The 72,089-nt window shown below is 43.2% G+C and overlaps 2 protein-coding genes across 2 annotated transcripts; one reads left to right on the forward strand and one right to left on the reverse strand.

Moving 5' to 3' along the window:
- Positions 1-10,098: 10,098 nt before the first annotated feature.
- MED10 (mediator complex subunit 10) lies at positions 10,099-14,018 on the reverse strand. Its single transcript, XM_072853049.1, has 4 exons — positions 13,862-14,018; positions 13,503-13,586; positions 12,213-12,315; positions 10,099-11,028 (listed from the first exon to the last, which is right to left on the reverse strand). Exons 1-4 carry the CDS (start codon positions 13,987-13,989, stop codon positions 10,933-10,935), a joined length of 411 nt encoding a protein of 136 aa, XP_072709150.1. The 5' UTR covers positions 13,990-14,018; the 3' UTR covers positions 10,099-10,932.
- Positions 14,019-33,333: 19,315 nt separating this feature from the next.
- UBE2QL1 (ubiquitin conjugating enzyme E2 QL1) lies at positions 33,334-57,303 on the forward strand. The gene is made up of 2 exons (XM_072853051.1): positions 33,334-34,981; positions 50,695-57,303. Exons 1-2 carry the CDS (start codon positions 34,127-34,129, stop codon positions 50,824-50,826), a joined length of 987 nt encoding a protein of 328 aa, XP_072709152.1. The 5' UTR covers positions 33,334-34,126; the 3' UTR covers positions 50,827-57,303.
- Positions 57,304-72,089: the final 14,786 nt, after the last annotated feature.

Genomic DNA, 72,089 nt, shown 5'->3' on the forward strand with positions numbered 1-72,089 from the left:
AGCAGCAAATTAGATTTTTCTTGCAAGTTTAATGCTCTGCAACCATGACTATCAAACTCTAGAGATGACAGAGCTTATGCGTATGCTGAGCAACCTCAGGAAGTTCATTTACATAAAAGCAGAATTTCTGTCCAAGGAAAAATGCATCTATGAAGCTATGCGTCTTCTGCAATGTGTGGCATTAAGAAAAGAAATTCCCAGGCCAAGTAAAAAGCAATTAAAAAAGCTGTCACATAATTTATGCTTATTGTACTCTGAAAACATTTCTGGATTTGAAAGTTTTTCAAGTTTCTTAATTTGAAAGAAGAGCTCTGAAAGAAGAAATTTTGTTGATTTTTTTTTTTAAGGTACTTCTCTTAAATAAGATTTGTTGTATCACTGAATCCATCTTTTGTTTTATGGACTACCAGATGCCTATTCAATTATTCATTTAAGTATTGTAACCTAATATGTGATGACCAGAAATTATATTAAATAGTCTTAAACCAAGTAACAGCTCATGTTTGATAAGAGATCTATTCAAAGCCATTTTTGTCTGCTGAAATTTCTTGGGTCTTGGACTTCGACCATATAAGAGAATCTCTCAAAAAAAGTATTAGTCAAATGTAATAAAATAATATATAATAGTCTATTATTTAAAAGGTAATGATACTTTGAAACAAATAATAAGCCTGAAGATTGAATTTATATTTAAATGATAATCTCTTACTTCAGCAGTGTGTTTCTAAGGTGCCTATGGATAAAACATTTTCCGTACAAAAATGGCACCTACCAGTGATTTCAGTGACAGACAATTGTAAGCTTCTTTTTGTTTACTGACGAGGACTGAAAATTCCCATGATAGTACAGAAGTGGCTTGATATATATCATTACATCTATATATAATCACAGGAATTTTGAATCCTTAGCAACATTCCAAATGAAAGGTTATGAATGTCAACAATTAACATGAAGAGTAAATGGTATTTTTGCAGCAGAACTGATATAAATATGGCCCAGATTCCCACAAAGTAACTTGTTAAATAATGCAATATGACAAAAATTTCAAACTGCCTTTTCCCAGATTATATAAAAAAGTAGCTTTGTCTTCCTTTGAGGAACATTTGGAGAAGTTTGTTTAATATAATGATCAAACTACAAATCCCAAGTAAATCAGATTCAAGTCAGATATTTAGGAATGGGAATATTATGTGCTATTTCATAGCACATAAAGGGACTTTTCTTTCAGGAGAAGAGAAGGAATTGTTTTGAAACTTTTCATACTGTGCAGAAAAGATGTTTCTTTTTTACTGTCTGCATTACATCTTATTGAGACTAAATACAATCTAGTTCTCAGTATGAAAATATCACAATACAGAAAATACAGATTCCTGGTTTGAATTAAGAGTATTAAAAGAGCTGTTGCAGAAGTATCTTGCAATGTGTGCTCCTCCATTATTTTAATTAAGAAAATATACAGAAGGATCTTAAGCATATGGAAGTAATTGAAGTACATGCAGTAAACACAGTGTTCTCAGAGCAGGGCAGATACTCATGTCACCTTGACTCTGCTCTGCGGAGCTGGAGGGACATCTGGCAACTGCCCAGAAACGCTACAGCTATTAATCATAGTAAAGTAAGAAATGACTTTGTGTTGAAACCTGAGAATCCAGAAATATTCTTGGCAGCGATATTTCTCTTTTATTAACTTGCTGTTAAGGTCAGTATTTGGAACACTTCTTACACATTTTTTAAGTCTTTGTTTATATAATTTACCTTTTAAATACATTGATTTAGAGAGGTTTCAGTAAAACTGCAAGTTCAGTTAGTAGTTTCTAACTGATCTAGTTAAAATTCCAAAGATCACGCAGGACAAAAAGAAATAGATTGGATGGTTTAGCTTCTCTATTTCTATGATCACAGGAGAGTCAAAGATGAGATTACAGAGTACCTGGGATAACTTTATTGGAATAATACAATAAGCACTTTCAATCACTTGGGAACTGCATTCATCAAATAAAGTAATTTATAAAAACATCACAATATAAAATATTTGGGAAATCATCAAACCATTACCCCCACTTAGCAGCACTTTATCAACCAATTGAATTAGAAAGGTGAATCAATGGAAACCAAACTGCTCTGCCTAGAATGAATTTTTGCATCAAGAAATTCTCTTCTGAATGGTATGAGAGTAAGAGATTGCTTCAGGCGCACTGGTGCTTCATCTTATTCTGAGAACTGGCTAACAACCAAAGTGTCTTGATCTGCATAAAAAACCTAGCAAGAGCTATGGTTAGATACACAAACAGCTGATCAGCTGCAGCATGTATCTCCTGTAACAGGTATGTCTTTACTTGTTAGACTTCACAGCTTTACGTTAGGCATTCTACATAGGGAGGCTTAAGCAAAAAGAGGTTTCAAGGACGGGGAAAGGCTGGGGACCCAACTGCTTCTACTTCCAGTAGCAACAGGGACAGAGAGGATGCTGAACCTTAACAGGTCGCAGTAAAATCCTTTGCACCTTCTTGGTCGGTTTCTTTTCAAGTCCAAACAAAAGAATTTTATACTGTCTTTGTTTATCCTAAAAGGAGTATAGGAGCACGCTCTCCATCTTAAAGAAGTGTGTGCCCAGCAGCATTATCTAATAGCTCTTCATTTCATAGTGTATATAATAAGGATAATGGTTTAAAAAGTAAGCGATTACCTGTAATTACTTATTCCCTATTATTTCCAAAACCTTACTAAAATTCAAGGATACACTTGAAATTCTGAATGCTCATAAGCTTTCACACCTTTCTTTTAGATAAATTTGTATTGCCTTTTAATTATTTTAGATGCTTTGTCGCCTGGCTGATGTTATTTTGATGTTATTTTTAAATAAAATTCCAGATCACCTCCAACCATGCAATCCAGGTAACAGAATGGGAAGGAGCAAAGATGTAACATTCTCCTTTAACAAACGTCTTGAAGGTTATCACCTAACCAGAGCATACATCAGTGTAATTCATACATATGCTCCTTTTCAGAGAACCAATTAACAAACTAGAGAAAAATTAGGTTAGATGTTTTTGTGTTCTATATGCAGCTGGAAATGGAAAAACCATTGTTTCTAGCCATTCTTGTTCTACACTATAAACTCAAATGCACTTATTCTGGCTACCTTTTCTTCCCTAAAACACACATAAATTACAACAGTTACCTCTCTTGCATATTATGCTAAATATGGACTGTTTGGGGCAGTTGCAACAATCGCAATAGTTTGCATGGCTAGCTTAGAAACACTAAGTGAAGCAAGCATAAAATAATAGAATAAGAAAGTGCCACAAATTTAGAACTGGAGCTGAGCAGAACATGAAACTTGATGGTTTAGCATTGCTTTTCTGTTTGTTTGGTGTTTTAATTATTATTCCTGATGTATATATCCCCCAAGCCAAAAAAAAAAGTTTCCTCATAAAAATACATGCTGCTGGGATCCCATGATGATGTCACCTATAAGGAACATTATTCCCTAATCCTCCATCTCCACTGACTATCCCAGTCACCATGTTTACTGTGACCACCTAGATATCCAGGGGAAGTATATGGTCCATGCATTGTCTGTAAATCACCTCTCTTTGAGCCGGGGAAGCCTGGGACCTTCTTGTGATCAGCAAGCATGGACATTGGTGTTATGGGGGTAACTGTCTTCATTGTGGCCAGCGTGGCCAGTATTTTATTAACTAACAAAAATAACAAATTATACACTTACATCACACACATCTCACACATTTTCAGGGCCCTGTGGCTGTAGACGTGCTTGCCCCCCACGGCTCCCCCACTGCTCCAGGGTGATCTCTAAATCCTGCGGAAAGCTATGGCCAGCATGCAGAGGCAGACTGCAGACCTTCAGCCTTCTTAACATCTCCTGCACCCAGAGTGATGCCGGCTCCCCAGCTCCCCAAACCCTTCAGTGGGGATTGGGTGGGGATATAGTGATTTATCAACCAGATGCAGCTAATTGTCACTGCCTACTCAGGGACTTATCCAGCAGGCATTAGCTCTTCAGCAGTCATGACACCCTGGCTCTCACCAACAGCCTCTGACTGTGTCACCCCCTGTATGGACCACCATGACCAGAACCCTGCTCCAGCACCCCGATGATTTATTCATCCCTTTAGAGCTGTTTCGGGGGGGCACAGTTGCTCAGCTGTGGCCAAGGCTGCTGCTGGAGCCCCGGCGGGGGCTCAGCTGGCTGCCAGCAGGCACAACTCAGTTTATGAGCCTGCCTGCAGAAACTGCGTGGGGAAAACAAGCCCTTATTGTCCACCAAAGGTTAGGGCTGACCAAGGCCATCAAAGAGGAGCTGGCCAGGGCTGACCTGCCCCAGAGCCAGCCTGTCAGACCTGGGTGTCATTCTGGAGAGGCCCCGACTGCGTGCCGCAGAGCGAGTACCCATGTGCTGGCAGGAGCCCGGCTACATTTTGCTCCGTCTCCCTTGCTCACCCTCCCTCGCAGAAGAGGAGCTTGTGGAGGTAGGTCTCATAACCCATGGAGAAGCCAGAAGCAGATACACTTCTACAGCTAAAAGCAGTTAAAGATGCACTGGCCAAACGGAACAAACCAATTTTTTTAAAAGATCCACTCATTCATCACAAAATGTGGAAAGAAAAGAATACTTCATATTGTTTTGGCAAAATATTCTTCATTAATGCCCACTAAATATAATCAGGTAAAAATTAATTCTTATGGGATGGTGGAGAAAAGCAAGACACAGAAGGAAATGCACAACCTGTGGAAAATATTACCCTTTATACCATAAAATAATTGTTAAATAGTGGAATTCAGAATAGGAGAATCTTTGTTAATTGGGATAAAAATAGAGTAAAATTGAAAAATAAAAATTCCTATTGCGTTTTTATAAAATAGATCCCAGAGGCTACTGTGATTTTGGTTTTGGAAGTGTGAGAGTTGTTATTTATTAGAATCCTCTGCCACTCCTGTTTATTCTGCAAAAATCAACTTAACTACTTTAATAATGTTGCAGTAACAGCATTAAAAAGAGTGAGAAGAGAGAACGCACGAGGCCTTGCTGGGGAGTTATGTAGCTGGCACAATCAAATCTGTAATGTGGTGCCAATATCAGCAAAACATGGCCAAAACTGAACGATGTTTCACAAACAAATCAAATGCATAGATTTAGTCCGAGTCCTTGGAACAGCATTTATAGAAGGATGATGGGGTTGTAACATAGCAAAATGAACAGGCTCTTCCACGAGGTGCGGGAGACTGCCTAACACAACAGCACACTGGTATTCCTGTAGAGTGACGTGAAGGCTGTAGCTGAGACAGAAAGGATGCTTACTGGACAACTCAACTAATTTCAAGGGCTTCCCACACTAAGCCCACCAAAGCATAGAAAATTCACAGAGTCTACGAACAGAGTTTCTCTTGCACCATCCTCTGCCAAAAAAATCTCATCTCGCCCTACTCTGCTGGTGCTCTTAAGAGGGGGGAAGTAGCCGGGCTGTGGAGAAACGATTCAGCTGCATAGCAGGCAGAGGGCAGCTGTGACGCATTGAAACGACACACAGAACTTGGGGTTTTCTCTGTTAAGGAAAGGAAATTTTCAGCACACGCAAAAATATTTCATATACAGAAAGTTAAATTTTGAATTCTGTTCAGTGTTCTTATATTCAAGGAACAAATCCTCTTTCCAGCGAATCTGTGAGAGTATCCCTTTCCTTCTCACGCCTTCTTTTCCTATCAGCAGTAGGAGTAAATCCATACATTATAAGCGCTACTAATCCATTATTAGTTTCTATGGAATATATAGCATGGAATATAGATATGGAAAGAACACATTGCGAAAAAGCCATACCATATAAAGCTCATTAGCTCTGAGCTGATCAACACAGAGCTGGTCAGCGTATAAACTGATGGAGACATATGTGATGCTAAGCTCCACACAACATCTAGAATGTAAATCCTGTGATAGTATTTTCACAGTACCAGGCGAACATTGTGTGATACTGTTATAAATTAATACACTAGGCTCAAAATTCAAAGTAACCCTATGTGTAAAACTAATTCGAAAATTAGGACTACATTTTAGAATATGGGTGTTTAAACCAAAAATGATAAGCTAAAATTTTTTGAATGGCATCACAGCAAAGGAGTTGAGTCAAAGGAGGAAGCAGAATGTGAAACTAAGTATTTGGTTTTTTTATTAAAGAATCAAAAAGGCCTCTCCTGGTTGAAGAACCTTACTCTTATGTAACAACATTAATGTCTCTAAAGTTACCAACAGGGAAATCGTTAGGGTGAGGACCTAATACCTAATTGTTAGGGTGAGGAATTGGAAACAGGTACAGAGATGCCCACTAAATGCAGTGGGCTTAGAAAGGAATAGAGAAGATGCACTACGCAGAATTACCTCAAGAGTTCAGTTCCTCCAGAGGCCTCGCCTTTGTTTCAAAGTAAACTTGACTTTGCATATACTTTAAACTGTTTCTGATCCCAAACATCTTTAAAATCATTTATGTTCACAACCCAGTGCCTTGAAAAGCAAATGAAAAAGCTTCTTGCAGCATCTCTTCAGCACTTCACCCGCATGCATGGGTGCTAGTCACAATTTGCACTATATAAAAGCAAAGGTCCCTGCACTGGTTAAATACCTACTATCATCTGCAGCATACTGCAACAAAAAAAATTCAATGTTGAGACTGAGTAGTCAAAAACCTTTCAACTGTGATAAGGCAAGATAACAGAATCACAGAAACCAGAAAAAAAATTGGTTGGAAGGGACCTCTGCAGGTTATCAAGTTCAGCTGCCTGCCCCAAGAAGGGCTAACTTTTAAGCTATATCTGATTGCTCAGGGCTTTGTACAGGCAAGACTGGAAAAATCTCTGAGGGCAGCAATTCCGCAGCCACTCTGAGCACCTGTCCCAGTGCTAAACCAGTCTCAGAGTGAAGAACTTACTCCTCTTGTCCATCAAATTTCCTTCATTACAACTCAGGTCCACTGCCTCTTGTCCTTGCCCTCCGTCCCTGCTCTTTTCAAGAAATACTTTACACTAATCCATACGGATTTTTTTTTTTCTGAACGGCAAAATTCTGTGATCAAGAAAGGGCTGGAAGGGACCTCAAGTCATCTTGTTTCTCCCTCTGCTTTAAGACAGGATCAACTATACCAATGTCTCACGAATGTTCTGATGGAAACTCAGCAAGAAAACTATACCATTGCTTTGCTAGCCTTGCAATAAGATTGTTTTTTAATACCTAATCCAAATTTCTCTTTCATCAGTTTTAGCCCCTACCCTTTATCCTTTTTGTACTTACAAACTCTTATTATTTGAATCATAGAGTTGCAGAATCATATTGATTGGAAAAAGCCTCTAGTGTTCACCTAGCCCGGCTCCTGCTCCAAGCACAGCCAACTGCTGGGTTAGATCAGGCTGCTCAGGACCAAGTCCAGGTGAGTCTTAAAAACCTCCGAAGATGGTTGGAGATTCTACCACCTGTCTGGTCAGCCTGTTCCAGTGCTTCCCCAGGGAGTCTGTCTACATTCAAACAAAATGCCAGCTTGCTCTATGGAGGAATGCTATGTATTTTGTTTTCATTTGATTTTTAGAATGCTTTCATTTTTTTTCCTAAGTTGGTGTTACAAAAATTAAAGCTACCAAGGATGCCCTAAAGCATTAGGAGACACCCTGTAAAGTTTACAGATCCAAAAATCCAAATGGCAAGGACTATCTACTTTTTTTTTTTAATATCAATTTCTAATAGAATTTGCACAACCAGAGTAATGTATTTTGGAATGAGTAGCTATAAAAACAAGACTTCCTGAAAGCACCAGTTTTTAAGTGTGCTACTCCACCAAGTCCGACACACAGACTGGTGTCAGCGCTAGGAGCCAAAATACACCAGTATCCAGACCAGTATCTACTGGCCTCTTGTCCCATAAATGTTCTCTCTCAGCTACCACTGAAACACAGTTTCACCTGCCTGCTGCCAACGCTTTTGCTCTCAAGCTCCGCTTCCCATCACATTATATGCACCGGAAAGATTCACTTTCTTCGCTTGTGCCCTGTACACATCCCACGTGCCAGTCACAAGCCTTGCTTCAACAGCTCCTAGGGATCTAGGGCAACCCAGGCAGAGCAAAACGCAAACATGGTGCACTTTATCACTGTTTTCTGCCAAGTTAGTACAATAAAATTGTGAAGGAGAAAAGAGTGATTAGTGGTGGAGCAAATACAAGGAAAAGCAAGTGTGGAGATTAGGGCAGGATAGTATCAGGCAGCAATTAGATTTAGACTGCCAGGTAACAAGTCTTAAATAACTAATGCAGAGGAACACTGTCATGGTTTAGCCCCAGGCAGCCAACTAAGCACCACACAGCCACTCGCTAACTCCCCCCTGGTGGGATAGGGGAGACAATTAGAAAAGTAAAAGTGAGAAAACTCGAGGGTTGAGATAAAGACAGTTTAATAGGTAAAGCAAAAGCCGCGCACACAAGCAAAGCAAAGCAAGGAATTCATTCACTACTTCCCGTGGGCAGGCAGGTGTTCAGCCATCTCCAGGAAAGCAGGGCTCCATCACGCATAACGGTTACTTGGGAAGACAAACGCCATCACTGTGAACGTCCCCCCCTTCCTTCCTCTTCCCCAGCTTTATATACTGAGCATGACGTCATGTGGTATGGAATAGCCCTTTGGTCAGTTTGGATCAACTATCCTGGCTGTGTCCCCTCCCAGCTTCCTGTGCACCTGGCAGAGCATGGGAAGCTGAAAAGTCCTTGACTGGTGCAGCAACAACTAAAACATCAGTGTGTTATCAACACTGTTGTCGTGGTTTAGCCCCAGACGGCAACTAAGCACCACGCAGCCACTCGCTCACTCCCCCTCCTGCGGTGGGATAGGGAAGAGAATCGGAAGAGTAAAAGTGAGAACACTCATGGGTTGAGATAAGGACAGTTTAATAGGGAAAGCAAAAGCCACGCGCACGAGCAAAGCGAAGCAAGGGATTAATTCCCTACTTCCCACGGGCAGGCAGGTGTTCAGCCATCCCCAGGAAAGCAGGGCTCCATCACGCATAACGGTTACTTGGGAAGACAAACGCCATCACTCCAAATGTCCCCCCCTTCCTTCTGCTTCCCCAGCTTTATATAATGAGCATGATGTCATATGGTATGGAATAGCCCTTTGGTCAGTTTGGATCAACTATCCTGGCTGTGCCCCCTCCCAGCTTCTTGGGCACCTGGCAGAGCATGGGGAGCTGAAAAAAGTCCTTGACCAGTGTAAATACCGCTTAGCAACAGCCAAACATTGTTATCAATATTATTCTCATACTAAAACCCAAAACACAGCACTACACCAGCCACTAGGAAGGAAATCAACTCTATCCCAGCCGAAACCAGGACAACTGTTTTCAGCACAAATCCAAAACATAGCCCCATACTAGCCACTAAAAAGAAAATTAACTATCTCAGCTGAAACTAGGACAAACACCTAGTTTTCTGTTTTTCTTTTCCCTTTTGTTATGCCAAAGCTTGGTCAGGCATAGTGTTGCTTGGCATTATATTCAGCTAGGTAACCGAGCACAGACAGTACTTCAGGTGGGGAAACCATGGCACCAACAACTTGAACATCCCCATTAAGGTCTTTAATAGACTAGGTAGGTCTGCTATAGAGCACACGCATGTACAGCTATTTTGGAGCTCCTGCCCAAAACCACTAAGTTTAGCAACTGAGAAAGTTAGCAAAATAATAAATTCATTTGCTGGTGCAAAAAAATTCAAGTTACATCTGGAAGGACAAGTGTAAGCACAAACAGGTCAAGTTTCACAAATCCCCAAGATTAAAAGAGGTCCTCTTGCTTCCACCGTAGAACTGGTCTCCTGCACATGCACCACGCCCCTGGGTACTGAACCCAACGTGCTGGTTTATGTTGGGGCTACCATACATATGAAGTTACAGGTTTCACAGATGAGTTCACAGCTAATCAGAAATGCTTCAGGTGACAATCACTGATACCCAAAAATCTCCTGCTTCAGGTACTAAAAGGGAAGTTTTCCCCACACAGCCAAAATACCAAGTTGACATTATCTTCAGATATAAGCTTTTAATGGCCAAGTTTTGACATGTTATTTCTATCACTATGAGACTGAGGAATATGCTATTTTTCACAGCTTTCAGTTCATTCTCCAAAGAGTAGCATACAACTGAAAAACGTTAGATTTTAAATTTTTTCAAATTTTTATTCAACAACCTGCTTACAGAAAGTGAAGAGACTTAAAACAAAAGCTTACATTAAATACTATACAAAATATTAACATTGTTGAGGAGCTAGTCCCCGAATATGCTCACTCTCTATGTCCTCAGCCATCTGCACTGCAGCTCATAGAGCAAAACAAAAATATCTGAAGGTTTTCTTGGCTGCAATTCATTATGACACGAGGACTGCAGCCCTTGACAGGCTCCTGTTCAGCAGAATTTGGAAAGATGAAAGCAGTCAATTGTTTGTACTGTAATCAAAAAAAAGGTAGTTTACAAATGAAAAATTAATCACGTATAGTAGATACACTTCTCTTAAAAACAGATGAGCCCACAATCCTGGAGCACACTTTTCAGAAGACAAAAAGCATGATTTTCTCCTCTGGCAATGCACTTTGTGGGAAATGCTATGTATTGATGACCTGCAGGCAATTATAGCTCCAAAAGCTTTCAGGAAAGAAGAGGAGATCACCATAGCAAGTTTCAACTGCAACCTTGGAGTAAAAGTCTTCAGGAAGATTCAGTAGCTTCAGACCAGAACCATCAGCAATCATCAAGCTCCTCTCCAGCCCATCACTGACATTTTTAGTACAGTTGTTATGAAGGCTTGGATTCCCCCTCTCTCCAATCAATGTTTTTATTGAGTGGTATCATCAGTTTATGGAATTTACATTTTTAGAGCTACCAAAGGCCAACTTAAGGAGGAGGATCTTCTCCTCGGATAGCTTTGTACTTTGCCATGTCTTCTGGGAACACCTTTGTCAGTTCTTGAATTAACAGACTTTTAAATTTCTGGAAAGAGAAAACATGTATATACATCATCTGCACAATTTATTTAGATTTCATCAAGCAATGTTATCTGATGACTAGAAATGTTTGTATACACCACAGTTCTACATTTCAGTGACCTGAGAGAATGGTACCCAAAAAACCCTCAAAACCACACAGACAAACACAGAAAGTTACATTTACAAAATTCAGAGAAAACGCTCAAGTGAAATCCGCTAGGTAAGCACCAGGCAAACTAAAATGCTTTTAATTTCCTATAAATTAACTAGCATTTTCACCCAAGAAATACCTAGTTGGACCTCTCTGGTGAACTCTGGTGTATCAATATCTGTCTGACCTTATTAAGCAAAGCTGATAAAGGACATGCCCTCTTCATTTGATACAGAATCCCCTCCGCCTCCAAAAAGGAACTCCTACCTGGCTTAGAAATACATAAGTCTTCCTACAACTTTTACAAGTACAGAGCATATCAAAAGAAAAAGAAGCTTAGAACTTATGGAGATATGTCTACATTCTGCAGCACAAATTGGCTGAACTTAAAATTAGTGTGAAGGATTGCAAAGAACGTTCTGAAACACCAACAGCCCTTTCTCAAATCTCACTAAACTTCCTTTTCTGATTGTATTTTTCAGCTGTAATTACAAATACAGCAGTTAAACAGTATAGCAGAATGCTTAGGTTCATACTAGATGAAAGTACAAGTTCAGAAAACCCTAAACACTGGCATACATTTAAAATAATTTTATAAAGATTAACTCATGCTTATATAGCACGTTTGACATTTTAATACTCTAAGATACATTCAAGACTGGAAAAATACCCCTTCTGTTTTGCTTATTTCTAAACTTACACACATCACAGTTACAGATCTATAACAGTGTGAGGTACTCACTAGTATTTAAAATTAAAACAAACAAACAAGATCCATAATGCTACATACACCTTTAACCAAAATAAAATCATAGCGACACCTGCATCTCCAATTGTGGGATGAATTACGAGTTTCCTTTCCAGAACAGTCTGCATTAGCATCAATTAAGATGCAGGGATGCAGAGCAATTCCTAATACAAATCACCTAATAAGGGAATTAATAACTGCACAAGTGAAAAACCCCCAAGTTTTTACTTTTCTGTAAATACATATCAAATACATTATTACATTAGTACTTTCATTATTTCTGGTTTACCTTCATTGTGTCAATTTTTCCTTTTACTTGCTCATTTTTAGCCAAGGCTCGCTCCAGACACTCTTTAGTGTAAAGCTGAGGATTGCGGCCTTGATCTATGTATCTGAAAAATAGAAAAGATACTACCTAAATGATCATATTCCTACTAGGATGTTCTCTAAGGTACAGAATTATTCACCTTGCTCTCTCTTTGTTACTACCGTTATCTGAAATGTGCATTTTAAAAAACATAGTTTAACTCAGACATTTTCAACAGACAGCTCAAGGAGGACTGGGCCATGGCCAGCAAACAGCTGTCTTGGTATGCTGTTTTAAATCTTTGTTTCCAGGAAGCCTGGAGCTTTGAAAAAAGTATGAAAAGCAAACAAAAAACATAACTACCCAGGTCCTCACAGGCAATAAGTACACATGAATGAAGAAAGAGGGTCCTTTTCCAAGCAACTGAAAGGGCACTAACCATAAAGTAGCTTGGGTAGTACACGGCGAGCAATAAGCACATAGGAATACAGCACCCAGCAATTCAAGGATGAGGAGGAAGTGTATATACCATAGTAAAGAATAAAAATTAACACACTTGTGTCAGCAAACCTATAAGTGTACTTTTGCTTTGCAATATAAGTGCCTGACAAAGGGAAATTCCATCACTGAATAAAGAAAACAGAACATTTAATATTGTCATGGCAGATTTACAGACAGTGAAAGCCCAATCGAAAAAAGTCCTGTATAGCCAGTAATGTACTAGAACAGGCAAACCATTCGGACTTACAAGAAACACTAGTAAATTAACTTGTCAGCTATATCATAAAAGCTGTCTTGTATAGCTCTCCCTCTACATTCATTATTTCGCTTTTAATGTTCTAATTCTCTGCCAACAAGAAGATTGCCGCTACTGAAACTAAACACCTAAGTACTGACCTAATTTATTTTCACCTGCAACTTTAAATCCTGATTCTAACCTAGTGTAAAAGTATATTTCCAAAATGAAAGCTTACTTACTAAATCACCAGATTCGGCAGAATCTGTATTACTGCCTACATATGTAAAGTCAACATAAATTAAAAAAGAAAAAAAGAAAAAAAAAGCTCTGAAAGCAGGTGTATTTTTCACTTTATCAATTTTTCAATTTATCACTTCTCTTACCCTTCTGCCTGCTCACATTCTCGTGAGGCATTCAGAAGAGGGAGTTTAAGAAACAAGCTGTCCTCGGGGAAAACACCCACGCTGCAAGGACACGCTACCTCAAATCACACCGACTACAGCACCTTCCCTTCCAGGTTCAAAGCGACTTACTCAAAAACTTCCAAGGGCACACTGATATCGTGAAGCTGCTGCCGGCATTTGTCGATATCCTGCAAGCCGGTCACCATGAAATTCCTGTAAGAAGAAAACGGGTCGGTTTTAGCCAAAAAGGGGCGTGCTGGGCTAACCCTAACCCCGGCTGCGAGGCCAGCGACACGAAACCCAGCGAGGGAGACCCCGGCGAAACCTCCCGCCGCTCCTCCCTCGTTTTGCTACGGCGGAAGGATGACAGATCCACCGGCAGGGCCTCCGGTACGCTGAGGCACCAGGCTGGGGATGAGGGGAGGCGGCAAGGGCCCCGCGGCCTGGCCTGGTAACGAAGAGGGACGGCGGAGCAGCGGGCCCCTCACAATTTCTGGTTGAGCCCAGCCTGGCTGCTGGGCTGGAAGTCGCTGACGATAATGCCGAGCTGCCGGATGTTCTCCACGAACTTCTCCAGGTGCTCCTCCAGAGAGTCGAACTTCTCCGCCATCGCCATAGAAGCTCCCCGTCTTCCTCCGCCGCGCTTCCGGCCACTCGCGCATGCGTGGAAGGAGAGAAGCGGAAACGCTGGGCTGGCCCCGCCTCATACCACGCCTCCGTCGTCTCAGACCACGCCCCCTCGCTCGCAAGCCACGCCCCCGCCCGCGCCGCACCGACCCCGCTCCCGCCGCGGCGGCGGGAGCGGGGTCGGTGCGGCGCGGGCGGGGGCAATCGCAAGTCCGGCATCTGCGCATGGGCCACAAAAACCACGGGGCGACATGAGACTTTTGGGCTGCCCGCCTTGAGCTCAAGCACAATTCGTCGTTTCCGATGGCTTATTGTAATTACGGGTCTCACTTTACGGAAGGATGCTCAGCTCACCGGTTGCACAGCAGACGGTGAATGAAAGCGAGACAAAAATAAGAGCTATGAACCCTAAGTTGCACAAGTCAGTGTTTGCTTTGGGCGTTCCGGTTTTCTCAAATACGTGATCGCAAGTGAGAAATCTTTTTTACCCTGAAGGTAGTCAATAATACTAAATTATAACTAGCATCTTTTCTAAATGCCACATAATTGGAGTTTGACAATATGGATCATTCAGTAGCCCTGGGCACTGCTTTCCTTTCTTTTGTTGCCATATAACATCTCTAGGAATTTTTCAGTAGATCCCAGTGGAGCGGGAAGCAGGCAACGTGATTAGGAACATCTTTGAAAAGATGCCGGCACCCCTTTCGAAATGGTGAGATTTGAAAACTCACTTCTAATTGCTATGGCCCGCCAGACATGGACTGCTGCGTCTAGATCTTGAAGTGTCTCTCTGCTTGACTTCTTAAAGACAGTCTTTCCTGCCAGTCCACTCCTATAAAACTGCTATAATTGCTTCTCTTTTTTTTTTCAATTATCCTTTTCTCTGTCCTCAACAAATACTAGCACATTGCTTATGTTTTTAGACCGTCATTTGGGATCTCTCTGCTTTTGAGTGGTTCCCCTTCCTGTATTGCATAGACGTAAAATCGTTCCTCATTTTCAGACCCATTCAAAACTTGTGTCCAGCTCCAATTTGCTTACCACCCCCACCCTGTACCAGAGGTTGAATTCTAGTCCTGATCCATTTGCAGCGCAGAGCCCGCTCCCTTCCCGAAAGCTTTCCAAAAAGGTGGCTTCATGCTTTTCCCCATGCTGCCCTTTAGTGGGGTGGGGGTTGTCTGTGACTATCCTATCACTTCACTGCGTCCCGTCAAATTCCTCATTAAATTACTTGCCTTGCTATCCACAGCTGCAAGCTGCTGCCTGCTGATACCGGCTCTGGGTTAGGGATCATCTCTGTGAAGTCCTCAGCACAAAAGGACCTAACTCCTGGGTAAAGGCCATACATGCAGCTGGGGTACGGGTAACTGCACAGATCTAAAGAGCCGATATGTCTCTGCCTGTCTCACTCCCTGCATCTGATCAGTGGATATGCTCAGCCCATGCCTGATCCCACTGACAAAGGCAGCCCTCAGACTTCCCTTTTTTCTGGTAACAAAAATGCACACCCAGAGTTCAGGATACCTGGACTTCAATCTGTCTTTTTTATCCACAAGGAACAGAGCCTACAAAAAGCCTTGACCCCAGAGGCTAGGATATATTTGGCAGTGGGGGCCGTTCAGTCCCTGTGGCTGTTCTACTTTGTGCGGAAATTAAGCATTGCTTGAGCAATGGGACGACAGGGTTTGGCATACCACACAAAAAGAAATGGAGGAACCAGTGACTGATTGTCTGATAAGGGCTTGTTATCTTCCCCACCTGCCTTATATCTGCTAATTATGAGTGTTCTTGTAAACTGTGTAAGAAACAGAAGCGGTAACAGACAGAAGTTCACTTGATAGTAAAAAACACAATGGAATTATCTGGGGAATGGCAAAATATCAGTCTATATTAAATAATCCAGCTATCATTTTCCCTGTGGGAAGATTATCTGACATGTTAAAATTCCCGTGGCACATCACAATAACGTTATGCTTTATAAATAGCTTATTTCCGGTATGTCTGTTTTCAGTTGAATCCGAGATCAGCCCAGTAATGTCAATTAAAACTAAAAGTCAGCCCTTCGTGTCTGCCAAAGTACCATTGATTTAAAAGGAATTTGCTGTCAGTTTACAGCAGATAAGAATCTGATGCTTTGATTCACAATGAATGATTTGAATATTTGAAATAAGAACTAAACTAACATAGATATTATATTCAATCAACAGATTTAATGTATTTTATGCACTTGTAGCTATAACTTGCAATCATGTCTGTTCCACAATGAGAACCATCAAAATCAGCAATTCTTAATTTCTTGGCTGTATCTTTTTATTAGTTATATTTTTTTACAGTATTATATCAATGACAATAACAAAAATGTAAAAAACCTTCTAACGGCCAGTTTCTGTTCTGGGTTACCATGCTAGTTCAGTAGCAGAAAGTTGGGTCTTTGCTAAATGTAAAGCACTATTCAGGAGTTCATAAGATTCAGTACGCTAACCCAAAATTAAAAAGCAAGTGACTGTAAAGAGCACTAAATATTAAGGAAAATATAGGACTGTGCAAATGTGAAATTGTAAAAACAATCCTAGGCTGCAAAAAGCAATTAATCAGTTCTAGGCCTTGACAAGTATTGTCATCCTACGATAAAATAAATCCATTGTCTATTGATCAGCAGTTGCTGACCATCCTGTTTCCATAGTTGGCAGAACATTCTCTGGACAGCAGAAGTCCTGGGATTACAAGGTTTTAATACAAGTACTTTGCACTGATCACATGAGAGATCTTGCTCTGAGCAACAGAATAGCTTTTTCTAATATTTGGGAAGGAAGAATGTAGAATATGGTGTACTTAGCAGATTAGATCTGAATATGAGGAACAGGGGGGCTGAATTTTGAAAGAACAGTGTAAATACATGCAATTGTGTCAGACGTGGCTCTGCAGGCACAAGAGGTTGGGATTCAAACAAAAGAGTTGCTGTATATCCATCTTTGCTTATGGGCAAACACATTCTGCAGAAGTACGGAGCAGAATAACTTGCTTTAAATTCAATAACAAAAATGGGCTTTGAGGCACTGTTAAAACTTCCTCTCCTTCTTTGTGGGAAAGCCTTTGGCTGTTGGAATGCAGCAAACGACTTCTAGCTTGTTGGAACTGAGCAAACATGACTTCTAGCTTGCTTGTGATGACTGAAATCTAATAGATGTCCATTACTAACTCAGGTAAAGTATCTGACAGAAAAAAATAATGGAAGTTGAACATCAAATGTAGAGATATCCAGCTCATGTTAAATCTATATTTACTAGGGTGGTTAGGTTAGATTAATGAATTTTGTTAGATAAATGTGTACAGTGCTTTTAAGATTAAAAATTGCTATAAATATATTACCAATTGTTAAATTTTTCTCATGATCACCAACTTGGGCAGTGTTTTCCTGTTCAGGGAAAAAAAAGTAAAACAAAGAAACTTGTTCCAATGAAAAAGAGAGACAGAAAGAAAATAAGAAAGTCTGACAAATAACTCAGTCGATCAATACGTACATAGAAACAGAAAGATTTAGAAAGAAGATGTCATGCTTCATGATGTAAGTAACCATATTGCACTCCTACCCTGATTTCCATGCAGAGAGCGGGCAATTGCTGGCTTGTAAGCTGGACATCTGCACTGGGCAGTTAAGTAGGGTTTGTAATAAAGGATAGAATGAGAGGCCATGTGGATCAATATGACCCATTTGGGAAGAGTAGCACAGATTACATGAAAGAAAATCCTGTTTTGTAAACCTCTAATGAATTTTTCAAGGGGTCAGCAAGCATGTAGATAAGAGTGATCTAATTGATACAATCTACTTGAATTTCCCATCAGCTTTTGGTGAAATCCTTAACACAAGTCTTTTAAGGAACTAAAGCAATGGAATAAGGAGAGAAATCCTAGACTGAATAAAGAACTGATTGCCAGATAGAAAATGCAGGACAGGGGCAAACATTTAATTCTTGCAGGGGAGAATCATTCCCAGAGGAGTTCTACAGAGAACTGGGCTGAAAACTGTGCCATTCAATGTGTTCATAGATGACCCAGAAAAGAGATCAGATGGTGCAATGAGAAAATTGGCTTATGAGGAAGTTATTTGGAAGAGTAAAGATGAATACAGGTTGTAGAAAACTGTAGAAGGACCTGAAAAGGCTTGGTGGCTGGGCAACAAAGTGTCAGAAGAAATTCCAGCAGATAATGTAAAGCGATGCACGTAGCAAGCAAAAAAATCCTAGTTTCCACATGAAGATTCATAGCCTCTTGACCATTACCATTCAGGAGCGCGACTCGAGGATCGCAATAGAAAGTTCCAGTGCTCAGCAGTGGTCAGAAGTCATACGGAGAGTTAGGAATGTTTAGGAAAGGAATTTGAGAACAAAGTAGAAAATGTCATTGTGCTACTGCATAAATCCACAGTTCACCCCAACCTTGAATACTGTATACAGTCTGGTTCCCTGGAGAAGACCTGGAAAAGAGTCCGAGAAGGGCTGCCAAGGTGACTGTAGATGTGAAATGGCTTCTGTACTAGGAAAACATGAATAGACAGGGACTCTTCAGCTTCAGAGAGAGCCGACTGATGAGAACTATGACCGATACTTCACTGTATCTACAAAGCCATAAGTGGTCTGGAGCTTAGACTGTCTTCCAGCACAAAAACTAGGGGCCATCAAATCAAAGCCAACAGGAGACAGCTTCAAAACATGCAAAGAGAGGTGATTTTTGTCGTGCAAGGTTTAGCAGCCTCATAGAACTATTTGCAAATGGATGCTATGGACAGCAAAAGCTTAGCTGGGTTGGAGGGGAAGTGGGACGTATGCTTGGTAGAGAGAGTCAGAGAGAGGTAGATAAACCACACCTGGCTCAGGAAATCCCGTGAACCGAAGGTAGTCCAAGCCCAGGAGAGTAGGTCTCATAGATGTTTTTCTTGTCCTCACTCTTTAGCATTTGCTTCTGATTACTGCTGAGCACAGGATACTGGCCCAGATGGAGCCTTTATCTGAATCTGTGTGGTTACTGTTATGAGGTCCTGCCTGCCTGAATCGTCAAAGAATGGCCTGTGCTGTGTAGGATGTAGACAGATTGCATAGTGGTTTCTTACCAAGCAGAGCATAAAAAGGTTGATTTGAGACTGTTTATATGGCCTTCAGGTCTGGAAAAAGCTCAGCTCACTGTCTTCTTATCTGGTGGTATATACACTCCAGATAAACGACTTTTCCAGTATAATATGGCACAATGCAATGTTTAAGAGTAATTACTGAAAGTGCTGGTACAGTCACTTTTTCTTCTCAGAAATACAAAAAGCGACAAATAATTCATCTGTTTGTCCATCTCTGGAACCGTGATTCTCCTCCCAGCTCCTGTTTTCTGCTGCTGGCCAATAAAGTGGAAGAAGTTAATAAAGAAAATAAAACACATTGAGTTCCAATGATGTATGTTTTCTCTCCTTCTGTCTTTCTCACTTTCTGTCTTTGACTTTGTTACTGTTTTCTTCCGCATGATTGTATCTAATGCACCAATCACTTCTTCTTCATTCTGCAGACCCAAAAATGGAGGTTGAAATTTCGGGTCATTATCTGGGAGCATCACCTGCCTAAGAATTCCATTTTATGAGCCAGCTACCCTTCTTTGTTTTAATTAGAACAGGCGATAAGCAAAAGAGAAGCAGGGAAGATAGATGTGAGCAGCACAGAGAATACCATTTACCTGCTCTTGATATTTCAGGCTGATGGTATTTATGTTTAGGATATTTTTCAGCTCACTCGGAAGCATGCTGTATTTTCACATCTTACGGCATAAAAATAATGTGATACAATAAAATAAACAATTTTTTAAAATCCCATTATTCAGGTGAATAAGAGGTGTAATTATAGTTTCCATACAGATTTGGTATTTAGCAACTGGCTCATTAGTGACTTGAAATAACACATGTCTTACCACAAATTAGCAGGATGATGCATTTATGCATCATGGCTGGATCTCAGTCTTACTGAAATCATCTAAATTTATTTATCTAAGAAGCAGCAGGATCAGGATTTTGTTCATACATAATTTTTGCTCTTCCAAGTCCTGTAGATTTTGAGATGTTCTGGGACCTGATCCAAAGATAACTGAGCCCCGTGAGACTCTTTCTATTGATGGTAAAGGATACTGGATGACAGAGTCTGTTCTCACAACTCTGGCTCCAAGGAGGTCAGCAAGACACAGCAAAGGACTTATAAGTATATTTCAGGACAGGAATATTATTTCCATAGTATAATGACAATTCATCTAGATCTGCAATACTGAAAACTTTTATTTCATAGTATCCTTAATATCCCATAAAGAATTAATTCTTAATTTTGTTTTTTAAAAATATGCTGAGAAATCAATAGAATTATCTGGTTTTTTTCCCCTGGAGTATTAATCTTATTTGTCAGAGTCAGTTTATATTGCATCCATATTGCTGCCATATGTGATTTAAAGCAAAATTAAGATATTTTCTTCTGAAATGCAGAGTTGCTTTCAATACTTATCAAGTAGCTTCATGTGATTTTTTTTCCACAGGTGTGAGAAACACATATATATATTGTACTCTTAGAAAAATATTCTTTTCATTACACAATATCAGCAAGTAAGGCTGATTTGCCTATTGCTGCTTTTTTTTTCTGTAACTCAGAATAACTAGTGCACTGTATTTAAAACTGATACTTTTTTCATTTTTTTCATATTTTTTTCACTTTCAGGCAGTCAGATTTCCTAAGACTCCCAGACCACATGTGTGCTAGCAAATGAAATGGACCTGGGACCATCCTCCAGCACTGAGTGCCATTGGCATGGAGCAGTCCTGATTTATATTCCAACTCCTAAAACGTACCTGAAAGCAATTCTGGAAGAATATCACTGGTCTGGATGAAAAAGCTGGGCAGGTACCTTTGGAACAGTTAAACAGCATGGATGCCTGTATTCCTGTGTTTGTGCCCTTCCCTGGCACTTTTCGTTTTTCTAAAGTAGATCTATTATTCATGGTGTACACGAAAAAGGAAGTAATGCCCACATGGGTTCAAACCAGAACAAATGAGAAAGTCAGAAAGATTACTTAGCATTCACAGTCATACCTCGTGGTGAAAAGCTTTTAAACAACCAAGTTGCGCAGAGCCGTGGTTACAGCCAGCATGGAGCTACCAGTACTGTTGCCTCGGGGCTGGGAGTAGTCCTGGGGCTTGCGCGGATGTTGTGCGGGAGAGGCTGGAATCGGCGAGCACTACAGGGTTCAGCCTGATCAACATGAAGGGTCTCTCATGTTCACCAGAACAGCCCGTAAGCTACCTCCAGTTCAAACTGGGACTACCAGATCTTCCAAGCCACTTCTGAACTGCTCAGGTTCAAACCGATCACAGTATAGGAGTGTGCGGGCAGCCGTAGGCTGTGGGGGACTTCAGAACATGGTGGGGCAAAAGGCTTGAATGTCTAGCTCCTTTAGTCCATCCTGTCGTGTGGACGCTTTGGACACAATGATAGACAGCTGGCTCTCTGGTATACCTTATCATGTAGGTAGGTGTTCCTTCCTGAAAGGCGCTGTGAGACGGGCAGGCATTAAGCTAAAGACTCTCTTTCTACTATTCTTTGGCAGGAGAGGGGGCATTCAAGTAACTCTTCAATTTTAAACTCATTCTTCACACTCTTGTGTGTTCATATCCCACCCTTTTTACAGTTGCCTGCATCGCTGGGAAAGATACTTTACTGTTCATGTCCAGCATCCAGCCTTTAAATAGGTTTTCCTTACAGAAGTCACCTGAGGAAGACTCTAATTTATAGCTATTGATTCTTTCCACACCTCTGTCTACCTGATGAAGAAATGCTTTATAGTCCAGTTAGTTTTGTTCTGAGATATCTATTCTGTGCTTTAATCAAATAATTGAATCATCTCTCAGACTTCTATATGATAAATTAAACACACTGAACTCTTTACATCATTTTCTTTAATGACTTTCAGCTTTTTCAGTGTTTCTATTTTTTCAATATCATCAGAAGAGGGAAGATGACCTGCACGTCGAAATCTGGTACTGGCCCCTGCAGAGGTATTGGTCCCTGCAGAGTTATTGGTCCCTGTTCTGCCATGCCTTGCGCTGCTCATGTATCCTTTCCTGTTGATGCACTGCAGGACTGCAAAATTCCTCTTTGCCACAAGATTCCACAGGAAGCTTGTGCTAATCCGGTACATTATGACCCCTAATTTCCTTTAAAGTTTTCTGCTATAGTGAGTATAGTTTCCAGTTACATGAACTTGCACCATTTGCTCCTAGTAAGATGACTTTGCAAATTGTTTTTATTAAAATGCATTTATTTTACACACACAGCTATTCCATTTAGTCTGCCTCCACACTATTTATCACTTCACTGGCCTTTCTGTACGCTCTTTTATTTGCAATTTTATATTTACCTCCAGATCATCAATACAACTATTAAATTATGCCAGCAGCAGTGCCCCAGGGAACTCTGCTGGCAATATTGCCAAATAAAATCCTACTCAGGAGCGGCCCCAGGAGCAGATCACCTGGTCTGCCACATTGCTCCCAAAAGTGATTTCAGAGTGATTGGACCAGTGTGATGTGAGACGAATTCCAGGTGAAGTCTGGCATAAGGGATTGCTCCAGGGTCCTCTTTTTACAAACTGTGCGGATGAGATCATGTCAGATTTGCCTCGCTCAGCCTACTACTCCAACACTATCCCAACAGCCCTCGTGTCCCTGCATGTCTCCACAAGCCCTGAGTCAGGCTATACCACGTACACCCTTATCATCTTATTATAAAAACACCATTTTCATGGTCATTCAGTGTCCCTCACTTTCCAAGAGGGCAGCTGTGGTAGTAGTACAGTCTCTTAGACTGCTTTCTGTACTATGAAGGCTGAAAAGACAGAGCAGGAAAAGCCCTCTCTCGTGATGACCATCTCACAGACCATATAGCTAGGCTCTTCTCTGTGCCTACTGCTTCCCTTCTGCTCCCCAGCACAGGTCTTCAGAAAAAACCTCAGAGCACTGCCATGTCCACCCCTCTGGACAATGCCTGGTGGCCCTCCTGCCCCAGCAGTTCTTCTGGGATATGGTTTCGGTAAGTTCAGGCAAAACCTTTCTGAAACAAAATGTGGCCTAGAGATGGACGTGTCGGCAGAGAAAATCAATATGAGCAACAGTTCACCGTGGTGTGTCGACGCTGGGGACCAATGTATCTTCCTTGATTCTCTTTCCTCCATGGACACTTCTGAAAGGGAGCTACAAGCTCCGCCTGACCTCACCGTGGTGGGCACATACTGTTTTCCAGAGGATGGAGAAACAGAAGACACTGAGTGTCCTAGGGGCCATGGCAGAGAAGACTGATCATGCACAGGTAAGGAACCGCCTGCCCTGGTGCCAGAAAAAGGCTGAGGGAAGAGGAAGGGACCATCTGTTCTCAGAACAGGAGGAAATCAAATAAGATAAACTGATTCAGGAATTGTTTGGTCCCCTGCCTGCTCAAGACCCTGGTGCTACTGGGTTGACATCAACCCTTCCACTCTCTGTCTTCCCTTTGCCACCAGAACCGCAGTAGCAGACTTGCTTACAGCCTCCTTGGATGGGTACCACAGGTATAGGGATGAGGCCTTGGCCAAGCCTCATGAGACACTTTTAAAAATAAACGTATCTTACCTAGAAGCCTGGATAGGTCCTCTTCTTCTGGTTTTCACATATTTTTCTGCTTTTGCATTTCATATACAAATGCCACCACTGGCTCAGAGTCCAAGAATATGTATGATTCTTGTGGCAAGATTTGTAAGGATGGGTGCAGGTAGATGAAAACCCAGTTTAAACCACTATCCAGCTCTGTGGCTATGACTATATGCCATGAAGGTGAAGTAAACACCCTCCATTTGGCAGCCCTCCTCCCCACTAGAAAATGTCTGTCCACGTTTGGCAGTGGGTAAGAGGAGACCAAGCTGGGAAGCTGGTAGAGTGGTCCAGCCTTGGAGAAGGAAATAAGTTATCTTCAGGATGCAGCCCCCGCCTTCTCCTTCCCCTGATCTCCTGTGGTCACAGTGAGAATGACATTTGAGCATCCAGCTCACCCACGCAGTCACCACGGCGCTGGGCTGCCATGTCCCTCCCAGCCTGGACCTCCTTGTGAGCCAAGCCCCACGCTAGGCATTAGCTCCCAGATACTGCTGTGTGGATTGTGGGTGGACGCCTCTCAGAGGCTGGTATGGGAAGTTGAGGCATTATGTTGTTTGGGCCAAGGGAAAGCAGGTAAAAGACAGAAATTATAGTGAGAGTTTTCAAGAGACTATCTGTCTTGCATAGGAAAGGTATCAGTTTTACGAGGGTTCATGGAGGATTGTGCATCTTGTATGTGATTGGTGTCATAGAGGTATGGAGACAGAGGCCAGGAGTAGAGAAGAGGGAAAGGAGGCTAATCCTATGCTGGATTATTGCTGCTACGCTGCTGAGCATTGGTTCGGCATCAGATGTGCTCATGTGGCGTCTCTGGATCTGGCAACCCTAGCAATGGTAGTACCAGGCTTGGTATTACAAGCGGCAGAAGCACGCCTTGCAACAAAAAAAAATCTGAAATGGCCAATCAGCATTTTTGTGTGAGGTGCAATAGGAATGTAAAGTACACATTGGGGGCTTGCTGGGCGTCACCACCTCACGAATGGCTGGGCAAATGAATATGCTACAGAGATTGCAGATGTTCAGAGATTGGTCTACACGTGTATCTGAAAATGGCTGGAGCAGGTAAGCAACACCTGGTGCAGCATAGATACACTCAGAGGTCATGAAGGCTGATGTCAATGGGTGAGAAAGAGAGCTTGGCCTCACTGGGAAAGAAAGACTGAGCCATTATAAGTCAGGCAAACTGTGAAGGCAGTAGTGGCGCATGTGATTCTGCTGTGATAGCCATCTAAACACAACTCAGTGGTTGTGTTTAGAACAAGCACTATCCATCACCACTGTTGCATTTGTGGTTTAGGTCTACAGCAGACCTAATTTAATCTGCTACAAAGGCATGTCTTTAACCCAATAAGATTTTCTGTTTCTATTTCCCATATCTTAGTCTGGAAGCAAGGATGTCCGGGGTCATTCATTCTCTCAGACATCCAGATAGAGCAGTGTTTTTTAGAAACCAAAGAAGTTACTGATTTCTTCTAATGTAGTTAATTGCAACATATTAACTTTCACGGGAACAACCAGGTATGAAACAGACAGTTGAGATTTGCTCTATAGTACAGCCATCCCGGTCCTGATGAACATCCTCTGAAGTGCACAGCAGCCTAGTGACTGTGGTACCTCCTGGTGCTTCCAGGACTCAAGCACAGGTTTGCTCCTACTGTCCTCTTGTAGAGGATGTTGCAGGAGAAAGTGCATGTTGTTGCTAACCTAATAGAGAGAAGCCTCCATCTTTTGGCTTGCTAATGACAAACCCAGCAGCCGATCTACAACTATGTATACAGCTTCTGATAATCCACGATCTCTGTGTGCATCTTCCTGTGTACAGAGTGGGCAGGAAAGGACCACTGACCTGCACTGATCCCACAGGTGGGGCAAAATCTCTTCTCTTGCAACATCTATGACTGCAGCCACAGGGTGACAAACCTTTTGTTCTTTGCATGGTATATACCACAGTGCTCACTAGATTCCTCCTTACATTGGCTCTGCAGAAGCAGCAGTGAAGCATGCAAGGAACTGTCATTTCTACTTCCAGAGTACAAAGGAGCTGCCACCCCAAAATGTATTTCTGGAATCTAAGTGGTGAAGCACATGAATGTCATCTAATCATAAAAAGGACCAGTGTTGGATGACTGATGCTGTGAATTTAGTATTCTTGCTGTGCTGTTCTAGCCATGCCCATGGATAACTGCTGACTGAACGCTATGGCTGGTTGGTCCTGTTAACATAATACAGGTCTTGTCTTTTGTCAAATTCCAAAATGTACTTTGGGCTGGAGCAATGTTTCTGTAACCCTGTGTAGATGTGACCTCCTTCAGGGCCTACCTGTCTTCCCGGGACTTCTTTGAGTAAGCCATGTATTCATCTCGCCAGCCAAGGACCAGTGAACTACCAGCTGGTGGCGGCAGCAGCTTCTCGAAGACCAGGGTGTGAGGACTTGGTCACAGTTCCTGGCGACAGTGTATGGCAGTGTATCTAAATACACACTCCTCACTTTTAAGGAACTGAGCCATTGCCAGTAATCTTGCAACTAATCTAGCTATTTTTTAAAGAATTTAGCTTCTCTCATCCTTTGTCACCACTTTTGAACTTTTTCCATAGTAGCTTGGGATTTATAATTGGCATTGAGAAACAGGAAGCTAAAGCGTATCTCTTACTATTGTGATGACAATGCTGATGTTAAGATCTTAGGAAAAAGGAAGAAAAGTTCGTAACCCATAAATGCGTTGCAATTGACTTTTCTTATGGCTGTGTGCTGTAAAGAGGAAAATGAGAGAATATGGTGAGATTTAAGGGAACATGAAGGTAAAGGATTGACCGGAGTCAAAGCAAAAGTATTTAGCAGGCATCAAAGATGAGAGTGTGTTGTTCTGGGATCCAGATGTGATCTTATCATCATCTTATACAAAGGGTCTAATATTTCCCCATCTTTACTAAAAGTACCTCACTGAGTGCCATCTTCGGTCACATCAGCCTTTTCTTTTAAAGCTGCATCACTCTGGCAGCACATCCTTTTTATCCCTTCTACCAACACCCTTCTTTCTTTATCTCTTCTTTCTTTGTCTGCTCCTCCGGATTTATGTAAAAATTCCTTATCATTGGCCCCTCAGCACATGACTTCGTACTTTGTACTATTGAACTTTATCCTGTTCCTGTCACTTCAGGTGAGCGAGAGGTCTGCGATGCAGTTTTGAAACTTCAGGAGCCAGAAATTATTTGATGGCACCACAAAGTACTTGAGACTAAATTACTAAAATTCCCGCATTCTGCCTTTAAAGTTGGACTCAATGGGTTTGACTGTCTCCCTGTGTTAACTTTGTGTGGTTCACCCTGACATCCATCTGTTAACCTACAGCCTTAGTGCCTTTGTCTAGCTGGGGGTTAACCTGGCCCTCTGAGCTGGTAATAAGCTGTGCAGCAGAGTACTCGAGCACCTGGAGTGCTGCTTTCAGGCTCAGCCGCTGTGTGCTGACTAGTGAAAAGGTCTGGCAGCAGCCCTCAACTTCACGTGGAGCAGACTGCGGGTGATGCAGGACACCCCTCGGACTCTTCTTGGAGTAAAGAGCCATCCATCACTAGCTGGAGACTCTGAAAAAAAGGGGCTACCTAGGGCTCAGATGCATATTGCTTGCCCCCAGTTAAAAGCAGGAGAGCTGTAAGGCCTCAATGATGGCCCTAGTTCTCTGGTTATATGCAGGAGCTCAGAAAAGTTCATGATCTCAGACCACTAGAAATTCTAGCCAGAAAATCCGGAAAGTCACTGTCTGCAATGACAAACGAGAATTTTTGCATCCAGAGTAGAGTGATCATCATATAGTTGCCATTCCTCCAACCATTCCATGGGATACAGCTTCCTCACTGAGCAGCTACAGAATGACTGTAAAGGTGATACTGTAAGATGAAAATGTGGCCAGGAGATCTCAAGGCTGAAGGTGGAACAAGGTAAAGGATGCATTGTACCTTTATTTCGGGAGAAATTTATGAGTGATTTCTGTGCTTTACAGTAAGACTTTTCTCAGGATTATTGACCGTATCTTGCATTTGTGTATGAGTGCAAGAATTTAAAAATACCTGTGTGTATATGAGATGGTCACCTCTGACACAAAGTTCCATGATTCAGAATTCCTGGATGCAAATCTCTTTTAGTCAGTAAGTAGCAATACATGAAGGTGAACACCAAGAACATAAAAAGCCTCTCCTGAACATTTCCAATGTTGTGCAGACTTAAAAAGCAGACAGACAACCATATTCTCCAGGGATATTGTTTACCTCGTTCATTCTCCAAAGCTGTTGCTGTGATATAATGGCTTTTCATTTGCCCCGTTTATTCATTTACCCAGGTATCCTTTGCATTTACCTGGGCTTATCGTGTCCGTGGAGTGGAGGTTACCTCAAGTATTTTGTTTATCTAACTCAGTGAGCGAGATTAGAAATGCCAGATGGACTCCAACACTGAGAGGAAGGTAACTTCAGAGGATGTGTCAACAGTAACCTAGGGACTGCACATGCACCTCTACAGGCTTTTACATTCCAGGAGTGAGCATTTTTGTGTCTGTCTTCATTCTTGACGTTTGAGGCTGGAAATGCCTTTCCTCTGAATATCCTTTTAAAAATAAGTGATGTTGTCCCTTTGGAGGATGAAAGGAGGCGGACAAATAATGAATAATCAAAGGTGCCCAGTGAGATTCTAGTAAGTGTTGGGACAACTCAGGCAAAGGAGGAAGACATGAATAAATAGCTTTCTTGTTATAAGATGAGAAAAAAGTGTGTTTGCAGGTTTACAAAGAATTCGCTAAATAAAACTCCATTTGATTCTAGGAAGGAGGCTGTGTCCCATGCTATAAAGGAAATCAATGGTGCCTACCAAGCTGATCTAGGCAAATAACTCTTTTAGAGTTGCAGGTCTAGAGGCTGGCTAATCCTGAGTATATGAGCAGGACACATAAACCCTAAGATTTTAAGGCCACCTATAACAATCTATCTGCAGACCTGCAGAGGAAGGCAAAAAAGACCAGTAGAGGGCAAATCATGCATCAAGAGGAATAAAATAAAACCTTTCCCAACTCCAGTGGAAGCCCTGAGGCATGGAATTATTATAAGTATAATGCAAATTGACAGTGACCTAATCTATTTTCTCACACATTTGGGGATACTGACACATCAGATGCCCAGGGACTCATAATATAAACTTAATTTTCTATCTTCAGTCACTTTCTTATTCTATTGTGTTGTACAGTTATGTCCATAAGCTTCTCAGGCTCCATCCTACAAGAGTGAAAGCTACTGCTTCTAGTGCTCGGGAGAGTATCTGAGCCCTTCATTCATCAGATATTTGGAAGCCTTTAGATTTCCAGTCCAAACGTATTCAGGATTACTCACTGTACAGCCATTTGATCATGTGATGAAGTCAATATCCCTCTCTGACATTTACTCCTCAAATATATTTATAAAGTGTTACCACACCCCCGTTCAGTCTTTGCTGGGCTATACTAAACAAGACAAGATCTTCTAATTCTCCTAAGAAGATGTGCATTTTGTTGCCCTAATCATCCTAGAAATGCTTCTTTGCACTTTTCAATTTAAGTAACATTTTCTAACACGCTCAGGCCTTAAGATTCTGCTGCATTTAAGTGGAAGCAAACAATACACATCTGAGCTTTTCGCTGAGCCCCAAGTAACTCCTGTTTTGCAAACTCAGCAAAAATAAGAAAATCACTGGCTAATATTATCCTGCTAGAAAAAAACCCACCTCCCTGGTAGCTCCAAACAACACCAAATTGGTATTGCAATAGGAGTTCAGAGCTCTGAATCTCCAGCCAGTGACAGATGCCTTTCTACTGCAAGAGGAGTCTGAGATGCCCTTCATGAGCTGCAGTCTGCTCCACGTGAAGCTGAGGGCTGCTGCTAGACCTGAGCTTTGAACGCTGTCCTGTTTCACTAATCAGGGTACAATGGCTGAGCCTGAAAGCAGCTCTCCAGCTAAATACGTAGGAGAAATATCTGCCAGAGGTCAGTCTGTTTTTCATGCCCAGATGCCATTTTAGCTTCCTGATTCTGAAGTCACCGCATCACTCTAGGATGTCTTTACATACCGTAAGTGGATCAACCCATCCTGCTCCAAGGCAAGGATAGGAGGGCCATGTCTGGGAGATTGCAGGCTAGTTCAGTTTGACTCCTGCACCTGGCGAACTGGTAAGAACGTATAATAATGAACAGAGTTAACAGATACGTTTCTACTATGTAAGATACTATGGCAGAAGAATTGATAAGGAATCCGTAAAGAGAGGTCATGGACCACATTTGTTCAGAGTTTTTTGACAGTCAATGAATATGTGGATGAGGACAGTCTAGATGATACAGGAGGAGTCTCCCCTGCAAGTTTTACTCCCTGTTTTGCTTCAAGGCCCTAGACTTGCAGCCATCCAGAGTCCATCCTGGACCAATTCCCTTGCTGAGGAAGCCTGGGTATGAAAAAGAGGAGTTCACTACATCACTTCAGCTATTTTACCCTGCAGACTGTATGGACACAGATTGTACTGTCTGCAGGGTCTGTACTGCAGATTATTCCAGCACGATCAGAGCAGCCCCCTGTCACAGCAGAACACCGTTTGGTCGGGCATACCTATTACACCTTCCACATCGCTGAAACAACTTGCTCATTACTTCCATCATTAATCTCACACCATTTTACAAAACAATGGCACAAGGCCACGAAGGTGCTGCTTGTCCCTGGTCTCCCTTTGCAGAGACCTTGCTCTTTTTTATGGCTTCACCGCTGGGTAGATACCTCAGCAGTTATATGAGACAGGTAAATAACTTGCATCATGTTAAATTTATGATAGCGGCTCCTGCTTCCAACTGTCACAGAGACCTTTCAGTTTAAAACATTAATGTAGCCAACACAAAGGCTCGAGTTGCTAATTGGCATTCTGGTTCAGTTCAGCGTATGTGCCCCACCATCCTGTCTTGCGCTTGATATTCAACCAGGGACAACCACTGAACGCCTTGCTCTGCGTGACCGCCCGCCAGGACTGAAGCTGCAGGTGAAGTTTCTGTGACTTCCAGCTTTTGCACCAGAGCAGGAGCAGCCTCCCGACCTGTCCTATCACGTTTCTCTGTGCCCTGCTCCATCTGCTACCAAGAGGAAGAGAAATTTCCTTCTGTGCCTTAGCTTCTCCCCCTGCAAGTCCTGCTCGAGTCATTTGCCCATCAAAGCACAGATTACTTGTTACCTGGAAGCATCATGCACCACGAAATGTCTGCATGCAGTTTGTCTGCACTCCGAAAACTTCCCAGCATCATGGACAGGCTATCAATAGCTCGGGGGGGCAGCATGTTTGCCATTCCAGAAGGTTACTAGGGGAAGGCTTGGACACATGTTCCAATATCCTATAAACTGGAGGTTCCTCATTTGCTTAGGCAGGTTGGGCTATAGAGAGAAGGAAGGTAGGAGAGGAACATGAGATGGACAGAACATTCCCAGATGCTTCAGCCCACCCACCTCACATTCCCCAGGACTTCTGACCTCCCAGGAAACACTCTGTCACCAATATTTCACATGCAGATCTTCTCAGGGTAGGAAATTTAGCAAACACCTCTTGCAGCAGACCCCGAGTATCTGCACACAGGGAAGGATCAAAGCAACCCCAAGGGTTATCTCACTGACTGACTTTTGGACTGGGCAGGTCAATAGCATGGAGGGCAGGAGCAAACAAGGACAGCGCTGTGCCATCTGTGCTCCCCAGGCCATCATTTTACAGTTAGCTCGCAGCTCTTCATCTTCTTTCTGTTCAAAGCAGAGAGATGCACCAGGTATCACACATGGGTCAGCTCCGCTAGTATCTCCTGACCTTTCTCTACAGGGTCTTCCGGGAGCAAGAGGAGAGGGCTTCCACCTCCAACTCCCCCACCCCCTGCTCCCCCGAAGGAGCTGAAGAACAGTGCTGCTGTCCCGCCAGTCCCACGGTATCACGGTGCAGCCAACAGCAGTGTGGCCCTGCCCGGGCCATGGAGTCCTGCTGTGCCTCCTCCTCCTCCTTCATGCCACGTGGCCCATAATTCAGTTTACATTTGTTGTGATCTCCTCAAATACAGATTCCATACAGTGAATTTTCTTGCTACATTATTAGGTAAGATGTTAAAATAAATAAATACTTATTTCTGTGCTTTGTGTGCATTGCACAAACTTGAGAAAATAAATGAAATTATGAACAACCTTGTAGTAAGAAGGTTTCTCAACAATTTTACTAAGATGATTTTGAGCCTTCAGTAATGCCATGTTTGAAAAACAAATATAATATTACTTCTTGGATCTTTATTTTAAAAACAGCAAGCTTTTTAATCCATGGTAAATCAGACTGATCTATCATCTGGGTCCATTTGTAAAGCCTGGCAAAGAGACTACATTTCACACTATCTCGTTTGACGTAATGGTCACTGGTGAATGGTAACCTGCTGAATGTGGACCCGTTGGTAAAACTAAGTGGTTTAAGTAACAGGCAGAAGAAACGGAAAAAAAGCTCAAAAGTGAACTGACCCCGACATTTTTTTGGAAGAGAGTCAGTTACCCAGTTTTTGATGAAAACATAATGTGCCTTTGCAGATAGCTTTCAAGAAATCCAGCCAGTTTTCTCCGGAGATCTTCAGAGAAGCGCAGCAGTCCTTTCCCAGCGTAGGCCACTCTTCAAAACGTTGGAAGACAGTGTTTTAGGCCACTCCTGGCGAAGGGGGAGTTTGCTTGGGAAAGGTGATATGGAATATAATGCTGCTATATGCACACACTGCCCATTGCTTTACGTCCTCTGCACAACAGATGCAATGACGCTTTGGGCCTTGCCTTCGCTGCTCCCCAATTCAAAGCATTTATTGCATTTTTTTTCTTTTCCAGCCTCTGAAGGTAAAGAGGGCTGTGGGGACAGAGATTTTCAGAATCAGATTTTCCTTCCTGTGCTACACAGAGGCCCAGGAGGATGGACCTACCTGGTCTGGAGGCAAGCAGGTGTAAGAGGGACGGGATATGTGCATCTGCTGCGCTGAAGAAACAAAGATTAGCATGTCATTCCCAACACAAAAAATACAGAAATACACACACACACACAAACCTTTGCACGCGTATGTACTTATATCTATCTTTCAACCACGGTTACATATCGATTTTTAGAGGTGTATGCTTTATGTATGGGATTGTATGTGTTTAGGTGGGTAGATGCACAGTAAATACATATACGCAGGTGCCCTTAAATGCAATTATGTCCTTGCACGACCATACAGTTTTTATGTATCTGCATTATATACGTGCTATATACATGTGCATACGTGTGCACTAAACTCTTAAGCATGACGGTACACACTTTCCTAGCCGTGTGAGCGCTGACACACGCATGCATACATACATGTCCGCGCGCAATACCTACCCATGACCCACCCGCCGGCCTTTCCCGGGCTGGCGGCTACCAGCGCCCCAACCCGCCCTCGCTGCCGTCACCGCCCCCGGCCCGCCGCGCCGGCAGGGCCGGGGCCGGGCCCGCGCTGCCGCAGCGCGGGGCGGAGCGGAGGGGAGCGGAGCGGAGCGGAGCAGAGCGGGACGGCGCGGCGCGGCCGCGCGGCGGCGCTGCGGGACGGGCCCCCGCCGCCTGCCGGCCGCCGCTCCGCCCCCGCCCCGCCGAGGCCCGCAGCGGCGGTGCCGCCAGGCGCGTAGGCAGCGCGGGGTGCGCGGCGCGGCGCGGCGCGGCGGGGGCTGCGGCTGCGGCAGGGCTGCCCCGAGCGGCCCCTCTCCCCCGCCGGAGCCGCGCGGCCCCGTCCGCGGGCGGCGCCGGACAAAGGGCCGGAGCGCGCTCCGCCGCTGCGGGAGGGCGCGGAGGCAGCGGCTGCCGCTGCCGGCCTCTCCCCCCCTCCCCGGGGGGAGGCGCCCGGCGCGGCGCGGGGACCGGCCCGCCGGGGAACCGCCGGGGATTGGCTCGGCCGGGTGCGAGCCGAAGGTGCTGGGGGAAGCCATCTGCAGCGCAGGCGATTTCGCCCGCGGTGCGCGGGGGGAGGGGGGCTCTCCCTTGCGGGTGGTTCGGGATTTTTTCCTTCGTCCTTCTTTTTTTTTCTTTTTTTTTTCCTCCCTCTTCGCGGGATCATGGCCACGGCAGCGGGGCCGTGATGTCGCCGGGAGCAGCCCCAGTGCTGCAATGCTGCCCGCAGCAGCCCTAGCGAGGGGAGGCGTTTGAGCGGCGGCCGGCGGCCGCACATCCTCCCCGCGGCAGCGCCGCCGCCTTTCTCTCCCCGCCGCCCGCGCCCCCTGCGCCCAGACCGGCGGGAGAGGGGCCTCGCCGCCCGCCCGGCGCCGTCCCCCCCGCCCCCGAACAGCAAATCCGCAGAGCCGGGCTTTAAATTAATAATAAAGAACCCCCACCGACCCATAAAGCCGAGAGGGAGAGCAGAGCCGCGCGCAACATGGCCACTCTGCTGCGGAAAATCGGGCTGATCCGGCTGCACAACCGGGACACGGAGGACCCCAAGCACCACCACCACCACCACCACCACCGCAGCAGCAGCAGCCAGCAGGGCTCCTCGCTCAGGGGCAGGGGCAACCAGAAGAACAGCAGCAACAAGCCGCAGCCGCAGGGCCCCCCCGGGGGCGGCGGCGGCGGCTGCAGCAGCAGCAGCAGCAGCGACAGCAGCCCCGGGGGCCACAAGAACAAGAAGGCGCCGGAGGTCGCCAAGCAGCCCCCGCAGCCGCGCTCGGGCGGCGGCAGGGAGAAGCCGCGGGAGGCGGCCAGGGAGCCCGGCGCCGGTAAGGAGGCGGCGCAGCGGCCCGGCCCCGGTCCCGGCTCGGGCTCCGGCTGCGGGTCGGGGCCGGCGCCGGCGCCGCTGGTGCCGCTGCCGTCGGGGTCGGGGCCGCTGGCGCCCGCGGGCCGGCAGCAGCACTGCACGCAGGTGCGGACCCGGCGGCTGATGAAGGAGCTGCAGGACATCGCGCGGCTCAGCGACCGCTTCATCTCGGTGGAGCTGGTGGACGAGAGCCTCTTCGACTGGAACGTGAAGCTGCACCAGGTGGACAAGGACTCGGTGCTGTGGCAGGACATGAAGGAGACCAACACGGAGTACATCCTGCTCAACCTCACCTTCCCCGACAACTTCCCCTTCTCGCCGCCCTTCATGAGGGTGCTCAGCCCCCGCCTGGAGAACGGCTACGTCCTCGACGGCGGAGCCATCTGCATGGAGCTGCTCACCCCCCGCGGCTGGTCCAGCGCCTACACCGTGGAGGCCGTCATGAGGCAGTTTGCGGCCAGCTTGGTCAAGGGGCAGGTAGGGGGGCCGTGGGCGCTCGCCCTGCGTGCGTGTGGCGGGGGGGAGTGTGTCCCTGCGCGTGTTTAGATGGGAGCCCCAAGGGGCAGCGGGTCAGGGCCCACCTGCAGCTGACCTTGGCCAGGCCCGGGTGACGGGTCTCCCCCGAGGACCTGGCACCGCTGGTGGGAAGGAGACAGGGACACACGTGTTTTGCTCTGGGGTCCCTTCTCAGGCTGGTGTGGCGGAGGCACAGGGCAGCTTGGAGGGGCGAGGAGCAGATGCATCCAGCGTGTCCTCCTGCATGTCTTTTGTCCCTCCGCTTGGCTCTGCTGCGTGCAGCACCAAGATGTCATGCCAGTTGCCCCTGAGGGCCACCTCCCTCGCCCCAAAGCAAAAGGGACCCTTCAGGCTCTGGTGGGGTTTGGGATTCGAGTCCTCCTGCCTCCTGCCCTTCGCCAGCTAGTCAGCCATACTTGCTGGTCTCCTGCGTGAAGTGCTGCCGCTGGCGTAGGGCGCGACGCTGGAGCTGCTGCCCCCAGGTCTTTGTCTGGTGCTGTCCAGCATAGCATCCCTCGGGGGACGAGAGGCGACCTCGCTGCGCCCGGGTTTGGGGCTTGGCGCACAGGGCCGAGGTGTGGCGTGGGGTCACACCTGGAATTGCTGCCTGAGCTGCCGGCAAAGTTGTACCAGTTTAAAATCTCCCTGCCTGAAAGGAGCAAGTAATTTCGGGTATGTACTGCAGTTACAGCAGCTAGATGGTTCCTGCCAGCTCTCCTCTCCGCCCCAGCACAGGATCTCGTCTGAGCTGAATCAATGCGTTTTGTGCTTTTTTTTTTTTTCTCTCCTGCAGAATACGCGTAGAAGAGAAGTATTGCATAAAACGTTTTTAATAAATGGGTAAATATTGCCGGTGAAACTCGTAGCCAGTCCTTCTTTGTGGTTATTGTAGTGGGCAATATACACATGGCTGTGGCAGGGTGGTTCTCCTGTTCACTTCATGAATGCCCTTGAACCCAGGGGACATGCACAGCTCCACGTCTGTCAGTAAAAGATGCTAAGTAACTTCTTAAATTCGTATCTTGGCAAGGAGAAGAGGAAAGAGTAAATAATAACATTTTTAATTTGCTTAAAATGAGGTTACTCCTGTTTGCCTCTGTGGAACTGCTTGCACGAGCAGAAGTAAAGGCTTGGTTTCTCTTAAGACAGAAAATTAATTTTGATTATTTAACAGACTCTTTTGTAAGTAACTTTTCCTCCTTTTTCCCTGTTTGATTTGGGCCTACTGCTCCTGTTTTTTAACCAGATAGTATTTTTCTCTGCACTTAGTTTGAAAAGGTCAAGTTTCCTAGGTCACCTTGGGATATAAAAAACATCTACCAGAAAAAAAAGAGCCTTAATTTACATTGAGCCTGGGGTATGTTGAAGTTGTGTAGCTACTCTTACCACATCTCACTGTTAACCCATCTCTTTTTGATCATATTTCTCATCATTTTAAACAAGGGTTTAGAAAGACAATGCTAAATTCTCTCCATTTTTTTAACAATTCAGCATCTTTCTGCAGTATTGAATGTTGACTGTAACCTGGTTAAATTAAGGTTTACTGGGATCATAAAATGGCTCAGTGAAGAAAAGTACTAAATTGGTTTTATTAGTAATAAATATTAAGCTATATAATCTGATAATTTTCTTCCCTAAACCACTTAAGAGATTTCCAGAAAGTAGTAGTAATTTCTGGTTACAGAGAATGTTTATGTGTGCATTATTAATGAACACATTTAAAGTGCAAGAGTTTCAATAACGTTCTTCCAGAAGTTTGCGAAGTTAATTATAAAAAAAGAGAATGCATGTGGGACAGAAAAAGAGGCTGAAATAAATCGCTGCCAGTAACTTAGTAGTTAAATAGGTGTAACATGCACGTTTCAATGTCTTGGAACATGCCTTCCAAGTGGAAATGTTAATAGGTAATACTGAGAATAAATCTAATTTCTGGGTTACAGAGGTGCAGTCCGTGATGGGTTGCCAGCCTGTCGTCATAGCCGGGCTCCGTGTCATGGGAGCCACGTTTCGGTAATCGCACTCCCCTCGTTATGTAATCTTGATTCCATTGCATAATAGGGCTCAAAATACGACAGGCGCTCCCCTATCCCCGTTTCATTTTTCATTTTACAGGTAATCTACTTTTGACCGTAATTTTTAAGAAATGAAAATAGAGCCGCTGAAACGTTGAGAGCCAAGGCGCTGCATTTCCCAGAGCTGCGGGGCTGGTTTTGGGTAACTTGCCGTGCTGTGGGTAGTCTCGGTGCCTGCAAGGAGCCGTCCTGAACAAATAGTGACGGCTTACACCAGGTTAATTGTGTAATTTCTGCAAGCAGCCTGCACCCTGCAATAGCGTGAAATATTCATCACGCTTGCTATTAATCAGAAAGGCTGGAAGGGCGAGGTCCGTCCTCCACTGCCTCAAAATAACCCTGCGTGAGCAAATGGCGGCAGCCACGAGGCCAAGCGGGAGATGGGGTGCTTCTGGTGCCGGTGGGTAAATGGGGCCTTCCAGAGAAATGTCACCGGTTCGCAGCGCCATGATTTAGCGTGAAATCATCGTGAATACTCGAGCCTGTGACGCATCCGAAAGTGCGCCTTGCCGGCGCGGGCACCGGTGTGAGTAGGCAGGACTGAACTTCCTGCCAGCGTACCTTCCTCCTTTTGGCAACTTGCATGATAAAACCGACGTGGCTGATTTCATTCAACGTTTCTCATCAGTCCCATTTTGCCGAGTTTTAACTGTAACGCTGCTGTTCTTTGCTGGTTCTTTGGAGAGAAACACAGCACTTCTTGGTCTGTTTTGTCAGAGCTAGTAGTAACCTATGAACATATACAACCTTCTTTTTTTTGACAAAGCTATCAAAAAGCAGACGAAACTAACACTGAAAATACTTTTTTGGGCCGTCAAGATTCTTGACGAGTTCAGATTTTTTTAATGGATTTGACAGGTAAAAGAAAAATTGAGAGAAGTCATTCTGACATCTCACAGGTGAAACATTTCACTCGGGAGTTATGTCCGTAAGGAGACGCAAGTGTGCAACACAGAAATTAAGAGGTAGCGCTTTTCCGTTACTTTTCAGCATTGCCTTTGTATGTGAGGAAACCTGGGTCCAGGTTCCCAAACCTGAGCATGTCTCCCAGGGGCTGGATTTCAAAGCAGGGTGGCTGTTTCTCCAGATTTCACCAAGCAGGAACCATACAGGAGCCTCAGGTGACCTTGCTTGAGAGATGTCCTACCTTATGGGTTGCATACCCTTGCTTCCTATCACAAATCTGGTGTTGCATTTTTAGATATTTTTTTGTCTGGAAAAAAATGTTTAAAATGCGAGAGAGACAATTTCTGTTGGAATGAAACAATTCAACAGTCCTGAACTACGCTTCCCCCCCCCCCCCCCCAGTTTTCAAGTAAAAAAAAAAAGTTAATTAGCAAAAAAGTTGGGGCTTGGTTGGTTGGTTGCTTCAGCTATTCAGCTGAGAAAATCAATTATTCACACAGCTCTAGTCAGTATCTTGAGGGGAATTCTCAGTACATCAGAGGCCTAAGACTGTTTATCTGTCTGGGATCCAGAATGTTATTTTTAAAAACTTGGTCTTGTCCTTAACTCAACTGTAGCCTTGGTTTTAAGGGGATGACTTTGTACTCGTTCCTGCAGAGCCAGCTGCTCGCTGCCTCCCGTCGTCACGGGCGAAAGCTCGGCCCTGCCGAACCGGCAAAATGGTAGCCCTGAGCTGCTGCGGAGCTGGGGTGTCAGCCAAGGAGGTGGGGTGATGCTGACAAAATAATTTCAATACCAGTTGTTTGTTGTCCTGGAGGCAACTGTTCGACATGCCTGTCTAGGCAGAGCCTCCCATGTCTGTCTGTCTATCCAGGCTGTGGAAGTGGCCCCTTGAGTGTTATTCCTTCTTAGCAGCACCCGTTAAAATGGTTTGTTGATCATTTAAGAGAGAGATTTTTAAAATGAGTCTGTTGCTCTCCGCTTCCTGATAACAGTGCCCTTGTCACGATAATATTAGTAACTGCAGGAAGGAAGGGGGAGCAGTGCTGGTCGTAGGGGAGCGATGAAGCAGCGGGAGGTTCGTCGTGGCTCTCCGTGAGTAACGCACACGGCTGAGGCCAGCGTCCCTGTTTCGGGGGGGGTCATCTCTCTCGTTTGAAAACACGGCGGATGATACGGTGCCAAGTGAAAAGCAGAAGACTTTGTCCAAAAGTGGGAGAGGATTTTGTGTCCTCTAATAGACATGTTGTTCCTCACTGGAGAGAAATGGTCTGACGCTGGTTTGGTGGAAGTTTAAAAGAGGACAAAGCTACGTATGCCAATGTCCAAATAATTCATCAGGAATATTTTTTTTCTTTTTTTGAGAACAACGAACACAGCAGCACCTGATGCCTTGAGGACTTTGGGTTTAAGCTTGCAGTAGTGTTGACCAGTAGCAGCCTTGTCCTTTTTACGAGTCCCTTGTTCTCTCTGTGGAGGCTGGGGACAGGACCGCCAGCCAAAGGCAGCTGTCAGGTAACTGGCGACTCTGCAGATTATATCCTGGAAAAAGTTCTTTGTTTTGAGGAAAATACTCTCTTATTCTTCCTGTGAATAGAAGGAGCATAAAAATTTTGTCAGAACATACTAAAATAGGAACAGGGAACCCCTAGTTACAAGTACTCTTGCTGTGGTGGGCTTCTGTATAATGATTTAAATCAAAACCAAAATATAATTTCTAATTAAGATTTTATTTTCTATAGGAAAATTTCCTGAATTCAAATAAGTTGTTGGTATATAGTACTTTCATCCCTCGTATTGTAATATTGGAAATACCTCAGTGGAATCCCGTTAGTTTGCTTCGAGAGGTGTGTGCCTTGTATGACCATTGCTCTGATTTATCTTTCCATTTTAAAAATACAAGTATCCCAGCTGACTTCTACCAGATTGAAACAGGAGAAATGGGCTTATTTTATGAAAAACAGATACAGAAGGTAGCAGTTAATCATAGTCTAAATTACTCCCTCTTCATCCTTTCAAACAAAAGTATGAGTGAGCAGATAGCAGATGGGACTTGCATGGTGTCCAGGAGGTCAGCAGACTCCAGGTCTTTCAAATATGTATAGCAGAAATTAATTGCAAATCCATGGGTTTTCATACTCCAGATGCTGCGTTTGAGGACTGTACCCATGAATAAATCAGCTAATCTCAAAGGCTGCAGAAATGTATAGAGAACACAGTGGTCTCTGAATGATTTGGAGCCATTGTATCGTATTAGGGCCTTAAAAAATAAAACCGGCTTGCTTTTTGCTTCCCATTAGCTGCCTAAGCAAATGATGCCGGTTATCATCAAGGGAAGAAATGTTGCTTTAGGTCCATGGTTGAAAAACACATCGACTTATATACAAAGATTACAGAGGAGACAAAGAATGTATTATGGGCCTTGTTCCCCATGAAAAGGTATAAATGCTGGGCCAAAGAGGTAACAAAGAATATTGTTTAGCTTCAGAGGAAAATCAGATATATTGGCCTTCTAAGATTTCTCTTTTATTGCAATTGAGAAACCTAGGATTTTCAAGCTGAAGTTTAAGTGGGAGCATATATATTTGCTATGTTGAGATGCTCGGACTGATGAATGAGCTGGAAAAAACATTGTTCATGTGTACTCTGATATATTGCTGTTCTGACTATCCACTATTATTATGCAAATATATTCTACTGAGAGGAATGAAGACACAGGGATTCCAACTCATTGAAGTAGGAGGCTGTTTTAATTCTTTTAAAAAGCAGGGGGAACATAATCTCCATTTTACCCCTTCAAAGCATAAAAAGGAAAATTTTAAAATACTTTCAACTATCATCCTTAGTGTTAAAGTAGTTATCAACTAAGTTAAATCACTAAATTGAAATAAACTGCTTATTTTAAAACATTCTTTTATGGCAGGTGGAACTAATTTTTCCTGGCAATACTTGGCTGATCTCCTAAATAAGAATTTAAAAGAATTGCCACTTTGGATCATAAGAAAATTGAATTTGCTCAAAAGGGCAAGATTCTCTTTCCCTGAATTATAAAAAACGTCCTCATTTTCTTCAGTGAAAGTGTTTAGATAGAGACAACTGTGTAGCATTTGGGTGTTTTGTCAGATACTTTGTTGAAGAATTGTATTTTTCCAAATGCAGAAAGCGTAGTCCCAAGGGGTGACGTTGTGTCCTCCTGGAGGAGTAAGCTAAATAACCCACTTTCTATTGGGAGGAAGATTTACTCTTCCTTATACAGGCTAGCCTTGAAACTATGCAGATTTCCTAGCATCTGCACAATGCCCAGGGATTTCCATGCATGACCGGAGACTTCCAGATCAAAGATTGGTAACTCCACAGTAATTCTGGTCCTTGTATTGCGGGAGTCTTATTGCCAGGTGTGATCCGAGGCATGTCCCCCGACTGGGCACCTGCTCTCACAAAGTAGGATGTTGGTTAAGTAACATAATATTATCTGCATTTCTTTTTCCCGTCCGAGCTCCTTTGAGCTGATGAGAGTCAGTGAAGATCTCTTCTTTTCCTTAACGTATTCAGTCCTTCACATGCAGTTTCCAGTTTACAAATTATCTTCTCCTGTAACTGTCAAAAAAAGGTAATGCTGACATTAGGCGCGAAGGGAGATGGGAAGATGGAAGGATTGCCACATGCAATTACTCTGCGGCTAAACAGGGGGAACTTCAGGGGCTGCGGTGATTATGCTGTCTGAATGGCTCAAAATATATGTTAAACTGAATGTGCGCAGGATCCAGTTTTCTCACTTGTAAATGGAATACCAGGTTTCTGTTGAATATCATCGTATGTTTGAAAAGTGTGTGGCTTGGGGCTGGTCTGAGTCGTACTCCACAGAGTCATTTCTAGAGAGTGCTGAGCACTCGACAGTGTTGGTCTTTAACTCCAGCTGGAAACAGCGGTAATTGAGTAGATCCTGGAAGTTGCAGGACAAGCTGCACGGGAAGGACATGGTACTGTTACCTAACCTGGCTGGCAGTGAAACCAGCGCTGTGCTGGGAATTGAAAGAGATAAGCTAGGGAGAAGCACAGGTGTGCTCTGATGAAAATGAATTTGCAGTCCCTATTGGTCTGCACGAAACAGGTAAGTGGGCACCACACTTAAGACATTCAGGTGATTCCTGTTCTGAAACAGGACCAAGGTGCCAATCTGATTTGCCCCGTTCCAGTTAAAAGTCAGACTGAGGAGTGGTACATCAAGTGTGCCTGTTCTCAGCCATGTGTGGCAGATACATGCCTGCCTCATGCACGTGCAGAGTCTGTCCTTGGAAAATGTCTTTTTATCTGCTTCACGACTTTGTGCGTGGTGTTAAAATCGATGATCCTCATTGATTTAATCCTTTTCTGCACAGGGTCTCCAAAACCCCTGGACCTTCTGCAGTGATAGAACTCCTTGATAGAGTTACAAGTCAGTCACAATGCCAAATCTGCACTCAGAGATGAGTGAAAATAAACCTGAGGAAGGAAGAGTAAGCCTGCGTTATGAAATGGCCTGGAGCTCAGCTGCTTCTCATAGTCAAGCTTTGGGAGCTCTGGAAGGACTTGGTATTTCTCCTCTTTCTAGGTTTGTGTTACAAATGGTAACAAACCCCCAGCTGCAGTAAGACGTGTAGGGCTTATTTCCATAATACGTGCCCATAAAAAAACCTAAGGCATGACAAATCGGAGGAAATTAATGTTACTAATTTTTCAAATTTTCTATGAATTTCTATAAATGTCAAATTTTATATAAATTTGACAAGATCGTTTCTATTAAAATATACCTAGTATTGAAGTGTTCTATAATTATTGGGGGGAGGAGGATATTTCACAGTTAGAGCACTTAGGCTAGGAGAGGTTGATCCGAGTTTAGCTTCAGCTTTTGCCACTGACTTCAGGTGTAGTCATGGGCAAGTCATATAACTTCACTATATTCCTCTTTCCCACCTATGAAGTACAGAGAATCCTCTTTCCAAAGGTCATTTGAGGATACGTACTTAAAGCACTCAGAAGCGGGGGCTCTATGAGTAGATGTCCACATGCATCAGTATGAGACATATCCTAGTCGAGAGATTGACACATTTGTATAAATAGCAGGGGAAAAAGTACATCGGCTTGTGACTCTGATCTTACTGAATTTGGTCTTAACTCGATTAAATGTTCCCAGAGGTAGTCTGCTTTTTACTCCTAGGGGTTTTTTAGCATGGTGAAACTTTGGGAAATGTGGAGGTAGACATTGTTGTCTGGGCTGTAGCTCCTTTGTCTTTACAACCTGTCATAAAGGATCGTTTGCTTTGCTTTGGTTGGATTTACACCCGTGTCTGTGTTTAACCTGGGTAACTTCAGGTTCCTGATGTGGAGGACCTGTGGGCTGATGCAAAGAGGGGCTGTCATGCTCCCAGCCTTTTCACCTGGACTTGCCCTCAGTAACTCTGCTGGTATCCAGTTCCACAGAGAGGTAGTCCTGGGAGCTCAGCAGAAGACTGAAAGAGAAAACATCCCTTTGTCATCTAGACTAGCAGGTGCCCATTTGATGGCAGGGGACAGGGACCATCTCTCTTGACAGAAGGCCACCATGTTGTAAGACAGCACCTTCGGCCCTGGAGATGCTAGAGGCACCTTCCCAGAATGTGGTCGGCTGCCAAAATTTTCTTGTTCTTTTGCCAACACAGAGTTTGTCCCACCCATAAAATGCAGGAAGGGAGTTTCTTAACCCTCGTCTGTACTGAAATCATGCTGCTGACTGTGCTGACTTTAGGGAAAGGCGAGGAAGAGCAGCGCAGTGCTCTGTAGCTGTCAAGGAGGGATTGGGGCTGTAAGCGTTCGTATCGATTAAGAGCTACTTGCACCAGGCTGCACACAGACGAGCGAGCGTTAATAATTACTCAGCTGGAACTCAGATTTCTTTTTCCTGGACAAAGAACAGTCACACTCCCAGAAGGAGCAATTTATAGGGTGCTTTAAAGCCGGAACTTGCTGAGTTTTCACTTCTTTGTATGGATTATTCTTAAAAAGGAGACCAAAAAAGGCGTGGAAATACTGCTTCAGAAATTACATATTTGCAGGAAAACATCCCATTTTTAATTCACTTATGCTGCAACATTAACAGTATTTGTCTGCATCATTTTCTATACTGCTTTGTTTTAGCTACAGCTAATAATTATATATAGCGCAATATAAATTGTGTGCGGTTTTTGAGACATGATTAACTTTGCCTCATCAGTACATGAAGGAAAAAAATTATAAACCATGTAACTGGGAGGAGAGACTGTGTATATCGCACTCTTAACAGTGATGTTGTGACATATTGCAATCATGACAGTAGCTTACTTCAGCATTGCTCTACTTTTGAATGCTTCTTTAAAGCCAGTGGAAATATTTTTCTCTGAAAACTCGTTTAAATATTCTAGAATAAGACTGGTTCAGGCTTAAGCACTGTATTCCTCTGTTACTTATCAAAAAAGATTTGAGTATGTTTGCACAGTATGTGGCTTTGAACAGTTGAGGCCCAAAGCCATTAGTCACTGGCACATTAGTGGAACACGTTACATACTGGAGACTCATAGTGTGCTCCAGCTCTTAGAAAATCCACAGTTTTTGCATCATCCATGGAGAAGCCAGGGACAATAGACCTGGAAAATGGGCATATCCTTGTGGGTCTCCTTCCTGTCCTTGGAGGGATCTCCACAGATGCAGTGTGTGGCACAGGGACTTCCTACAGTCTTTTGTGTACCTCTCTAAACCTTTGCTTGTTTTCCATCTCTTGACATTTACCTAGAAGTGGATCACTAGAGCCTGCTATAGAGATCTCTTAAGAGATGAAGGGAGAAAATGAAATTGTACCCATGCACCCTTATGCTGGCTTAAATGATGGGCCACATTTAGCCCCATGTGGGGAAGGCAGGTATGATTTGCCCTTGGAAGATGAACCTTGAGTTATTTGCATATGCAGGATTAATGAAAGGAATGCAGGGCTGAGGAGTTTGCGTTAAGACCAGTGCTAACAACATGATGAAGGCTTGCCTGCTTCTGAGTCTATTAGCTGCGTACTGTTTGCAATGTATACAACTTTTTGTTAACCAGTCCAGGGAAAGAAGTCTGGGTGTGCCTGAAGGGTTTGCTGTGGCATCTCAGAGACGTGTAGCACAGGAGCTTATGCTGTTTCCAGAATAACCTCAGTCCTTTAAGGGCTTATGACTGCGTACAATAAATCTCTGAAAATTTGGGACCTAGTGACACAGGGACTTGTGTCAGGAGAGGGTGGAGCGCAACCTTGAAGGATTCAGGACCTGGCTATGCAGTGCCACAGCTGACCTGTGTTGGCAGTTCAGCTTCAGGTGTCTAAGTTGGACTTAGAGACTTCCATAGGTCCCTTCCAGCCAGCACTTTGGTGGTTGTATGATCCTGTGAAAGGCCAGCCACCGTTATGTAGTCCTGTCCTTCCAGGTAGTGCCAAAGTGATACGACATGGAAGCGCACCTGATGCTGTGTGCTCTGCCACAACTGGTGGGTTTTGGTCTGGGAGCTGCTGTAGTTGGTTTGACAAGAGAGATAAATCCTTTCATCGCTGCCAAAGAAATCTCCTTGAGGCCATCCTGATTCTGGAAATACCAGAGGAAATGTCAGGACTGTTTTTCATGACACGCAGGCCAGGCGTGGGCAGATACATGGTTGTAGCGGGATTACAGGGCTAAAGAGCTTCAGGCCTCATATTTGGTATCTCTGTACAGGACTTAACTCTGTCTTCGGACCCCTTCGTGACATGCTGTTGTTGGGGAAGAAGAGATATGGCACATTGCAGATAATGATACTGAAGAACTTCAAAGAGCTGCTAGATGTTGAGTTGAATATTTTTGAGGATGTGCTTCAGTGTCACATGGTGTTCTCAAGGGGAGGACATGCTCATGTGTTCATGATTGTGGAAAAAGTGGAGACTACTGTGGCATCACTGAGAAGAAGAAAAGCTCCCAGATTTGCCTGCAGTGGTCTGTAAATGCGGGTGGCAAATCATATGAGATTTACCTCGGGTCTTTTGCTGAATATGGCGGGAGGGAGCGGTCCCTCGGTATGGCCAGGGTCCTCAGAAGGCTACCCGCAGCAGGCTGCTCCAGGAGGTCTTTCTCCTAGCAGTTATCAGGGTTATAGACTGGGTCCTTATCAGCTGTTTGTTCAAACTCATTAGTTTGGGTAAAGAGTAGAGGAGTGGCGTGCAATTGCTCACCGTGCCGTGCAAACTGGGCGCAGCAGGAGCACAAGTGAGTGAGGAGGCTAAGTGCAGCGCATGTCCCCCTGCATGTCAGCGTGGCTGCGTAAACGACGTGGATGCTGTGGCATTACTTTTACCTTTCATGTGTTTCTAGCTTGTTAAAATGATATCTTGATAAGTATATGAAGTCATAGCAGATGGCAAAATCTGAAATGTTCTCTCCAACTCTTTTATTTTAATTAGGTTTTCAGTTATCCCTTTATGAAAAGCACTCTGTGAGTGTCTGAAAGTATTGCAAGTATTTAAATAAGCTTCTGGTGTGACTTCTCAGAGCTAAAGTCAACATTAATATCTTTATGAAAGGCTTTCTTGGGTTTTCTCTGTTTTTAATCTTTTGTGGAATGTTTTGATCTTGTTCAGATATCGGTTTGATATCTTTTCTTGATTTGGTGCTGGACACATCAAAACATTGGCCGTGCAAATGGTCTGTATTCCTTACCATGGCAGTAGTGACGTGCGTGGTTTAGAGATTGGTCAAAATGCAGTTGTGCGCAATTAAGCTGTGGCCAGCACTGTATTTATATATGGTATGGACCATATACTCTGGTGAGACCCCACCTGGAGTACTGCGTCCAGCTCTGGAGCTCTCAGCCCAGGAAGGGCATGGACCTGTTGGAGCGGGTCCAGAGGAGGGCCACGAAAATGATCTGAGGGGTGGAACCCCTCTCCTATGAGGGAAGGCTGAGAGAGTTGGGGTTGTTCAGGCTGGAGAAGAGAAGGCTGTGGGGAGACCTTATTGCAGCCTTTCAGTACTTAAAGGGGCTTATAAGAAAGATGGGGACAAACTTTTTAGCAGGGCCTGTTGTGATAGGACAAGGGGTAATGGTTTTAAACCAAAAGAGGGTAGATTTAGACTAGATATAAGGAAGACATTTTTTACACTGAGGGTGGTGAACCACTGGAACAGGTTGCCCAGAGAGGTGGCAGATGCCCCATCCCTGGAAACACTCAAGGTCGGGTTGGATGGGGCTCTGAGCAACCTGATCTAGTTGAAGATGTCCCTGCTCATTGCAGGGGGGTTGGACTAGATGACCTGTAAAGGTCCCTTCCAACCCAGGCTAATCTATGATTCTATATTTGTCATATTTACAGAATGCAGCAGCTCATAGTCTCCTGACCAGAGTTAAAATGACTGCATGTTTAAGTAGCAGTCTGAAAATTAACTGTAGTCAGAGCTGGTAACAGTGCCTGTTAAAACATTTGACACTTTCTTTTATAATTGCATCCAAAATGCCATTTTTTAGCTAACTTGGGAGGAGTTTTGTGGGAATGGCAAAAAGCTAAAAATCATTAAGACAGTAGATACCACCTGAGTATAGACTCAAAAGCATCTGAACTGTGTCGACTGAAATTCCAGCCTTCTTTCTTTTTACCTCAGGTTTACTTGAGGCACCAAAAAGGGAAACTTTCAGTCCATGAGGTTAAATTTTATCCAAATTATAAACACCTGGCAGGATATTGGTTAATAATAGACAGTGCTAACTATGCCACCCATAGTTTCTGTATAAACATAGAAATCCATGGACTACAGTGGGGTAGAATTAGCTGGTCTTTGATGATGCAGTTGACATACAACCTGCATATGGTACCAGAATGCATTCTGCAGAATGCATTTTAGAAGTGGATTTAATGATCCGTTACATTAATAACAAAGAAGTGTGAGAATAAACTCGTGGAACAATGCTCATTTCATCTGCTGTGGCTCCAGTAACATTTTAGATGATGTGATGATGGTATTCACTGCATTATTGCAACACCAAAAAATTCTTACTTTCCTTGTTTGAAAGCAGCAAGTAGCTGACACTGAACATGAGCGATAGCAAAGATCTTTCTCCATGCAAAGATCCTATTCCTAGGTACAGATCAGATTAATACTTTGATAAAGCTGGGGAAGACATGGATCATACTGTGCTAGGTGCTATGCACACAATTCAGAAAGGTATCAAAGCCTTAAATGATAAAAAATAATATGTATAAGACAAGAGGTGGCAAATGGACCTAATCCAGAAATTAAGTAGTAGAGTAAGTTTATATTTACTTTGAAAGTATTTCAGCGGTGAGATTTTGAGGACAGCATTTCCTGTGCTGGTTTCACCTTCTGTTGCACTCTGCTTTATCTTTTCGTATGTTTCTCTGCTTCCAACAAAAGCTCAGATTAGGAAGAAAATAAAATATGTTTTGTAACAACAAAAATACTCCTGCAGGATATGTAAGATAATTAGTCAATGAGATTTTAAAAATATGTTACCCATTTTATTTAATTATTCCTTTTGTCACAACTAAAAAGAAACATTTTCTAAGAAAATTCATTAGCGGGGTTAAATTGAGTACCATTCAGATAATCCTTATTTGGTAAATATTAATTGCCAAATTAGTATGGGAATGGGGAAGGTGTCTTGCTGTTTAGTCTATCAAGGGGTATTTAAAGAAGAAATACATTGCTAGTCTGTAAATGGCGACTAGGGAGAAAGGCGAGGAAAAGCATCAAAAGGTAAAATAGCTATTTTTGTGAAAACCAAATGGGTATAAATTGGCTGTGAGTAAATCGAGGTGGGAATTAGAGGCTGTTCCTAATCTTTAGTTAAGGTAGGCTCTGAAAGAGAAGTCAAGCCACACAGAAAAATGCCTTATTAAAACAGGAGTAGGAAACAGCTTTTTTATCTCATGTGTCCATAGTTTTGTTATAATAGGAATGGCGCTGAACACAAAAGCATATCTGTGCAATATTGTGACAGCTTTCTAGAACAAAATGATTTGTCCACACTGCAGACTAATCTTACTCACTTTAGTCTGTAAAAATAACTTTGATACTCCGAGGACAGAGTTTGTTTTCTTTTTTTCCCCTTTTTTTCAGCTCCATATACCTGATTGTTTTCTCAGTATTATTTGTTGCATGCGATTATGAATGACAATTTTCAGTTTAAATTCCAAATTGACAGTAAAATACGGGAGGCAAAAGATGCAGCCTGATGCATCATTTTGAGCAAAAGAATGGAAAAAATTAGAACATACTAACTTGGTTCTTAATATTTCTAACACTGTAATATGGTATCTGCTCATCAAATACCACTTATTCTAAAAAAGGCTTTCAGTGCAGTCTATCAAACAGTTATTAAAATTATTAGACTTGTTACTTCAATAATCTTCTATTTTGTGACAAATCCAATAGACATACTTTAAAGGGTATTGTTGGTGTAGCGTGGAGTAAATCTGCAGCTATATTTCTTTCTTGTGTCTCTGTTAGTTGGTAATTGACATGGACCAATGTGAAAAATAAGGTAAGCTATTAATAACTCAGTAAATGTCTCTGTTGCCAAACAAGGGTTTGAAATTACATACTGCCGTGCATTTAGAGGTAATATTTAATTGCAAAGTAATAAAGATGCAGTATGTTTAAATGTGCATATTTTCATTTATTACCAAACTTGTCATGAAGGGGTAGTAAACAAATCTGAGTTTTTTATGTAGGTTGGAAACAAGTTGGTTTTAAGGTGCTCCTGCCTTTAAGAAATGCCAGGGCTATTTGTTTCTCACGGGTCAGATTAGAAGAAGAATGGAGTGTGTTTTGTGGGATGGATGTAATTTTTAGTGACGCTCTGCATTGGCAGCGGGGTCACGGGTACCCCCGAGACGTAGCATGCAGAAACACTCTGCTTTTATGATGGTTCTCCAGGGTCCTCCACTCTGTGATGCTCGCACCTCAGACTGTATTACGAGCGTGGCATCAAAACTGGTTTGAAACCTCTTTCCGTCTCCCAGCCCTGAGCTGGTGCCTCGGCACCACTTGCAGCAGCCTGCCTCCTTCACCCACAGCCGCTGGCCCTGGGGGACCGGGGGGGCTGGGGACCCCCATCCCCTCCTGTGGCTGAAAAGGGCTGCGGGGAATGCTCACAAAATCCGCCTGTCCCCAGGAGCCGGTGGAAAGCGGCACCCCGCCATGCCGAGGCCCCGTTTCTGTGGCGTATTGGTGTGCTCCTCACAGTCCCTGTCTGCTTAGGGCTGCACCCCTGACCGTACAGGGTGGGCATGAGGGTCCGCATGCCAAATGCTTTATGGTAGAGGTCCCTTCGTTTGTTGGCAGGGGTCCCCGCGCAGCAGAGAGGGAGGCGAGCCATGCAGCGCGGCCACAGCAGCGGCCGCTGGTTGCTGCATGCAGGGCAGCGTGCCAGCACGGGGGCTCGCCGGGAAGAAATAGCCCGATAGCCCGGCAGATGTCTTCTTTTTCTTTTTTTTTTTTTTCCCCCTTTATTGCATATCATTTTTAATCATCTCTAATAATGTATTTGTCTGCCCCAGTTTGGGGACTCTGCTTTCTGGTACCCATAAGTGAATGCCTCTTGGCTTGATGCGTTGAAAAGTTAAGCTGTGGTTTCCAGCTGCGTGTTCACATGTTTAATGAAGGTTTTCTTTTTTGTTTGGTGCAGGGCCGTATCTGCAGAAAAGCTGGCAAATCAAAAAAGTCATTCAGTCGAAAGGAAGCTGAAGCAACATTTAAGAGTTTGGTGAAGACCCATGAAAAATATGGGTGGGTCACCCCTCCCGTCTCTGATGGCTGATGTTAGCAACCTGCACTTGACAAAAATGCTGAACAAAAGTACTGTGACATCTCCTCAGTGCTGTACACCGCCCATCCTTTTCTACTTCAGCTTCAGTTACATACCATGAATGTCACGGAGACATCTAAGTTATTTATGAACAGATGTGTTTACAGAGGGAGAGAAAAAAAAATGCTGTGTAGGATTATATTTCAAGACTGGAGAATGGTCATCATTGAAGTCACTTGAGCGGATGCTGAGATTGAGTCATTTGCCCCCATACAGCCCACATTGTCTTCAGCTTCTTTCCATGACAGCAGCACCAAACAGCAGTACTGGAAACTCTATCCATTACTGCTCAGTTCATTTAAATGTAAATGAAACAGTTAATATTTAATAGGGAAGCAGTGCATTGCAGGTACATGTTTGCTGTGCTGTTTATCTTTGTCTCCTAGCAGGTCAACATAACTTGAAGATTTGTCTTTATGTGGAACTGTGGTCTGCTGTGACTAAATTTAGACCTCATTTGTGCTCTATATATGACCTTTAATTCATAAATGAAACCAGAATTAAAATGCTGAAAGGTCCTAGTGTTGAAAAATTACTAAGTGGAATCACCCAACCGGTTACAATGTGCTATCTATGCTGATATTGTGATGTTCTGTTCAGAAATAAACCAGTGCAGTTAGCTGAAGGTTAGGTGGTTTTTTTAAACACATCCACGCCAGGGCTTGGAGTGGTTGGTTGGTGGTAGCAGAACCTTTATTATCCTGCCGGTACCTTCTGCAGTAGCATGTGGCCTGTCAGTTCTTCAAAAGGGCAAAACAAACGAATGGAAATGGACAAAGCAACCTTAAAAAAAATCTGCTTAATTTCAAAATGATATGCCAGTAACAGAGTAAAAATTTTCAAGTCAAATGGAACATGGTTTGTAAGATGATTTGCATGACTGGAATTTTCTTTTTTATTTTCACTCAATAGACATTGTATGTACTTAGAGCCCAGTATCTGAGAAAACCCACTGATGTATATAAATGTCCTCTTATTTAATCATTAAGATTTAAGTTTTCTGGTAAACAAATTGAAAAAAAAACCAACTTTCTAAGGGACTCCATAAAAGCTGAAGGTAATGTTTAGAATGGTATAAGAAAAGCATTAAAAAATGTGCATTCCGAATGGAAAATCGTATTGGACACATGCTGAATAAAATCACCAGTATCGTTTCTGTTGCCTCAGGAATTCAATCATTTTGGCCAACTTTTGTATTCAAAGTACTAGGTTTTCTGTTGTGAAATTCTAGACACCTTATAGATGTATCTGTTGTGGTGATATTTTAATTGAAAGCAGGACAGTATCGATTGTAAGACTAATATGGAGGGGGAAAACTGTGTGTTTGAAAACACTTTCTGTTATATGGCTAACACTAGACCAAATCGAAATGGTTGACCAGTTTCTGTTTGTATTACAGCAACAGTGGAGACTATACAGAGTTTTGGGGTTTGGAGTTTGATGTAAAGCCACACACAGCAGAGAAGAACAGAACAGTAACAAAGGACAATGGAGTTCAAACAGAAGCGAAGAAGCAGCAGAGCAGATATTCTTGCAGTACTGGTGCAAAAAACACTGCTCGGTTTATCTGCAGATGCTTTGCCAGTGTAGCAGTTTTTCAGCTAGACAGGGAGAATAATTAAAGCCTTCACGAAAATGGTTATGCAGGTCAGCCACTCAGTTTCGTGGACATAGCTGGTTTCTTTACACTTCTCATCTCCATCAGCTGCCTCTTCTCTTTCTCCTCTGACCATTTGTGGTACCCACCTGGTGTGCCTTATCTGAGTTATAAATGGAAATGCTTCATACCACAAATCTGCACAGATCTTGTTGTGATTTATCTCACCCTGCTTTATACTTGGAGACGATGCTGTAATCAGTGTATATATACTTTTCCCCTCAAACTGTGTATCAATTCTGTGCATCCAGCAGCAGAATGTGTCTTTTGAGTGAGGAATAACATTTCAAGTAATTTATTTACTCAGTTTTATAAACTTTTTTTTTTTTTGCTATCCTTTATGAAAGAGGAAACTAGTATGTTTAGTTAGGCATCAAATAATTTGCAATCCCTGGTGGGACTCCCTGAGAACGTATAGAGGGATCTAGCACTGGAAAGCATAAGGTTTGTTACTTCCCTTCGGAAAAGCTCTTCCCTCATCAGCACAGTAAAATTATGTTAAAAGCAGTGTGAAGGTGTGGTAAGTCTTGGGGGGGGGATTATTTCTTTTTCTGCTGTTTTTTAACCTGTCTCTTTTTTCTGTCAGTGGGTTATTTTAAATCTTCCTGAGAACCATATCTTTAATATTTAATTAAAGGGTTAGCTAAAAGGAAGGTAGTGGGTGGATTGCTACCACTTCCCTCAAACCTACTTATTATGTGTCTTCTTAAGTGTGCTTTAAATAGTTATAGCAAACATCATCGCTAAAAATCACAGTCACTTTCTGGCTGTAGGAGGTTCTCTGTATCACTCAGAGTCTTGGAGCAGTAGGAGAGGCAAATCAAAAAAATCTGGAGCGCTTTGAAGCTGTAGCAGAAGGGGAGCAGAGCGCGTGTGATAAGCTGCAGCAAAAAATCGTGCAAGGAAGAAAGACGGAAAAGTACACTGCATGAACTAGGGCAGGATGAAGTTCCTGCTGCACCAAAAATAAAACTGCTCCTACTGAAGACACGATGGCTTATAGCAGGAGCAGCCTGTGCTGAGGGAGATGCAGGAAAAAGGGGACAGCAGGGAGCGCAGAAGCATTGCGCTTCTGACCAGGGAGGAAGGGAGATGGCTAGGAATGTAGCTAATTAAGAGGTTTAGGAAGAGGGTTGATCTATTTTAGGGAAAATTAGTTCATGGTTTTTGTCTAGCTGTACGCTAGACAGGTTCTACTTTCTCTGCAACAGACAAAGCTAAAAAAAGTAAATGAGAAAATTGGGAAAGGAAAGGTGTGTGAGAGGAAGGAAGAGAGCGAGACCTGAGGGAGAGAGAAGTATAGGCTGTGGAAGATACAACTGGGCAGCTAAAACACAGGATAAAAAAAGCCTGATCATGGAAGGGGATGAAACGAGGGGTCAAAGGAGAACAGCACAGCACAGTACCGCAAAAGAAGCAACAAGGAGGGCTGCAGGACAGCAGGTTTAGGTAGGAGCTACTGCAGGAGCTGATTGCAGAGCTGCTCCAGGTGCCTTTCTGTTGAGGGAGCTTCAGTGAAAAAGATCCTGTAATGCCCTTTTTGTCTGGATCCTAGAAAGTGGTGCGTGCTTCCTCCTTGCTCTGTTCTCCTGGCAGCTGGGAAGGATGTTAAGATTTGGAGCTGTGGTGTGAAACTCAAATCAGGCCGTCGCCTCACTTCTGTGACTGAGAAATAAAGCCAAGTGTCATTCCCAGATCCTAAACTCAAGGAGGCCAAAATCAAAATAGATTAGCCAGTTGTCTGCTTTGTCAAAGTTCCCCAATATCAAAGAAGTGGGGGGATTTTTTTTTGCAGACAGTAAACATCAATACTCTCCCTTTATCCAGTCAAAAAACTCCTTAGGATGTCTTGTAAAATTAGCAGTCAGCGCAGGTCCTCCAGCTCTCATTAGACCCATTTAATCAGGAATATTATTTTCCATCTGCTGTCCCCAGAACAGATGATTAATTTGAAACTAACATCTGGGGAGGTGTGAAGTTGTATTAGGAAGTTACTGCCTGGCTTTTTCAGAATATGTCCTTTTGGAGGACCTTCTTTGAGTCTGAAAAAGCTACTTGACTGAATACAGGCATTGAACAAAGAAAGCTTATGATAAAGGAAGAAAGCTGTCTCTGAATACCTAAACACTGAAGGATCTCCACAAAGAGCAGAACTGGTGATTTATATGGGAACGTATTTCTGTGTCATTAGAAATTGGTCCTAAAAATTCAACAGTCAAAAACTCAGCAAAGACCTCTTGAACTTGCCTTGTTTTCTCTCCCAAAGGCAGTGTGTCTCCTTCATTCCAGCCCAAACTTCAGTCCCGAGTCCAAAGAAAGATAATAGGTATGATCTGTTTATTTGGTGCTATGCCACTGTATTATATAAAAAAAAGACTCATTTCATTCTCCTTGTCCAAAGCAGTACATAAGATCCTAAAATGGAGCTTCTTGCGTAAATAGCAGGGTTGGGACAAAACCTTTCTAGTATGACAAAAACCACATGATAGGCTTGTGATATATATATATGCTTTTAGCAAACTCATTTAGAAAGACATATTCAGAATCACAGCTGCCAAGCAGTGATCGCTGTCACGGCCAGTGCACTGACATGTATGTACTATCTATTCCACAGGAACTTGCAATAGAAAGAAATCTATTCTTGATAGGCTGACTATACAGAGAAAATACTGTAGAACTAACTGGTATTTGGGATTTAAATCTCTGGGTTTTCTTCACCACATTTTACTCTTTTTTTTTTTTGCAAGATTTTTAGGCAGACACAGAGCTGTAGCATCTTCATTTTACACTAGCATTATGGCCAGCATGGTTATTTACATGACTCCAACGAGGTGGTCAATTATGCACGCACTTCTTGTTGATGAGGTTTTTAGAGGATAACCGTCTTCCAGCTGAATGCCTGGGTGTGGAGCTTGGCTGATGTACTGAGGATTTACTTTTTAGCATTACATGGGCAGATGCGATGCATGCTCAGGCATTTAAGGCTTAGCTGAAATTACATGGGGAAGCATTTGCATAGAGTCAGTGTGAAAGGTTTGTCTCTTCCACGTGGGAATTCTGGTGAAGAAAGTTCCTTTCAAACTGTACTATGAACTAAACAAACAGAATTAAGCAGGCCAACCTGCTGCTACAATATAATTTTCCAGTTACGTATCCCCTCCCTGACAATCACCAACCTATATTAAATAGCCTGCTACAGGCATCACATTTTAGAATGCAACAGTCAGTAGAGATGCTGATGAAAAGCTTCTGGGTACGTATCTCCTCCAGCCTTCCTGGTGCATTCCTGGGGGGAAGATGCAGCCCTGATCTAAGTGAACGAGAGAGACCTAGAGGGCTGTGCACATGCACTAAGAGCACGCACTGCCCTGCAAAATGCCAGCTGTGGGAAGGTGGGGGCACAAGCCTCTGAGCTTACCTAGGCAATGTGCATCCTGTCTTGTATTCATATACCTATCTTGCAAATACTTTACGAACATGTATATTAATTGGTTTGAGTCAAAGGGCTCAGTACATCTCTGACCCGAGTTCAGCTTTGCAGAGCAGATGGGTTACTAAATATGCACTGGAGGTTTTTGTGGAAGTTAGTGACACATTTAAAGTTTTGCGTTGCTCGCTCTGGAGAATAAAGTGGCTGTCAAAATAGGTCTGAGGACAAATAGGTTGAAAGTGAGTCACCTGCTATTATCAGCACAGCTGCACTGGAGAGGTGGTTTCCTTTGCACATCAAAGGGTAGAGGTGAGGTACTGCAGCAAGAGCAGCCAGTAGGACATTGCAAGAAGTTACAAAGACAGAGCTTGCTTCTGTTCCGCCCCCCTCCGTACTACTGACTACTTAATTGCATCATCTTAAAATGTACATTGCTCTGCTTTGTAAATTTTACCCCCCTTTATATCACTTCAAAGTTTTACTGATATGCTAAGGAAACCTTAAAACAAGTCATGTAAATTTACATTTAAAGCCTGCATTTCAATCTAGAAGCATGCAAATGCCATGCTGACACCTGTCAAATTTCACCAGCAGCTTCCTCACACTAGTAAGTCTTGGACAAATCAGTGATGACAGTAGTTAACACAAAAATAGAAACTGTGTAATTTGGACGTTTGAGTTAGTCTTTTCCCCCATTGCTTTGTCTTTCAGTTTGATTGACTTCAGATGAGAACGTCAAGCTAACAGCAATGAAACTGTCATAGTGTTGTTTATTTATAACAGTTCCTTTTGTTCGTGCTGCTAAATAAGGTGGCAATAAATATTCATTGCAGTTGTGTTTCACCAAATGGGAATTCAGAGATAACTCGTCACACTCTGAAAACTTTGCATTTTATACTTAGTGTTTGCCACCACACTTAGCATTCATTATCTTTTGCTGTCAAGTATTCTTGTGTTTTCTTACTCAGTGACCTCATGTGTTTTAAATTATTTGTGGTTTACTAACAGAAATATTTGAAGTATCTTGCAGGTCCTCTTAGCAAAATCAGTGAAATGTAACTGAACCAAATCTAATTGTCTGTATGATTTAGAGGAGTTCTTCACTTGCCATTTGCATTAACAAGATCCGTAGACTTTTACTAAAGATTCCCCTTCTGAAGTCCCTCAACAAAACCAAGACTTCAAATTCAGCATGAAATACATGCTCACATGGATTAGCATGCATCTTGGGAATGAAAGCAGACCATCCTTAAGAGAAATTTAAACCTTTTCTTCATTTATGCCGGCATCGTTTAGTTCTGAGAATGTATGATAACAATACAAACATGGGTAATGCCTTGTACTCGATGAGATTGTTGTTATTATGTAATTATTAAATAAATATAATGTTATAATGTATTAATAGAATTTATGATAATCCCACCAAATTGAGAGGACTGATCGATATCCTGGAAGGCAGGGCTCCCATTCAGAGGGACCTGGACAAGCTGAAGGAATGGGCCAACAGGAACTTCATGAACTTTGGCAATGACAGGTGCTAAGCCCTGTACTTTGAATGGAGCCACCCAGTTCATCAGTGCAGGCTGGCAGCGGGCTGGCCAGCTTGCAGCTCTGCAGGAAAGGACTTGGAGGCCCGGGTGGACAGCAGAGTTACAAGGGATCAACAGTGTGCCCTTGTCTTAATGAAGACTAGCCACATAGTGGGCTGCACTGGCAAAAGTATAGCCAACTGGTCAAGGAAAGTGATTCTTTTCCTGTATTCATCACTTGTGAGCTGACACCTGGAGTACTGTGTCCAGTTTTGGCCCCCCAGAACATGGCACTTTTTCACAAATCGGAGGGAATCCAGTGGAGGGGCACCAAGATGTTTAGGGGTCCGGAGCCTGTGATGTGCGGAAAGAGGCTGAGAGAGCAGGTTCTGCTCAGCCTGGAAAGAGAAGGCTGAGAGGGGGCTGATTGCGGTCTTCCACTACCTAGAAAGGGATTACAGAAAAGATGGAGCCATACTCCTCTCTGAGATGAAGAGCCAAAGAGCAAGAGGCAGCAGACATAAGTTGCAGCAAGCAAGGTCCCAGCTGGATGAAGGGAAGAACCTCTTCACCACGTGAGCAGGCAAGCACTAGAGTAAGTTGCCCAGAAATAATGGAATCTCCTTCGTGGGAGATTTTTGGGACTCAACTTGATAATGCCCTGAGTAACCTGATCCAGCTTTGAAGTTAGCCCTGCTTGAAGCAGGAGTCTGGACTAGAGATCTCCATAGGTCTCTTCCAAATGAAATGTTTCTATAATTCTATTATATTATTTATATTATGAATTTTGCTATTCAGAGGTATTGGGGAAACAAATTTCATGGCCAAAAATATGCCTGTGAAGCTCTACCTGATTCATAAAGCTGCTAACCTCTGGGAAGAGCCAGCTGATCATGACTCCCTACTTAGCGTAACGTACCCCCTTCCAAGCACCCTATGCTCTAACTTAACTGCATGGATGTAGGTGTATAAAGTTGTGCAAACACCTGTTGAAGGTGTCACTAATTAGCATATCCACACTAGAATTTTTGCATACATACACCAGCTACCAGTCCACTGTTATAAATATTTTCCATGTAAATAGGTGTTTTGAGAGAACTTTTAATTCTGTTTTCCCTGAAGAACTTTAAGCTTAATAGGCTTTTCATGTTGTCTGTTTCCCTGCAATGCAAGATTGAAAAATACTTCCTTCAGCAGAGAGAATAGGAAGGAAACCACGTAAAGCAAGCCTGGAGCTTACAGATGGGATCTTCTGCAGGAAAATCCTCTGAATTCTGGAAAGCAAGTTACTGTAATTGAAGCTGTCTCACATTGCAAGGCTTTCATGATTGCTAAGGTGAGCTATTCTTGGATTCCTATGGCCAAAGCCCCTCTCCTTGATCTTGCCCTGGTTTTACCTGCATCCTCTAAACGTTCAGCAAATTACTGTCAGGCAAAAAGGATTTTGGTGGCATTTCTGACAGGGACTTTCACTTGGAATATATCACAGTACAGTTTATCTGCTTGCGTTTGATGTCCCCATTCTGCTGCACAACAGATCCCAGTCTGGTCAATACACATATTTCCCCTCTCCACCTTGTAGAGTCAAAGACGGCCAGTGTAAGGACCTGGATTTGTCTTTCCTTCCCTGCTCCCTGGTATGCTTTGCATCACTATTCCTGGATAGGAAAGCCTTCTCTGACGGCACTTATTTTGACCCTATTTCTGAGATAACGTTGTGTTGTCAAGTAGCCCTCCCTCACCAGCGCAGTCAGAACACTTGGAAAAACAAAGGGATGGAACAAAGGGCGAATGTATTGAGAGTGAGTAGCCCCAGAGCACAGCTGTTAACATTGCCGCAGTGAATAGTGGTGTGATTCAGCTCCTTTATCCTCTGCACGGCGCAAAATGGAGTAATACTGGAAGTGCAGTTGGTTTGAATGTTAAGCATTGCAAGGGCGGTTTTGCTGCTTTCAGTGAGCGCAAGCGGTGCCCAGCCTTTACAGGGTCTCTTGCAAAGAAGGTGTATCCATGTTGAGTTGCCTGTCACCTCTGCTCCATCACCAAGGAGAAAAAAATCTGACTCTTGGCCTGACCTTCTGGACAGTTACTCTACAGGCACTCAGTTATTCGTGATGCATTTTTAATTTTTATATGTATTTTTATTTTATATTTACATATATTTGTGTATATACACATATATATGTGTGTGTATATGTATAATATATATACAGGGGAAACTTGGACCCAAATCAAGACCAAAGCTGAAACCGACTGTTCTGGTATTCTTTCCACCATAACACCCATAAGGCTTTCAAACCTGGAGCATAACTACATATACATCTTCTGCAGCACTTGGGGTATAAATGACAACTTTATCTCAAGGCCATTTCTGCTCTTCTTTCTGTACTGGCAGTAATGAATTCAAAGGTTCCTGCCCATTGAAAGTGACCTGAAGAGAGAATGCATTTCTTGATATGAATTTCACTGACAGATGACATGATCTGCTTGCTAGTTGGAGCTATCTATCTACTCTACAATTCATGCACCAGCTCTCAGAAAGAGACAGCTGGACACTGCCCGTAATACCCATGGTAAATTCCTTATGGAAAAAGCATACATGTAACTAGGCGAACCAGGGTATGAGTGGTGAGGACCCACCATGGTGAAGGTGGCAAAGGAGGAGTCAGAAACAGTCTCCACCAGTACACCGGTGACCATAAATTATTGTAGATAACCATGTTCCTGGAAGAACTTACGAGTTCTTTGGAAGGAAAAGAAGCTGAAGTTATTGCAGCTTCCTGAAGGAGAAGCTTCAGTTTATGCTCTTGATTTCTCTTGAAATCTTCTTTTGACAGAGAAGAACAAAAGTTCCTGTCGGTAAAGAAAGCCAAACTGGGAAGGGTGAGAAGTCAGGTGGTGCCTAGAAATTTGAAAGACTACCAGAAAATTCTTCTTTATACCTCTTTCTCCTACATTACTTCACATGCCTGGAGCAGCCATTCAGTTAAATATACCTTTCCACCTTCCCAGTGTTTTCCCAAGAGATTTGGAGTACATGTAGATCATACACAAGGGGCCTTGTCACTGACACCATCGTGGGCCATCGTGGACTCCTTTTAAATGAAAAGGTGCAAGTGCTAGTAGGAGGGAGAGCACTCACAAATGTTTGTGTATTCCCTCTGTCCTCAGCTAGCAGGCATCTGTAACTTGCATGACTTACAGAATCACAGAATTGTATAGGTTGGAAAAGACCTTTAAGATCATCGAGTCCAACCGTAAACCTAACACTACCAAGACCACCACTACACCATGTCCCTAAGCACCTCATCCAAATGTCTTTTAAATACCTCCAGGGATGGCGACTCAACCACTTCCCTGGGCAGCCTGTTCCAATGCTTGATAACCCTTTCAGTGAAGTAAAATTTCCTAATATCCAGTCTAAACCTCCCCTGGTGCAACTGGAGGCCATTTCCTCTTGTCCTATCACTTGTCACTTGGGAGAAGACACCGACCCCCACCTCACTACAACCTCCTTTCAGGTAGTTGTAGAGAGCAATAAGATCTCCCCTCAGCCTCCTTTTCTCCAGGCTAAACAACCCCAGTTCCCTCAGCCGCTCCTCATAAGACTTCTGCTCTAGACCTACTTTGCAGAACTATACCTGATTTGATATGTTTTTAGGTAAGTTTTGTGCAACGTACCAGCTGGAAAGAAAGTGGGAAGCTGCCAGTGTAACAAGTAAATTGAAGTGTGTGCTTAGCTTAATGAGCACAAATAAACATTGCTGCTGCCTTTGTGTGGTTTAAAGTTATGATCTGCTGGATCAGGGCAATGATGACAGCTATCTCCTGTTAGAGCTAATGTATGAATCCAAGAGTAGACAGCCCTGGTTTATAACATGGTCATGCCATCTCTGTCATTGAAATTAATTTCAAGAAATAAATTCTCTCTTCAGGACACTTTTTCAAGTGATCTGAGATTTTGTCACATGACATGTAACAAACGCTCTAATGTAACAGAGAAATCGAAGCAGCATTTTATTTCCCAATGCCTACATCCCTTTGTCCTCCAATACTGATGCTGTAAAACAAATGATGAAAGCTTAAGTATACTCATTAACTCTTGAAGTTAAACAGCTGGCATATCCAGCTTCAACTGAACACAGAAAAGCACCAAAGGTTTTTTAAATGCTTGGCCAGATTTTTCTCTATATAAGAAAAAACCAGTAAAAGGATAGGACCTCCCTGTCTCCAATTGAAAAATGTCTTCAAAGGATCCTTAGGAATGTCCTTAACTTCTTACAGAGGCTAGGTTTACACTAAGGGTGAACAGTCTTTTTTAAACAGAACCCCCTGCCACTGTGCATTCCTTCCAGCTCCCACAGACCTGTCCTGCCCCTGGTTCCCTGGCAGGCTCAGCCAAACCAGGAATACCATCGCTCAGAGGATGACAACACTGACAAAGTCTAGTCAACATCAGTAACATGCAAGATTATCCTCTTTGATTCAAGCAACTAGTCAAAATGTAATTATTTGTAGGCATTATTTCAATTAAATTGAATTATTTTTATCTGGAAGAGAAGCATTTAGGTATTGTCATGGATGGAGTAAGAGTGCACTTCAATCATAAGAGAGAAGCAAAAATAGACTTTATTGATATAGAACAGGGAGTTAACAAAGTTCAATGTGACAGTGGTTTAACAAGATTCAATGGCAAGGTACACAATTATTTACTGCATAGAGGACAGGGTCAGACAAAACTCTCAGGGTGACCCTCCCGTTGAGTCATGAGGTTCAGAAAGGACCCCCTTGCTTTCTAAACTCCTTCTCAGAGAGGCTGGATCCAATCCTAGTCCCAGACTTGGTCAACGGTTTACGTCTAAAGGATTATATATGCACAATCCTTTATATCACTTAGCTAAGATCTCACAATTTAGCATGCTATTCATCACTTACTGAGGATCTGTTGCGGCAAGGAATCTCTCAACCTCGAGGACTAACCTTGAGAGGCGTCCCTGCTCAAGGGGACATCCTGGCATGCAGCCCACTGCCGTGCAGGAGAGCTCAAAGGGCCCTGGGCTGCCCACTATTTAAGGAGTAAGATGATTGACTTACAGTCCTATCTGCATATCAGCAAGACATTTGGATCACTGCTTCAGACAGCCCTTGGCTACTTTGTTCTCATCCGTCCTCAAGGTCCAGCATAAGCTGGATGCAGCCATCAGGATGACTCCCACTGGTGGTTACTGCTTACGTGGGGCAGGGGGAGCACACCGCCACAGGTATCTTTGATGGAAGCCACCCACTTGTAAGAAAATACGAAGTCTTACCTTCTTGACCTCAGGAGGAAATAAGCAATAGGAGACTGCTTTTTATTTCACAGCTCCTTGACCAGAGACATCTCTTTGTCTATGGGCTACATATTGAAAAGATTGATTCCCTCTTCCCAGTTTTTTCCTTGACTTCTCCAACTGAATCATCTGCTGCTGCCGAATGAATAAACCTACCAGATTCCTTTTGGTGGGGTAGAAATGGAGGGAGGAGAGTAGGGCAGGGTAAGAAGAGAGGAAAGGAAAGGAAAGTTAACACCAAGCAACCAGCAAAGGTGTTACTGATCTAGCCAAAGGGAGCAAATTCAGAAGATCAGCTGACAAGAAAATGCGCTCAGCTGAGACAGACAACCACCTTCATGTCACTCCTCCTGTACTCTCACTGTTTGCCACTTTCTATCAGTAAGGCAAAAATCCTTAAAAGGGACTCACAAATTAAATCTCAGCTCATAGGAAATACCTCGTCCTCCCTTCCGTCAGAGTCTTCCTTCCTGAGCAATGTAACACTTTGGATTGAACCTGAGGAATTACTTAAAATAAAGTTTCACCTTGTCATTCATTTTCAGAGACAAAAGTAATTTTAAAAAACCCCATCCATTTTATCAGCACTAGTCAGAAGCATGCTTTTTACTCAAATAAAAATAAGCTTTTACTCAGTGTAAAGGGACCCAACTATTTCAGAAAGCGGAAAGTGGCCTTGCGGAAATCAGTAAGAGTTAATTGTGGACTTCAATGGGACATTCGGATGGTATGATGGCTCTGAATGCCACAGTGCTGGGTGTTCGACTGAAAGATGCCAGAAGGTGCTCACGCTGCCTCAGAGCTGTGCGTACCCTCAGGGAGCAACTGAAAAGGACGGTAATCACAGAATTGTAGAATGGTTTGAGTTGGAAGGGACCTTTAGAGGTCACCTAGTCCAACCACCCTGCAATGAGCAGGGACATATTCAACTAGATCAGGTTGCTCAGAGCCCCATCCAACCTGACCTTGAGTGTTTTGAGGGTTGGGCCATCTACCACCTCTCTGGGCAACCTGTTCCAGTGTTTCACCTTATATCTTCCTTATATCTAGTCTAAATCTACCCTCTTCTAGTTTAAAACCATTACCCTTTGTCTTATCGCAACAGGCCCTGCTAAAAAGTTTGTCCCCATCTTTCTTATAAGCCCCCTTTAAATACTGAAAGGCTGCAATAAGGTCTCCTGCAAGCCTTCTCTTCTCCAGGCTGAACAACCCCAACTCTCTCAGCCTTCCCTCATAGGAGAGGTGCTCCAGCCCTCGGATCATTTTCGTGGCCCTCAGATCATTTTCGTGGCCCTCCTCTGGACTCGCTCCAACAGGTCCATGTCTTTCCTGTGCTGAGGGCTCCAGAGCTGGACCCAGTACTCCAGGTGGGGTCTCACCTGAGCAGAGTAGAGGGGCAGAATCACCTCCCTCGACCTGCTGGCCACGCTGCTTTTGATGCAGCCCAGGATACGGTTGGCCTTCTGGGCTGTGAGCGCACATTGTTGGCTTATATTCAGCTTTTCATCCACCAAATCTTCACAGTTTGCAGTGAGCTCTGATTTTGTCTATTACGGCACCTGATCCCACTGGAAACTTCAAAATGCTCAAAGCTGATCAAAAAGGAATCTTAGTTTTCATATTGTTATGAGTGGGGCAGCTTTTGCTAGTCGGTAACTTTATTGCCAGGGCATTTGAAGACTCTGAACATGCTGTACAAACATACAGGTTTTTCCTAAAGAATGCCTGACGATATTTATATATTAGATCTCATAATCTTTCAATATTACTTGCAAATACCATTCTGTGTTCATGACGTGCAATAAAAACAACTGGTTTATCTTGTGCTAGGCAAGATTTGAAACAGGCATCTGGTTTGTATTTTTGATATAATATAGAATTGTTGAGATCAGTACAAATGAATTGTCCAGCTGGATGAGACAGTCATCTAATTCTGTATCCTGATGGCTCAGAGAGGAGCGTCAGACTCTTGTCCTGGGGATCAGAATGATTCAGGCTGGAATGGAGATGATCTCATTCAACCCCTTGCTCCAAAAAAGGCCAACTTCAAGGTTAGATCAGGTTGCTTAGGGCATTGTCCGCCTGAGTCCCAGATATCTTATAAGGTGGACATCCCACCACCTCTCTGGGCAGCCTGTTCCAGTGCTTAGTCTCTCTCTGGGAGCTTCACCTTTTCTTCCTGTCCGACTAGTGTCATGGCTGCTGGCTCTCGTCTTCTTTCATGAGCACCTCTGAGCGGAGCCTGCATTTGCGAGAAGCGAATAAAGCCAGTTCAAAAAGAGAGAAAAGAATTGTTACATTTTCCCAGTTTGTGTCTCAACGTGACATCTCGGTGTTTTATCTGCCTGGAGTCACCCATCAAGCAGAGGTCTCCCCCCGAGCTGTGTACAGTGGCCCCCAGATCTCACCAACATGTTTGTGTTCTCCATCTAAAATTCAAAAAAATGTTTCAACAGTTTTATCTTGTCCCTCCAGTGCTCTTTCCTTTGTATTCACTATGGAGGGCCGTTCGTCATGGTATCCTCTCTTTACTTGTCTTTCGTTAGGTTCTTCTTCATTCGACTTGCCTTGTAATATTCTCAGGTTTTAACTAAAACAAATAGCCATGTGGCCTCCGCAGATTTTGCTAATTCACTGTTCCATCCTCTTTCCAAATTTCCAAGTATTTAATATGTTATGCAGATCAACTGTTGAAGCGTAATGTTTTTAAATATTTTGATGTTTCTAATCTTTTGCCATCCTGAAAATTGGTTTCTCAGTCCTCCTCTGTTTTCTGTATCATGGCCAGATTTGTAGCCATAAGAAGATTCCGCATTTTTATGGCTGTTAAGAAAGGACTTCCTCAAGGGTTTTGGAATGATTAATTACATTATGTTGTCCTTTATCTGTTCTTTTTTTATTTCTTTTTTTTATTTCCAATGATCAATTAAACTTATTTGCCAGCTACAGGCACAAGGTTTACTGGCTTTTGATTCTCTGGATCACCCAGAAAGGTTTTAATTTTAATCTGAAAAAAACCAGAACAAAACAGACACTCAGCATTTTGCGTATCTTTAACCCTCTAGCACAAAATCAGGTTTCAGTGAGAAATTAATTTTTAAAATATGTAATATATATTATTTTATACATTATGTAATACATATTTATATAGATAGAATGTATAATGCAATATGTGTAAATGTGTTTAGGAAAACTGTTTGCATTATATTATATAGTAAAGAAAACATAATAATATTAAATAATATGTGATATTATGTTATTATGTAATTTAATAGTATATAATCTATTAATAGCTAATTATATTAACATATGCATATATTATATGCTATGAGTTATATACATATATAACAATATACATATAGAGTATATAATGTATGTAATATAATTTATAATATATAATACACATATTTTATAATTAATAAGAACAACTTTAAAATAACAGATTTAAAGTATACATGAGCCATAAGCATTTAACAAATTTAAATCGATAAAATTAATTTTAGTATATCTATTTAATAAACATTGAATATAGAGTATGCATTAATATTTATGACGTGTTATATACTATGACATAATTTTGCTTGCATCCCTTCAGTGTCAGGCTTATGTCCTTTCCAAGCTCTTGAACACACACCAACTGGGCCTATTGGAACAGGCTACTCTTTGATGTGCCAGTTTGGTTTGGTACCTACTATTTTGTTCACCAGTTTGTTCCGGTACTTCCCGTCCTCATAAGGCTTCATCATTACTCCCAAGCCCAGAACTGGCCTGCCTTCAGCACTGTCCGCAGAGGCAGTTGCCATGAAGAAATCATATAGCTTGCTAGCAATGCCCTTGATTGCTCCCTTTAAGCTCTCAAGAGATCAGCTCTTGCGTGGACACATTTCCCTCAGGAGTGGGAACCAGTAAGTGCATCAGTGCTTAAATGTGCTGTTCACTCCTGGAAAGCCACTGTTTTAGTGCTATGCATACACACAATGCCCCAGGTGCGTCTTTGCCTTTTAACATTGGATATTTGAGCTTCAAAATTGATCTTCTAACATTCCTCTCATCCACAGCCAGCTGCAATTTCTTCATTTGCTTAGTATTCCAAATGTTGCAGGATTCCTGTTTCTCCCAGCAACCTTCCCCAGCTTCCCAAGTTTCCCCTAGTGCTTACCCTTTGCCCTCCCACTTCCCATCCAGTTCATCACTTCTCCCCGAAGCTTTTTCTCCCTTGCAGCCTACCCGGGGACTCACAGCTCGTTTCACTTTCCTGCTAGGAAGCACAGAGCGGTTTGTGAAGAGACACATCCGCATGAGAAGCAGCAGGCACAGCATTTAAAAGCACATTCATAGTCAGGCCAAACAAGCTTTTCCCCTAAGCCAGGAAAGCGCTGCAGGGGCGAATATTGGAGGAAGCGACTTTTATTCGGCGTTTGCAATGCTTTTGCTCTCCCACCTCTGAGGAAGCATTGCTCATGCACACTGCTCCGCTCTGCAATGCTTCTTCAGCATCCTGGGCCCTGGCAGACCCATCCTACATCCTTCAGGAGTGCAGGGAACAGTGTTTTTGAACAGTTTGTCGAACAAGGTCACCCCCCTCCAAAGAACGTTTATCTAACGAGAGCTTGTGGAGCTGTTATCACGGGCTGCGTATGCTTTGGCTTCTTTTGACAGGTCGTTTCTGGGCCGTCTCTTACATGTGCCATATGTGAGAGCAATTTGTTGCTGCTAGCACACGTCTTCCACACGAAAGGGGGCAAGCAGCTTTAGAGCTAGAGCCAGGCTTTCTATCTGTGACCTTCAAGCTCAGTTGGGGGTCTGGAGGCAAATACAGGGGATTTCCAGTAATCATGATGCATTTATTAGACTCCTGTCCTCAGACCTTGCTTGGAAACAACGGTTGACAGCTTTGCTTGGTGCTACCAGCCATACATTCAAGCGTTGTCCTTACCAGCTGTTTGAGACTTTTAACTTCTTTTTATGATCAGCATCTGATTCGTTTTTGCACAGTAAGGCCCCTCCACTGGCAGTTTTAGCAGTTAGCCTGACAAAAGGTATCATTCGTATAAATCTCTGTGCATTCTTTCTGTAAAGCAACGGTAATTTGTTGGTAATCACTCATTTCCTACCGAGACCTCTCTGTTCTCCCATACGCTGTCCTTTTTTGTGTGTGTGTGTTAAACACATATTCTGTATTTCAGAAAAATACAGTAATTCAGTGCAGCTGTGTAAAGGGCCAGCTGACTTCTGTTCAGCTGCGTTTTGCTGAATGCCTTCCCTGCAGGAGTGGGTAAGCACTGGAGCAGTTGCCCAGAGCGGCGGTGGACCCTCTGCCCTGGGACATTCCCAAGACCCATCTGGGTCCTGGGCAACCAGCTCCAGCCTTGAAGCTGGCCCTTTGCGGGGAAGGGGCTGCACTGCGCAACCTCCCCAAGTCCCTTCCAGCCCAACTTGTTCTACTGTTTCCACCATCCTGTGTTCTCTGTTTAGTGGACAGAGTCGATTTGAAACACAGCCTCGTTTGCCTCAGAGCATAGCCTGGAAATTAATCTAGAGGGAGGGAACATTACGTCAGCTTTTTGTAGATGCTTGGCACGCTACAAAGAATATATCAGGGAAAATACCCTGTTTCATGATGTTTACCTTTTCAGATCAAATCAGATTTAATGTGCTTTTCTATGAACTTCAGGAAAGAATTGGGCTGAGTTCAGCTCTCCTTTCAATGTAGTTCACAGAGGTCAACAGCATTACCCTGTTATTGCAGTGCTGTACCAAGACAGACTGGAGTACAAAATGTTAATGTTCTGCCCTGTGCTCAGACTCCTCAGAAAAATATATTTTTCACCATTAGTGTTACATTATCCCTCCTATTTCTTCTCAGAGGGAACAGCACAGTCTCTGTAATAGCATGATCAGAGATTTCGTATTATTTTAACCCTGCAAACCCTTTTGTATGACATTAATTCTTAATAAAGCATGTCACTTACATGACCCGTTGCAATTTGTCAAAGGAAACACTAAGGAGTTAGCTCTTATTTGAGGGGTTTGAGTGAGGTATTGTGTGAGTTTTCCTGAACACTGGATGTGGATTCAAATCCTATTTGGATTTGAAAAGCAGAATAACCGGATTCTCCATAGGAAGCAAATAAATTGTTTGTCAGTTGTGATGACTGCTTTTGTTATTTGACACCCTTTCTCTCGGTTTTTCTTCAGCTCACCTTTTTTTCCAGTGCAAGGCATACCAGTGTTGCTTGAAAAGGTTTTGCTAAAAAAAAAAACAAACCCACCAAATGACTTTTTTTAGAAAGAAAACCCAGATTAACTGAATTGCTTTTGATATTAGCCAAACACTGAAGTCCCACCCACAGAGTAGTAAGATTCAGTTGCCTTAACGTCGCCTCTGACTGCCTTTAAGATGTTCTTGAGCATTGGAAAAATCTCCCTGGAGGAAAAACCTCCTGGAGGCCCATCACCACATGCATGTATTACTTTTCTCTGCAGACGATTTGTTTTTGAGATGGTCTCACGTGCCATCTAGAACAAAGCAAATACTTGCTATCAACACCTTCCACCGGTATTTCTTTCCCAGTGAGGAACTTCCCAACCTTCTTGAAACATACTGTAGTCCCGCCAGGATTAGTGCCTCACAGGCTGTTATTCCTTTAGTGCTGAGGCTTCCTGTCTAAATTGAGATACCTGAGAAACTGAATCTCCTGCATCCCCTGATTTTACCACATGCCAAGTGGCAATGTCTTCTATCCCCTCTGGTCAAATCTCAGGCCTGGGCACAGTCCTGGCGTGGTGCTTGTTTGGGTGGGTGGCCATCTCTTGGCCAAAGTCAAAGGGAACATGGTCTTTCCCGTGCTGTCTAGTAACCAGCTAATCCTGCCCTCATTTCAGGTTTTTTGCAGGAAATGAAAATGTCCTAAAATTGCTCGGATCTGCCCTTTCTATCTGAAATTCATAGTTGTTATGTACGACTCATCCTTTGCCTCTAGAGACAATGTAACATTTACAGCTGAACATATGACTTAATAAAAACAGGAACAATTCAGATTTGTGGATGCCTCACATTACTCATGCACCACAGCTTCCTTCAGCTAGGAATGCAGTATTTTGAAACACAGGACACAATTCAGCAGCCTTGTACCTTCTGTACCGTTACTGAAGTAACGGTATGGCATGGTGATAGAAAAAGCCAAGATGGAAGCTCGTTTCTACCATAGCAATCTAACATTAACAATTTCATCAACCATTTCAACTCAGACCTCTTTTATCCTCTGATTTATGATATAGTTGAATGAACAATAAAGTTATTCCTACTGCATTTTGGCAGATTCCACTGAATTAACTTGAATTACAGTAAATGAAAAGCACTAGCAATACTAAAGTACTGTACACAGTCAGTAGGGGATCCAGTGACTGTGGTGTTAAACCATTGCACTCTGGTTTAATTTGAGTTAAACATGTGCGCATGCTTCCATAATCACTAAATGCAATACTTCCATGCCTGAATAGCCAGAGGGTGTCTGAAGGTGTATTGAGCAGAAGAGTCTCAGAGGGCTGTGATTATCTGTACATAGCTGAAGGCATTCAGCCGGGGAGCGATCCTAGGATCAGAAGACAACTAAGGTTTGAATCGGGAGATTAGCTGGTCCAACCCCCTGCTCAAAGCAGGGCTAGCTTCCCAGCTAGATCAGCTTGCTCAGGGCCTCACTCAGCCAAGTTTTGAAGCTCTCCAAGGATGGAGATCCACCACCTCTCTGGGAAACCTGCCCCAGGGCTCAGCTCCTCTTGCAGGGAATTTTTTCCTCATGTCCAACTGGAGTCTCCCTTGCTGCATCTTGTATCCTTTGCTGTGAGTCCTGTCACTTTGCCTTTAGAAGTGGCTTTGTCTTTTCTATAGCCACCTGTTATTTACTGGAAGATTACAATTAGATCTCACCTACCATTTCTTCTCCAGGATGAACAAACCCATTTCCCCCAGCCTCTCCTCACAGGGCATGGGCTCCAGCCTCCTAACCACATTGATGGTCCTTCACTGGTGGACTTTTAAGCAGAAAAAGGACTCATAAAAAAAGTGGAAACTTTATCTGTTTGCTAAAGTGAATGTAAAAGCATACATGCATATAAGGAAGAAATATGTGCAAAATGAGATTCAATTTAGCAAGAGAATTACAGGGTAACAAGAAACCATTCTCTGTGGTTTGTTCTTACCTTGTTCAATGGCCCAAAGAAAACACTGATAAGTATATTCAAGGGAAAGGAATCAGCAGATGATTTCAAGCTGGATTGCCTATTACTTCTTTTGAATCTGTCCTCTCTAAATAGTAATTACTGTATCTAAAAAGATGAACTAGCCCTTTAAAAAGATGAGGCTGTTCATGCACATAATATCGATGAAAAGGTCTTGGGGACCAGAGAAAGAACAAGATAGAGAACAATGAAGTAAGTTCGACCTAATGAAATAAATTAGACATCTTCAAATTAGACAAGCCTGATAAACATCATCTAAGGATACCTAGAGAAGTGGCTCTCACTGTCTCAGAAGCCTTAGCAGTCATCTGAAAAACTGAGTTATGGGAGATTAGAAAAGAGCAGATGTCTTTGAAAGGCTGAAAGAGAGGAGCTAGGAAATAATGGAACAATCAGCTTAACTTCAAGGCTGTCAATCTGGCACCTTTCACAAACTCTAAATTATTTTTACCATAACAATGAAAAATATAAACCCAGATAACCTAAGCTCATCTTGCAGCACTCGATTTAAACTCCCCCCCCCCCCATGAAAATATATTACTAAGGTGTAAAAGAACATGTATTTCTAAGGTGTAGACCACTTCAGACCAGCTGAGTGCACTTATCCCTCTACACTTTAAAAAACCCCCTCAGATTCAAAGCTAGGAAATGATAGGATATAGAAACATATATAAAAAATAAGTTTATTATAAGCACCATAAGGTCTGTGCCTATGCAAATGACATGTTTAAAAACAGAGAACAGACTGACTGAGACTGCAAAACTCGAGGTGGTCTTAAAATGTCCATAGGAGCAATTCAAGTTGCACAAGAGAAGTAGCAATGTTCAATCATTTTGGAAAGTGGGGGGTTGCTTTCTTTTTGTCCTTGTAAACGGCCATTCAGGAAGAAGGTGTCAATGCACCGTTTCTGTCGATTCATGCTTAAGATCCTACAGGCACTAAGAAATTACATTACAGAAGACAGAGGGAGGTTTCTTCAGAAAAGATGGCTATCTGATTATGGGCCACTAACACCCAGCTCCACCTG

This window comes from Ciconia boyciana, chromosome 2, assembly GCF_034638445.1.
Source record: "Ciconia boyciana chromosome 2, ASM3463844v1, whole genome shotgun sequence".
In the NCBI taxonomy this organism is placed as follows: domain Eukaryota; kingdom Metazoa; phylum Chordata; class Aves; order Ciconiiformes; family Ciconiidae; genus Ciconia; species Ciconia boyciana.

What these genes read in the sequence shown, in the direction of transcription:
- MED10 (XM_072853049.1), bottom strand. Translation starts at nt 13,989, where the DNA reads ATGGCGATGGCGGAGAAGTTCGACTCTCTGGAGGAGCACCTGGAGAAG. An exon ending in GTGCCCTTGGAAGTTTTTGA is followed by an intron (nt 12,316 to 13,502) that starts GTAAGTCGCTTT and finishes TCTATTTTTCAG; the next exon opens with ATACATAGATCAAGGCCGCA. An exon ending in GAAAAATTGACACAATGAAG is followed by an intron (nt 11,029 to 12,212) that starts GTAAACCAGAAA and finishes TTCTCTTTCCAG; the next exon opens with AAATTTAAAAGTCTGTTAAT.
- UBE2QL1 (XM_072853051.1), top strand. Translation starts at nt 34,127, where the DNA reads ATGGCCACTCTGCTGCGGAAAATCGGGCTGATCCGGCTGCACAACCGG. An exon ending in CCAGCTTGGTCAAGGGGCAG is followed by an intron (nt 34,982 to 50,694) that starts GTAGGGGGGCCG and finishes TGTTTGGTGCAG; the next exon opens with GGCCGTATCTGCAGAAAAGC.